We start from the raw sequence: 72,089 nt of genomic DNA, 5'->3' as shown, positions 1-72,089 counted from the left end.
GGCAAACGTTGGCGCAAACTTTTGCTCTCCAGGGTGTGTTGTTCATGCGCCAACGTTTGCCAAAAAGTTTGAGGCTAACGTTGGCGCAAACTTTTGCTCTCCAGGGTGTTGATTTATGATGCCAAAAGTTTGCCAAAAAGTTTGAGGCAAACTTTTGGTCCAGCTTTTTGCCCAAAAGTTTGCACAAAAGTTTGAGGCAAACTTTTGGTCCAGCTTTTTGCTCCCTGGTTCATTTTCACTTATTCCAAAAGTTTGAGCTAAAGTTTGAGGCAAACTTTTGCTCAAACTTTTTGTCCTCTCTTCCTCCTAGCCATTCCTTCTTGCTTCAACCTTTCTCCAAGCTTTCTTCACCTATCATTAATCAACCAAACACATCAAAGCTATGCTCAAAATCATGAGATATTCATTCTTTCATAATATGTGACAATTATAGCATAAAACCTCATGAAATAGCATGAATTCATACATGGTTGATTAAATCAAAGGAAGCATGAAAATCTACCCAATTGGCTTGCTTATGGCTCAAGAAAGTGCATAATTCAATTGAAAATATAAGAAAAAGGCTAGTGAAACTAGGCTAAGATGACTTGTCATCAAGTTCTATGTAAACACTCAAGCTGAGTTGAACTCCATGATCAGTAATATGCATCAGCTACACTATGCCATCCCTACATATGATGAGGTCCAAAAAGAATTTGTAGAACAAGAAGAGAGGAAAGTGAAACAGCAAAAGGAGACACTCAAGAAGAAGATGGAAGATAGTAGTTTCTGGAGGAAGCTGCTTGGAAAAGGCAAGGGAAGTGGAAGTACAAGCACTCAAGAGAGACACAATGAGGAAAAACAAGGATGGGAGCATGGACATCCACATGAATGAAAGGTGGTGGAGTTCTTTTTAGTCCATCGTTTTCTATGCTTTAAATAAGGAAGATCTTGTATGAAATAGAACCTGCTTCCATGTTATGTTTAAACTTTTTAAAATTCTGTCTTTTAAGTTTTCTTTCTGAATAGGTCCATGATTTCTGGTTTAAATGTCAATGCATATTTCCCTTATTTACTTGTAAGCTTGTCCATTTTAAATCAAATTGAAGAAGAGAATGATTATGTTTTTAAAAGACCAGAGTAGAGTTCATATTGTGGAAGTGCATTCATGAATCTTTGGGGTAGTCATAAGTTAGCTAAGTTGGTTCAACCACAAGGCTGGGATGACAATTGTCTGGCTTGAATACTTTGCTTTAGATACACTCATGAGACTAAGTTAATAACAAGATCCTAAGAAGAGAAAAGGGAAAGAACAATGGAAGTGAAAAACAAAAGAAAAAGAGTAAGCAATAAGGCTAGGCATCAATGGTTTTAATCATGAGGCAAGTGTCTGTGGTGCTCCTGTGTGAGGGATCTACTTGGATGAATAAGCTCTTAGGGGTGCCTTATCACCTGGTAACTTGGGTTAACTAACTCGGGATTATCAGCTGAAAGTCCACTATCAAGAGTAACCTTCACTACAGAGCATTTAGTAACCCAAAGAGGTGCTGGACACCAAGGTCTCAAGAAAAGAAAATAAACAAACTATATGCCTGTGGTGTGTATGTATGGGGGATAGGCTTGAGGGAGTAAGTCCTTAGGGGTGTCTCAACACCTAGCACCTTGAACCAACTGGTTCGGGAGTGTTGGCTGAAAGCTTATCTTAAAGAGTTGCCCCCTTACAGTGCATTTAGCCTAAATAACACAAACAACCCTTGAAATAACAATAAAAGGATCAATGAATAAAAGTCTCATGGGATATAAACGAAGTGGGTGTTTTAGGACATGATAAAGGTCTGAAAGCCAGTAATGGAATGAACCTAAGTTGCTATGCATGAAACCACCATAAAATCAGTAACATGACTTCCACAAGAATGACTCATTCCTCTGGATATTCCATTCATCATTCTCTTGTTCCAGTACTTGCTTAGAGACAAGCAAGCTTTAAGTTTGGTGTTGTGATGCCAGGGCATCTTGGCCAGTTTCACTGACCTTTTCTTTACTGTTTTTAGGTTAGTTTCATGCATTTCTTTAGGAAATAAGCTAGTTTTGGGTAGATATTCACTTATGCCTTGATTCAAGCATACATTGTGCATTTTACATAATTTCATGAGGATTTTGCATAAGTTTAGTGACAAATATTGTGTTGCATTACTCATGACTTGGACTAGAGCTTTGATGCACTTTATTACTTGATTTCAGGACCAAAAGGAAGCAAGAAAAGGGGAGGTAACTTGCAAGGTTAATGAGAAAAGTGATTGCCAATAACACTCTCAAAAAGCCATCAATGCCCATGTTAGAGAGTCACGTTGACTAAGTTAACGTGAACTCTAACGTGGAGAAGAGAAGTTGAGCCAACGTTAGTGACACTTAACATTGTCACTAACGTTGGCAATTACTCATAAGTGGCCACGTTAGAAGGTTAACGTGGCCTCTAACGTTAAGGGGGGAAGAGAAGCTAACGTTAGTGACACTCAACATTGTCACTAACGTTGGCCTATGGTGCAAAGTACCACGTTAACTCCCACGTTAACTTGGTTAACGTGGGAACTAACGTAAGGGATGAAGAGTTGTCGACAACGTTAGTGACACTCAACATTGTCACTAACGTTGAAGCAACCACACAACCACCAATAGTCACGTTAACTTCCAAGTTAAGTTAACGTGGAAGCTAACGATGAGGAATGAAGGATGAGCCAACGTTAGTGACACTCAACATTGTCACTAACGTTGGGATGGCTAAAGATGGCCATGTTAGAAGCCACGTTGACCTAGTTAACGTGGACTCTAACGTGAGACCTAGGGGCACATTGGAACGTTAGTGACAATGTTGAATGTCACTAACGTTCTCGAAGGATGGCAAAGGCCACGTTAGAAGCAACGTTAACCTAGTTAACGTGGGCTTTAACGTGAAGCAAGAAGGGGCACACTGGAACGTTAGTGACAATGTTGAGTGTCACTAACGTTCTCGAAGGTTAACAAGGCAACGTTAAAAGCCACGTTAACCTAGTTAACGTGGGTTTTAACGTGAGGAAAAGGGGTGCATTGGAACGTTAGTGACAATGTTAAGTGTCACTAACGTTCTCGAACTTATATTCTCACTAAATATTAACACCCCTAACGTCCTGAATTAATGTCTCCGCCCACTTCGTACTTTCTCTCTGCAAGTAAAGCCAAGCCCAAATAAAGAAAGGAACTGCTTCAAACTCAAGATCCAAAGGCCCAAGACTTGAAGAATCACACTAGAAGCTGAGAAGAGTAGTATATATAGGAGTAGCTTTGAATTGAGAAGAAGTTCTGGAGGCTGGGAAAAAGAGAACTACTCTCTGTATTTTACTTTCTTTGCAATTTCTAGTTTTATGATGTATTCTCCATCTTTGTTTTCATTTTCAAGAGCTATGAACAACTAAACCCCTTTCATTGGGTTAGGGAGCTCTGTTGTAATTTGATGGATCAATACTAATTTTTATTATTCTTTTTCTATCTTTCCTCTTGATTTTACTTGAAAGCTTTCGATCTTCATCCAATTGAGTAGTTATCTTGGAAGAGAAGCTATTCAAACTTGGATCTCTTTTGAACCTTGAAAGAGGAATGAAGAGATCAAGCTAGAAATGCTTTCTCATGCTGGACCAAATTGGGTTTGGATGGGTATGTGACTATAACCCTCTCAATACTTGATTTGGGAAATGCATGTGGTATAATCAGTGACCATACTTCATCTCTTCTCATGAGCAATTGACCAAGGAATTGGCTATTGATCAAGATTTGAGAGATTGAATTGCAAGAAATTGTAATTCAATCACTTAAGATTGCCAAGGAGATCAATGAGTGCATTGATTGAGGAAGAGATGAAAATGAACTTGATCCGGAGAATTGCAACATCTCCTAAGCCCAATGAACTCCCCATCTCTGATCTTACCCATTCTCTTTAATTTCTGCCATTTACTTTTATGAGCAAATCCCCCATTCCCATTTACAATTCTGCAATTTATTTTTAGTCATTTACTTCAAGTCCTTTAATTTTAGCATTTACTTTTCTGTTATTTACATTCCCGCCATTCTATTTTCTGCAACTCTCAACCCAAATTCTGGATTCGCTCAACTAGAACATTCTTGTAATTAAAGTTGCTTGATCAATCAATCCCTGTGGGATTCGACCTCACTCTATTGTGAGTTTTTACTTGACGACAAATTCGGTACACTTGCCGAAGGGAGATTTGTTGAGAGACAAGTTTTCCGTGCATCACTCCCTCCTTTCTTACTTTCTTCTTCTTCATTTCTTTAATTTCTCATCCTTATTCTCTGTCATTCTCTTTTACATATTGCATTTGCATACTTTCCTTCATTGCATCTTAATTTTGTTCATGTTTTTGTTTTCTTTTCTATGTTTATTATTTTCTCCGTTGGTGTTAAATGTTCTTATTCAATTGTTGTATCTTTTCTGGTATTATTTTGGTGCTTAGTGACTTATTTTACACTATTGGGTGATCTTATTTATCTGTCAATGCCAATCTTTTATGATACCTGTGTTCCTTTTGCATTGACATAAATCTATATTGCCTTTCATTACCTACTATCTCTTCCCCATTGTTGCAATTTTTGCACTATTGATATGCCATTTGCTTCTACTATTTTCTCACTTGTATGTTGTAGCTACCATGTAATTAAGACTCTCATTATTTGGCATTAACCCACCCATACTTTATTTGTTTTCTTATCTTTATTTTTGGGTTACTTTTCTTCTTTTTCCTCTTCTTTCAGGATGGCCACCGAGAAGGGAAAGAAAAAGCTTCTCAATGGGACGATAGACAAGTCCATCTGCACAATCTTTGGAGAAAAGCATCAGTCGTAGCCACCCGCCCACTTGTATATCTCAGCATGCACCGAGGACGGTGCAATCTTTAAGTGTGGGAAGGTCGATCCGACTTCCGTGGGTTAGTTATTTCCTTCTCAACACCAATGTTTAATTTTCTCTGTTAAATTAGTTGTTGCATTTGCATATTTGATTGTATGTTTAGTTGATTTTGTGCATATTCTACCACTGCTTAGTTGAAGCCATGAATTCTTCTCCAAAAAACTATTTTATAGCATTTCACTAATTTGAATTAAAATTTTTGTTAAACTTGTTTGAAGAATTTTATTTTGGAACATGGTTTTAGAGGTCGAACACACAAAACCTATGAGATTTTTGAGCTCATTTGATTGGTTGCATTTTATCAACTAATACTTTATTTTTGGTGTATGTTATTCTCTCTAAAATTGTGATCTTTGTCTTGCTTAATTCTATATTTCTATTGTCTGATGTATGCATGCACTTATATGATTGAGGCCTTTGTTTCACTGAGCTTACAAACCCATATGGCCTTACCCTTTCATTATCCTTTGCAAACCAATGTTGAGCCTATTTTACCCCTTTGTTCTTTACTTTAGCTCATCACTAACTCTAAGAGGAAAATAATAATGTCCTTAATTTGAATCCTTGGTTAGCTTATACTAGTGAGAGTGCTCATGAATTAAGTGTGAGAAAAGTGGGTTTGGAAACGTTTGGATTGAGAATTGAGTATGTTAGACTTTTTTGTGAAAATGTGAAAAAATGTTGAGCATATATTCTTGCACTCAATACCTTAATCATATGTATTGAGGAAAACAAAAGAAAAGAAAAAAAGAAAAAGAAAAAAAAAAGAAAAAAAAAAGAGAAAAAGAAAAGAAAAAGAGCAAATAATAAAAGGGGGCAAAATGCCCCAAAGTAAATGGTGAAAGCAATGCATATGTACTGTACTCGAAATTAGGATGCATGAATATGTGGAAAACATGGTTAATAGATAGTTAAATTTTGTATTTTGATTACATGGATTGTCCTAAGTTAGGTGAAAAGTTTGGGTTAATTAAGGATTCAGATTTTAGTCCACTTGACTAAATATAATCCTACCTTGACCCTAACCCCATTACAACCCTTAAAAGACCTCTTGATATGTGTATTTTGTACATTAAATTTTTGTTGATTGGTAGAAGAAGAGCAAGCTTTAGAAAGCAAGGTTAGCAGAGAATTGAGAGAATCGAACCTTAAACACATGAGTGATTAGAGTGTATACACTTCCAGTGAGGGTTCAATGCTTGATTCTATGTTCCCGGCTTTCATGAGCTATCTTCTTACAAGTTTACTTGTCTCTTATTGTGTGATTTGAATTAGTGGAATCTGATTTATGTTTGTCTTGGAGAATTTATTTACTTTTAACCAAGTAGGTAGAAGTATTTTTGCATTTAGTTGCATTCATATAGATAGGTTTCATTTGATAAATTGTACCATTCCTCTTCACTCCTATATAGCTTCTCTTGAGCTTAGCAATGAGGATATGATAAAATTTAAGTGTGGGGAGATTTGATGCACCACTATTTCGTGGTACATTTTATGCTAAATTGAGTGGATTTTATCCATTATTCTCACACTTATGCATATAGATTGCATGCTTTACATTTTCCTTCCTAATTTTGTGCTTTGATTGAAAACATGCTTCTTTGGCCTTAAAATTGCTAATTATTAATCCTCTCTTATTACCATTTGATGCCTTGGTATGTGTGTTAAGTGATTTCAGGGTTTATAGGACAGGAATGACTTAGAGGATGGAAAGGAAGTATGCAAAAGTGAAAGGAATAAAATAAATTGATGGAATTGTTAAGCTGTCAACCCTGACCTCTTCGTACTAAATCAACCATAACTTGAGCTACAGAGGTTTGAATGAGGCGGTTCTAGTTGCCTTAGAAAGCTAACATTCAGGGCTTCAAAATAATATGCAATTTGCCATAGTTGCTATGCAGTTAGGCGACGCACACGCGTGGATCACGCGTACGCGTGACCTTGAGAAAGTTCATCGACGCGTACGCGTGGGCGATGCGTACGCATTACAGAGCCACGTGCTGCACGTATCAGAAATGCTGGGGCAATTTCTAGGCTATTTTTGGCCCAGTTCCAAGCCCGAATACACAGATTAGATGTTGTAGAGTGGGAGACTCATTCATACAACTTTTCATTCACATAATTTTAGGTTTTAGATGTAGTTTTCTAGAGAGAGAGGCTCCTCTCTCTAGGTTTTAGGGTTCTTAGTTTTATTCCTTTTCAATTTCTGAATTCTATCTTATTTCAATTTAGTTTCTTTTCTACTTTTATTTATCTTAGCATTCTAGTTTATTTATTTCCCTTGTTGATTACTTTATGTTGCCAATTTATTTTGTGAATTCTCATGTTAGATTTGATTTTCTATTTAATGCAATTTGAGGTATTTCACATTTATTGCTTCTTCCATTATTTGTCATCATTGGTTTTGCAATTGTTGGTTTTAGTATTTACATTCTCTTATTGCTTTTCTTTGCTTTTATTTTGCACCCACCAAGTGTTTGATAAAATGCTTGGTTGGATTCTAAATTAACTTTTTATATTCTTAGCTTGGATTGAGTAATTAGAGACTCTTGAATTATCAAAGGTCTTTTATTGATTGGTGATTCAGATTTGCTAGTTGGCTTGAGATTCACTAACACTAGTCTTTGACTAGGACTTGTCAACTTAAGTTAACTTTACTCACTTGACTTTCCTTCATTGTTAGAGGTTAACTAAGTGAAAAAAAAAGGTTAACTAAGTTAACTTAAGTTAACTTTACTCACTTGAATTTCCTTCATTGTTAGAGGTTAACTAAGTGAAAGCAAAAGGTAATTACCATCATAATTGACAATGATAATGGGGATAGGAATTCTAATTATCAATCCTTGCTAGGACTTTTCCTAGTAGTTGTTTTATTTCCTTGTTATTTACATTACTTGTTTCTTAAACTCAAAACCCAAAAAGATACAATCCCATAACCAATAGTAACAAACTTCCATGCAATTCCTTGAGAGACGGCCCGAGGTTTAATACTTTGGTTGATTTTATTGGGTTTGCTTAAGTGACAAACAAATTAAATTTGATTGAGGTTTAATTGTCAGTTTAGATCTATACTTGCAACGTGATTTTATTTTTGTGATATTCTTTACCGACGATTTTTCTCCCATCAATTTTTGGCGCCGTTGCCGGGGATAAAATCACCACAATGCTAAATTCAATAAAAGATCAATGCATATGTGGTGGAATTAAAAAATAAAAAATAAAAAAATAAAAATTGATGCATGAGTATGTGAAATATACAAAAGTGAGATTTTGGGGTAGCTAGGCATGATTTTAGAATTATATAGAGTGTGTGTGTGTGTTAGGTGAGAATTTAGGTTAGTCAAAGATTCATATTATAGCTCACTTGGCCATACATATATCCTCACCCTTACCTTAGCCCCATTACAACCTTAAAAAGCCCTCATGATGTTAGTATTTGTACATTAAATATTTGTTGATTGGTTAGATGAAGTACAAAGTTTTAGAAAGCATGACTAGAGGAGATTAGAGTGAATTAACCCTAGACACTTGAGCGATTAGAGTGCATATACACTTCCAATGAGGATTCAATGCTTGATTATGTGTTCCCGGCTTTCATGAGCTATCTTCTTACAAGTTTACTTGTCTCTTATTGTGTGATTTGAATTAGTGGAATCTGATTTATGTTTGTCTTGGAGAATTTATTTACTTTTAACCAAGTAGGTAGAAGTATTTTTGCATTTAGTTGCATTCATATAGATAGGTTTCATTTCATAAGTTTTACCATTCCTCTTCACTCTTTTATAGCTTCTCTTGAGCTTAGCATGAGGACATGCTAATGTTTAAGTGTGGGAGATTTGATGCACCACTATTTTGTGGTACATTTTATGATAAATTGAGTGGATTTTATCCATTATTCTCACACTTATGCATATAAATTGCACGTTTTACATTTTTCTTCCTAATTCTGTGCTTTGATTGAAAACATGCTTCTTTGGCCTTAAAATTGTTAATTATTAATCCTCTCTTATTACCATTCGATGCCTTGATATGTGTTTAAGTGATTTCAGGGTTTATAGGGCAAGAATGACTTAGAAGATGGAAAGGAAGCATGCAAAAGTTGAAGGAATACAAGAAATTGAAGGAATTGATAAGCTGTCAAGCCTGACATCTTCGTACTAAATCGATCATAACTTGAGCTACAGAGGTCCAAATGAAGCAGTTCTAGTTGCGTTGGAAAGCTAACATCTGGGGCTTCAAAATGATATGCAATTTATTATAGTTGCCATGCTGTTAGGTGATACGTGAGCATCTTTCCTATCTTTTCCTAGTGAATTTGAATTTAATTTGTTGAGTTTAATCAAGAATTAATTATCTTTAGCCACTATGGATGCTACTTTGAGTCTTGTGCAATTCTGTTTATTTTAGGTAGCATTTGGTTGGATTTGATGGAGTTTCTGCAAAAAAAGAGAAGAAGGCTATATAGGGTAGGAATGACTTAGAGGATGGAGAGGAAGCTTGCACAAATGGAAGGAGCACAAGAATTAAAGGAGATGACCAGCGAGGGCGACGCGTGCGCGTACCTGACGCGTGCGCGTGATTTGGAGCTTTCCATGGCGACGCGTGCGCGTACCTGACGCATACCCGTGAAAAGCAAAGTTGCATAGCGACGCGTGCGCGTACTTGACGCGTACGCGTGACACGCGAAGAAGACCATCGACGCGTACGCGTGACTGACGCGTAAGCGTGACATGCGCCACGTGCAGAAAACGCAAGAAAATGCTGATTGCTGCATTTAATTCTGATTTAAACTTTATTTTTATTTTAAAATAGGAAAAGATATTATTTTAGTTTTAGAAATAGATTTTAAATTAATTAGGATTATATATAAAAGAGAAAAGAAACTTCTCTTTTAAAAAAGATTCCAACATTATTCCACTTTTCATTCCACCTCAGCCCAATTTACAATCCTTATTTTCTCTCTGAACCATGAGCAACTAAACCCCACTGTTAAGGTTAGGAGCTCTGTCTATTGTATGATTGATACTATTATTTTTCTATTTTAATTCATGTACTGATTTATATTTCAAGAATTGTTTTCGTTCTTTATCTTATGAATTTGGGTGGAACGGAAGTATGACTCTCTTTCTAATTGAGTTCTTGTATAACTTGGAAAAACTCTTTACTTGAACATTAGCTTGAAAACAATTTCTCCTAAATTCTAATTATCTAGACTTAACAGGATACGTGACATATAATCCTCTTATATTTGGATAATTAGGATTTTTGTGGCATAATAACTAGTATTAAACTTCATCCCCTAATTGGAATTAATTGACTAAGAAATTCACGGTTCACGAAAGTTAGAGAAGACTAGAAAGGTCTAAGGAATTAGGGTCTAGTCACATATAGTTTGCCATGAATTAAATCTTGCATGATTAAAATAGTTAGTAAGAAAAGTCAATCCGGAAAATAGATAACTCTGAAGCTTTAACTGTTTCTCCATACTTTATTCCCAACTTATTTACTTGCCTGTCTTCAGATATTCTGAGTTTACTGTTTAATGCTTTTGAAATCTCAAACACTATTTTCTGCTTGTCTAACTAAGTAAATTAATCAACCATTGTTGCTTAGTCCCTCAATCCTCGTGGATCGACCCTCACTCACCTGAGGTATTACTTGGTACGACCCGGTGCACTTGCCGGTTAGTTTGTGGTTATAAATTTCGCACCAAGTTTTTTGCGCCGTTGCCGGGGATTGATAGTGATTAACAACTATTAGTTATTTGATTGCTTAGATTAGGTGTTTTAGTTTTAATTTTATTTAAATTTTGATTTAGTATTTTTGAAAAAAAAATAATAAATAAATAGATAGCACTAATATTTTTCTTAATTTCTGAAATTAAGTTAGGTATTTTCTATTTAGTCTTATTTTAATTTTTCTTATTTAATTTGCCTAATAATTTCGAAATATTTTTGTTCTATTTTAATAAGTAATTTTCGAATTTTAGAGTTAATTTTTTTTAGTATCTTTTATTTTATTTCTTTTACACATGTTACCTCACTGGGAATTCTCTACACTCTGACGTAGAGATTCCCATCTTTTCTTGTTTTATGTCTGTTTATGCGTAGGAACAAAGACAAGGAACCTCTCTTAGACTTTGATCCTGAACCTGAAAGGACTTTCAGGCGACATTTTCAATAGGCAAGACTTTACAAGGCTGCAGAATCCACTATGGATCCTAACATTGCTGTTAATGCCAATGTGGCAAATTCGAATGGGAATGAGCAACAAAGGAGAGTGCTTGGTTCTTACTCTGCTCCTACTGCAGATCTTTATGGAAAAAGCATTGTGGTGCCTCCTATAGCTGCGAACAACTTTGAGTTGAAGCCACAATTGGTCATCCTGGTGCAACAAAACTGCCAGTATCATGGTCTTCCCCAAGAAGACCCAAAATAATTTATTTCTAACTTTCTGTAGATTTGTGATACTGTGAAGACAAATGGAGTGAATCCAGAGGTGTACAAACTCATGCTCTTCCCGTTTGCTCTGAGGGATGGAGCAAAGCTATGGTTAAATTCTCAACCCAAGGAGAGTTTGGATACTTGGGACAAGGTTGTTACTGAGTTTCTTACTAAATTTTTCCCACCAAAGAAGCTGACTAAGTTTAGGGTGGAGGTTCAGACCTTCAGGCAGAAGGATGGTTGAAGAACTGAAGATTAATGGTTTAGAAGTTATAGTAAAATCTCGTTGCAAGTATAGTTACTAAACCAAGCAATCAACCTTTCTTACAAACGTTTTGGTTGTCACAAGTAACAAACCCCTTAAAAATTGATAACCGAAGTATTTAAACTTCGGGTTGTCTTCTCAAGGAACTGCAGGGAAGTATGTTCTTATTATTTGTTATGAAGATTGTAAATTGGGGTCTTGAAGGTAGGGAGCAAGTAATTTAAATAGCAATTAAAATAAATAAAAGAATGTAAAGTAAATAAATGACCGTAAAACACACTTTTGGCAAGGTATGAGAAATTGGAAGTCCTATCCTAGTTATCCTTATCAATGATGATGAAAATTGAATCTTAATTCCACTTAGTTAACCTTTGCTAGAGCAAGGGAAGGTCAAGTGACTAATTAGTTAGATCCTCAAATCCTAGTTAATCCCTAAGGAAATATTGGGATTATTGAAGTTCAATTCAATTAGCAAAGATAACGATTATCAATCATGTTGAGTTTGATAACTCCAGAGTTACTGATTTCTTAACCAAACCAAAAGGAGAATAATAAATCTACTAGAATAAAAAGATGGGACGTAACAGTAACATAAATTAAAGAGAGCAATCATAAGTCTGAAATACCTCAAAATATATTAAATAGAAAATCAATCTAAACATAAAGAGTCATAAACAAACTTGAGAAAATAAATAAAAAGAACATTAAACCTAGAAATTGAGAAGAGATAATCCTAAATCCTTTAAGAGGAATCCTAATCCTAAATCCTAATAGAGAGGAGAGAACCTCTCTCTCTAAAAACTACATCTAAATTATGAGAAGTGAATTATAAGAGCATGATTATGAATGGATGCATTCCCCCACTTTATATATGTTCTGGGCTGAAAACTGGGTCAAAAGCAGCCCAGAAATCGCTCCCTGCGATTTCTGTTACGTTCAGGTCACGGGCAAGTGACGCGGAGGCGTCGTCCACGCGTCCGTGCGGATTGAAGTTCGCAGATGCGACGCGGGCGCGTCATTCACGCGTTTGCGTCACCTAACTTCGAGGAAGCTATGGCAAATTATATGTCAAATCGAAGCCCCGAACGTTAGCTTTCCAACCAACTGGAATCGCGTCGTTTGGACCTCTGTAGCTAAAGTTATAGCTGTTTGAGTGCGAAGAGGTCAGGCTGGACAGCTTAGCAGTTTCTCCAACTTCTTGTATTCCTTCCACTTTTGCATGCTTCCTTTCTATCCTCTGAGCCATTCCTGCCCTGTAATCTCTAAAATCACTTAACACACATATCAAGGCATCTAATGGTGATAAGAGAGGATTAATATTAGCAATATAAAGGCCAAAGAAGCATGTTTTCAATCATAGCACAAAATCAGGAAGGAAGACAAAAAGCATGCGATTAGTATGAATAAATGGGTAAAGAGTTGATAAAAACCACTCAATTGAGCACAAGATAAACCATGAAATAGTAGTTTATCAACCTCCCCACACTTAAACATTAGCATGTCCTCATGCTAAGCTTAAGAGAAGCTATAAAGGTGAAGAGGAGTAGTAAAATGTATGAAATGCAACCTATCTATATGAATGCAACTACATGCAAAATGATTCTTCCTACTTGGTTAAAAATAAATAAGTTCTCCAAGACAAACATGAATCAGATTTCACTAATTCAAATTATATAATAAAAGACAAGTAAACTTGTAAGAAGATAGCTCATGAAAGCAGGGAACATAGAATCAAGCATTGAACCCTTACTGGTAATGTATATCACTCTAATCTCTCAAGTGTCTAGGGTTAATCACTCTATTATTCTCTAATCATGCCTTCTAAACCTTGTTCTTCATCTAACCAATCAACAAATATTTAGCATACTAATGCAAACATCATGAGGTCTTTTCAAGGTTGTAATGGGGCTAAGGTAAGGGTGAGGATATATGTATGGCCAAGTGAGCTATAATATGAATCTTTAATTAGCCTAAGCTCTCACCTAATATACATATACTCTATATACTTTTAAATTCATGCCTAGCTACCCATAATTCCCACTTTTATATGATTCCCATACTCATGTACCAAAATTTTGATATTTCTTTACTTCTATCACATGTGCATTGATCTTTTTATTAACTTAGCATTGGGGTAATTTTGTCCCCTTATTTATTTACTTATTTATTGAATATTTTTGGATTTTTCTCTCTTTTTTTTTGTAGAGAAATAAACATAACTTATCAATGCACATGGATTTTTCATTATTTTTCTATTTTGGTTTTTTTTTTTGAGTAGGTTCCCAAATTTCCAATATTCAAATAAATTAGAAACATGATACATTCCCTTATTAACCCATGTTCCCACAATTTCCCCAAACTTAGTTGATGCACACTCTCTATCTTAAGCTAACCAAAGATTCAATTGGGGTATTTAATTTGTTTTTCTGCTTAAGGCTAGTGATGTGGTAAAATATAGAATGAATGGGATTAAAAGGCTCAAGGTGGCTAACAATGGTGATGTAAAGGGTAGGCTTATTTGGGATAAGTGAGCTAAAATCAAATAATGGCCTCAATCGTATGCAAACATGTAAATACACTAAATATTGGACATATAGAATGGAACAAAGCAAAGATTGCAATCATAGTGAAGAAAACACACAAGAATAGAAATTTATGGTTAAATAATGTAACCATGTAAATAAGCTCAAAATCTCACAGGTTGTGTGTTCTTTGGCTCAAAAATCATGTTCCAAATACAACTTCAAACAAGTTTTAACCTAAATTTTTTTTTTCAATTTGAATTAGTGAAATTTTTCAAAGATAGGGTCTTAAAATAATTTTATTACTTTAACCAAGTAGTAACTAGATGCATAAAATCAAACAAATATGCAAATGCAATAACTAATTTAACAAAGAAAATTAAACATTGGTGCTAAAATATGAAGTGACTAACCCATGGAAGTCGGTATCGACCTCCCAACACTTAAAGATTGCACCGTCCTCGGTGCATGCTAAGATGTGCAGGTGGACGGGCTATTCCAACTAGCGCTTTTCTCCGAAGATTTTGCAGATGGACTTGTCTGTCTCCCCATGTAAACGTCTTCTGGTTCTCTTCCTGGTGGCCATTCTGAAAGAAAAAGGGAAGAAAGGTAACCCAATAATAGAGATAAAAAAATAAATGAAGTATGGTTGGGTTAATGCCAAATGATAAGGGTCTCATTTACATGGAAGCTTCAACATGTACGTGAGAAAACAATATAAGCACATGGCATACTAGTGGTGCAAAATTTGCAACAAAGGAGAGGAAAATGTGGGTAATGCAAGATAGTATAAGTTCATATCAATGCAAGAGAAGTACAAGTATCATAAAAGATTAGCATTGATTTAAATAATGTTACCCAATCAGAATAAAACAAGTCATAAGCACTAAGATAATACCAGAAAAGATATAACAGGTGAATAAGAACATTTGAACACCAATGGTAAAATAATAAATTTAGAAAAGAAAATAAAAATATACAAAATTAAAATGCAATGAATGAAAGTATGCAAATAAATAAAATAAAATAAAAGATAAGAAGAATGAGAAGGGAAAGAAATAAAGTAAGAAATAAAGTAAGAAAGAAAGAAGAAAGAAGAAAAGATAGAAGAAATTAGGATTGGGGAAGAAAAGATAAGATAATTGGCTGATCTGGATAAGCTGTGCGGCGCAAGCGACGCGGACGCATGGGAGACGCGGTCGCGCGACTTGCGCTTAAATTAATCGACGCGGTCGCGTCAGTCACGCGGACGCGTGACGCATTTTGTGCTACTGGCACGAGGGCAGCCTCGCGCTCGCACAACTCTCTGTTCAAAATGCATTATTGCCAAATATCAGGGTGACACGGTTGCGTGGTCGACGCGATCGCGTGAGTGGTCATGACAGGGATGTGACGCAGACGCGTGAGCCATGCGTCCGCGTGGTAAGGCTGTGCGTTCAGCACCAGTCCAGCACCACTCCAGCATAACTTTCGGCTATGCACCCTTTTGACGTCGATTTTCATGTCACGTGGCCGCATGGGTGATGCGGTCGCGTGGGAGGCCAAAGTTTCCACATGACGCGGACGCGTCGGCGACACGGTCGCATGGGGTGATTTGTGCCAAAGGCACGCCTCCAGCCATGCTCTCGCATGACTCTCTGTTCAATTCTTTTCTTCTTAATGCACTAGTGACGCGGACGCGTCAGCGACGCTGCCACGTCGTGTGCGTGCTTTTATATATATATATATATATAATAATAATGCAGTATGCAGAATGCAATGCTAATATGAATGTTATGCATGATTCCAGGTCCAATGAAATAAAATAAAACTTAAAAACAAACAAAACAGACTAGAATTAAAACTGAAAAAGGAACGATCATACCATGGTGGGTTGTCTCCCACCTAGCACTTTTAGTTAAAGTCCTTAAGTTGGACATTTGGTGAGCTCCCTGTTATGGTGGCTTGTGCTTGAACTCATCCAGGAATTTCCACCAATGTTTGTATCTCCAGTAACCTCCGGGGTCCCAAACTAGGCATGTAAAGCCCTTAAGAAGCTTCAAACAGATTCTTAGGCTCCCGGGGTGACAAATATCAGAGCAGATTCCAGGATCCTAAATCTTGCTTTTACACCCATTTTTGTCGGGATCTGTATTTTTCCAGCCGGGTGATAAGTAATTTGAATTCTCACTGTAGCTACCAAACAGCTTCCTAGACCCATTCAATTGGGCTTTACACCAACCTTTGCGTTTAAACTTAAAGCTTCCAACCATAATGAACTTTGCAGGACAATTCTTACCACTGACCATTTTCCTCTTACTCTTAATGCCACAAAGAGCTCTAAGTTGACCATCCGTCTCCAGTAGCCCATATTCAACTGGAATTAGAAAGCTAAGGGATATGAATTTTACCCACTTGAATGTTGTGAAGGATGATGGCAACTTAGGGGGAGGGGTCTCCAATAACTTTGGCAAAGTGATTTCAAGCTCCATTTCCTTGTGCTTTTTGACAACTTCCACCTCTTTGCAAACTTCTTCAATATCAACCTCTTCCTCTTGGTAGCTTTCTTCCAATTCAATCTCTTCTTCATTGTTTACCAAGGGTATGGGAGGTTGTGCTTCTTCTTCTTTAATCTCCATGTCTAGTCCAACGGGAGAGGATTCAAATGTAGATAAGACTTCATCAATGATTGAATCCATCTCTTGATCATCTCCTTCAAAGTTTTCAACCATGATATGCCTTGGAGGTTGTACACCACCCTCCTCAACATCAATTTCAAACGTCTTTGAAGGAGGCTCTATAACTTGAGTTTCCCATCGAGGTTCCGCATCTCCTAAATCTTCAACCACTTCTTCCTCCTCAATGGCAGGCGTAGCTTCTTCCAATTGTTTCAATATAAAATCGTGCTGCTCACTGTCCACCGGAGTTTCTAATATCTCCTTCATGCTACGTTCTTCATTAGATTGCCTACATGAGGCCATGGGGTTCCTTGAGTGTCCGAACGTCGTGAAGGTAATCGATTTATCGCTTGATCCAGTTGGCGAAGGGTTGCTTGAAGTTTTGCACATGTTTCCGTGAGACGATCCCTTGATTCTTGTTGCGCTCGGCTATCATAAGTAGGATCATAGTGCTTTTGGATTGATGGATATAGAGATGGCAAATATTGAGGTGGTGGTTCTTGGGAGTAATTTGGTTGGAATTGGGGTGGTTCTATATATGGTTCATATGGCTCATAAGGTGGTTGGTGTGGTGGATACGGGTTAGAATCATGTGATGATGTTTGATAGGAGGGGGCTTGTGAGTATGGTGGTCCAAAGTCATGTTGAGGAGGTGGTTCATTGGCATATGATGGGGCTTGTTGGTAACTACAAGGGGGTCCACCATATCTATTGTCTTGACATACATTCTGGAATGGTCGTGGTCCATGGTATCTTGGAGGGGGTTGTTGCCTAAAGGGTTGATCAAATCCTCGTGGCTCCTTCCATCTCTGATTATTTTGACCTTGATGCATGTTCCTGTTATAATTTCCATTCCTTGCAACAACATTGGAACCAAACTCAAAGCGAGAGGGGTAAGAATTCATGGTAGCTAATAAAAATTAAAAAAAAAAAATAAACAAGCAAAGGAAAATAAAATAAAATAAAATAAATAAGAGAAAAGATTTGAAATTTGAAAATTGAATTTTGAAATTTGAATTTTAAATTTTGAAATTTGAATTTTGAAATTTGAAATTTGAAATTTGAATTTTGAAATAAGATAAGATAAGATTTTTGAAAAAGATATGATTTTTTTGAAAAAATTTGAATTTTGAAATTTAAAACTAAGATAAGATAAGATAAAAAAAATTTTAAATTAAAAATCTGAAATTTTTATTATTTTTTTTTTCGAAAATAAATCAATTTGAAAGCAAATATTTACAATAACCAATAATAAGGCACACGTTTGCAATTCCCCGGCAATGGCGCCATTTTGAAGAACTGAAGATTGATGGTTTAGAAGTTATAGTAAACTCTCGTTGCAAGTATAGTTACTAAACTAATCAATCAACCTTTCTTACAAACATTTTGGTTGTCACAAGTAACAAACCCCTTAAAAATTGATAACCGAAGTATTTAAACCTCAGGTCGTCTTCTCAAGGAACTGCAGGAAAGTATGTTCTTATTATTGGTTATGAAGATTGTAAATTGGGGTCTTGAAGGTAGGGAGCAAGTAATTTAAATTGCAATTAAAATAAATAAAAGACTGTAAAGTAAATAAATGACCGTAAAACACACTTTTGGCAAGGTATGAGAAATTGGAAGTCCTATCCTAGTTATCCTTATCAATGATGATGAAAATTGAATCTTAATTCGACTTAGTTAACCTTTGCTAGAGCAAGAGAAGGTCAAGTGACTAATTAGTTAGATCCTCAAATCCTAGTTAATCCCTAAGAAAATATTGGGATTATTGAAGTTCAATTCAATTAGCAAAGATAACGATTATCAATCATGTTGAGTTTGATAACTCCAGAGTTACTGATTTCTTAACCAAGACCAAAAGGAGAAAAATAAATCTACTGGAATAAAAATGTCTTCAGATGGGACGTAACAGTAACATAAATTAAAGAGAGCAATTATAAGTCTGAAATACCTCAAAATATATTAAATAGAAAATCAATCTAAACATAAAGAGTCATAAACAAAATTGAGAAAATAAATAAAAAGAACATTAAATCTGGAAATTTAGAAGAGATAATCCTAAATCCTAAGAGAGAGGAGAGAACCTCTCTCTCTAAAAACTACATCTAAATTGTGAGAAGTGAATTATAAGAGCATGATTATGAATGGATGCATTCCCCCACTTTATACCTTCTAATCTGTGTGTTCTGGGCTGAAAACTGGGTCAAAAGCAGCCCAGAAATCGCTCCTGCAATTTATGTTACGTTCTGGTCGCGGGCAAGTGACGTGGAGGTGTCGTCCACGCGTCCGCGCGGATTGAAGTTCGCAGATGCAATGTGGGCGCGTCATTCACGCGTTCGCATCATCTAACTTTGGGGCAGCTATGGCAAATTATATATCAAATCGAAGCCCCGGACGTTAGCTTTCCAACGCAACTAGAACCGCATAGTTTGGGCCTTTGTAGCTAAAGTTATAGCTGTTTGAGTGCGCAGAGGTCAGGCTGGACAGCTTAGCAGTTTCTCCAACTTCTTGTATTCCTTCCACTTTTGCATGCTTCTTTTCTATCCTCTGAGCCATTCCTGCCCTGTAATCTCTGAAATCACTTAACACACATATCAAGGCATCTAATGGTGATAAGAGAGGATTAATATTAGCAATATAAAGGCCAAAGAAGCATGTTTTCAATCATAGCACAAAATCAGGAAGGAAGACATAAAGCATGCGATTAGTATGAATAAATGGGTAAAGAGTTGATAAAAACCACTCAATTGAGCACAAGATAAACCATGAAATAGTGGTTAATCAATGGTGAAACTCTTTATGAAGCTTGGAAGAGATACAAGCTACTGACTAGGCAATGCCCTCTGGACATGTTCTTCAAATGGACCCAACTAGATATCTTTTATGAAGGCTTTGGTGAAATGTCCAAGATGTGCTTAGATAATTTTGCAGGTGGTTCATTGCACAAGAAGAAGACACCGGAGGAGAATATTGAGCTTATTAAGTTAGTTGCTAGCAACCAATATTTATACTCATCTAACAGGAATCCTGTGAACTCAAAGACTTCTCAGAAGAGAGGTGTGTTGGAAATGGAAGCTGTTAATGCTATTCTTGCCCAGAACAGGCTTATATCTCAGCAAATAAATTTACTTACTCAGCAGATGGGTGGCATGCAAGTCTCAGCTATCAACACCCAAAATCCACCTCAAGAGGTCTCTTATGACATGATAGGTAATTTTACACAAAATGAGAATTATGATTATGCTCAATCTTTTTCTGAACAGGTAAATTACATGGGGAGTGGTCCTAGAAACCCCAATAATGATCCATACTCTAAGACATACAATCTTGGGTGGATGGACTAACCTCAGAGATCTCAGAATTTCAACAATAATTCTCAGGGCAATTTTCAACAGAACAATCATAATAACCGCCAATTTCAGTCTCATCAACAACAACCACCTCAGCAGACAAACTCTCAATCCCAACAAGATTCTAATTGGGAGATGATGAGGAGTTTTATGCAGGAAACCAGAGCCTCCATTAGAAACTTGGAGGTGTAAATGGGCCAACTGATCAAGCAAATATCTGAGAGGTCTTCAAATACAATTCAAAACTTGGAGATTCAGATGGGTCAATTAGCCACAAAAGTTATTGAAATTGATAAGAGGACCATTAATAGCCTTCCTGGTAACACAATTCCAAATCCAAGAGAGGAATGCAAGGCTATCACCTTGATAAGTGGACAAGTGGCACGTATGGAAGCACAAGTGAATGAGGAGCCAGTTGAAAAAAAAAAGCTACAGAGGAGAAGAAGGAAGAAGTAGAGTACGTCCCTCCAAAGCGTGCGGACAACCCATTCCCAGACTCTCTTGACACTTATCTTACATTGCCAAAGGCTCCTGAGTACAAGCCTAAAATGCCATATCCTCAGAGACTTCAAAAGGAGACCAATGACAAGCAGTTTTCAAAGTTCTTGGAAGTCTTCAGAAAGTTGCAAATCAATATTCCTTTTGCTGAGGTTTTGGAGCAAATGCCTCTCTATGTCAAGTTCATGAAGGAGTTGTTATCAAAGAAGAAGCCTTTAAAGGGAGATGAGACAGTGGTCCTGACTAAGGAATGTAGTGCCATAATTCAGAATAACTTGCCAAGGAAGATGCCAGATCCAGGGAGCTTTCAAATTCCATGCACCATTGGGAGCACAACTTTTGAGAAAGTGTTATGTGATCTTGGAGCAAGCATCAATTTAATGCCCTTGTCTGTGATGAAGAAGCTGCAAATCCAAGAGGCACAACCCACAAGGATAGCATTACAGATGGCAGACAAATCTATGAAGCCTGTATACGGATTAGTGGAGAATATCTTGGTCAAAGTGGGTAAGTTCTTCCTCCCAGCAGATTTTGTGATTCTTGACACAGGGGAGGATGGGAATGCCTCTATAATTCTAGGAAGACCATTCCTAGCCACTGAGAGAGCCCTAATTGATGTAGAAGTGGGTGAATTAGTGCTTAGAGTGCATAATGAACAACTGGTCTTTCATGTCTTCAAAGATATATGATGAGCGGATAATTTATACGCTTTTTGACATTGTTTTTAGTATGTTTTTAGTAGGATCTAGTTACTTTTAGGGATGTTTTTAATAGATTTTGTGTTAAATTCACATTTCTGGACTTTACTATGAGTTTGTGTGTTTTTCTGTGATTTCAGGTATTTTCTGGCTGAAATTGAGGGACTTGAGCAGAAATCAGATTCAGAGGTTGAAAAAGGACTGCTGATGCTGTTGGATTCTGACCTCCCTGCACTCAAAGTGGATTTTCTGGAGCTACAGAACTCGAAATGGCGCGCTTCCAATTGCGTTGGAAAGTAGACATCTAGGGCTTTCCAGAAATATATAATAGTTCATACTTTGGCCAAGAATTGACGACGTAAACTGGCGTTCAACGCCAGCTTTCCACCCAAATCTGGCGTCCAGCGCTAGAAAAGGATCCAAAACCAGAGTTGAACGCCCAAACTGGCACAAAAACTGGCGTTCAACTCCACAAATGGCCTCTGCACGTGCAACACTTAAGCTCAGCCCAAACACACACCAAGTGGGCCCCGGAAGTGGATTTATACATCAAATACTTACTCATGTAAACCCTAGTAGCTAGTTTATTATAAATAGGACCTCTTACTATTGTATTAGGCATCCTGGATTGTATTTTGATCCTGTGATCACGTTTTAGGGGGCTGGCCATCTCGGCCATGCCTGGACCTTCACTTATGTATTTTCAACGGTAGAGTTTCTACACTCCATAGATTAAGGTGTGGAGCTCTGCTGTTCCTCAAAGATTAATGCAAAGTACTACTATTTTCTATTCAATTCTTCTTATTTCGCTTCTAAGATATCCATTCACACTCAAGAACGTGATGAAGGTGATGATTATGTGTGACGCTCATCACCATTCTCCCCTATGAACGCGTGCCTGACAAACACTTCTGTTCTACATGAATTAAGCTAGAATGAGTATCTCTTAGATCTCCCAACCAGAATCTTCGTGGCGTAAGCTAGAATGATGGCGGCATTCAAGAGAATCCGGAAAGTCTAAACCTTGTCTGTGGTATTCCGAGTAGGATTCAATGATTGAATGACTGTGACGAGCTCCTAACTCGCGATTGCAGGGCGTTAGTGACAGACGCAAAAGGATAGTAAATCCTATTCCAGCATGATCGAGAACCGACAGATGAATAGCCGTGCCGTGACAGGGTGCGTGAGCATATTATTCACTGAGAGGATAAGATGAAGCCATTGACAAGGGTGATGCCTCCAGACGATTAGCCGTGCCGTGACAGGGCATTGGATCATTTTCCCGAGAGATGACCGAAAGTAGCCATTGACAGTGGTGATGTATCACATAAAGCCAGCCATGGAAAGGAGTAAGACTGACTGGATGAAGATAGCAGGAAAGCAGAGGTTCAGAGGAACGAAAAGCATCTCCATTCGCTTATCTGAAATTCTCACCAATGAATTACATAAGTATCTCTATCCCTATTCTATTATTTATCATTCGAAAACTCCATGATTATTTTATATCCGCCTGACTGAGATTTACAAGGTGACCATAGCTTGCTTCATACCAACAATCTCCGTGGGATTCGACCCTTACTCACGTAAGGTATTACTTGGACGACCCAGTGCACTTGCTGGTTAGTTGTATCGAAGTTGTGACAATTATGAATTAAGATCAGAGCACCAAGCTTTGGAGCCATTACCAGGATTTGTTCGAGCCTGGAGATCACAATTTCGTGCACCAATATACATTCAGCAGGTGAAGAAGAGAGGTGCATACAGACTGAGCTTATTGATCCAAACCTTCAAAAACCCCCGGATGACGGACAGCAGAATCTGCAGCTCAAACCTCCTTTGGTGACAATCAATAAAATTTCTCCTGACATCAAACCTAACTTTGGTATCGGGAATGCATCATCCACCAAGGAGGAGGTTCCCAAAAGGAAGAAAGTACCCAGAGGATGGAGAAACAAAAGGATCCCCACTGAAAGTTTCTCCCCAGGAATGAAGGTGGTGTTGACTAGCATTCCAGTGTGGATTTATACAGTAAACAGAATCCTCTCTCTGGAGCATATTGAGCTAATTTATGGAGACACAGGAAAGAAATTCAAAGTAAGGGGTGAAGAGCTGAGCCCCTATGATCGTCCTCCTTAGACGAGCTGACCGTCAAGCTAGTGACGGTAAAGAAGCGCTTGTCGGGAGGCAACCCGATAATTTCGTATCCTTTGTTATTTTTCGTAGTAGTAATTTTCTTATTTATTTGATTTTTATTGAGTCTTTACTATTTTTCTTTCGTTTTACGTGTGTTCTGATCATGCATCTATTTTAGAACAGGAACCGAACACTTAAGAAAAAAAAAGAGCACAGGACGCGCAAGCGTCGCTGACGCGTACGCGTCATATGTGTGTGCGTGAAAAATAAAATTTAACAGAGAGTTAGGCAGGAGTAGTGCTGGTGGTGTGCTTGGCGCACAAGCAAGTCCACGCGTACGTGTCCCTCACACGCTGATTTCTGCATTTAATTCTGATTTAAACTTTATTTTTATTTTAATATAGGAAAAGATATTATTTTAGTTTTAGAAATAGATTTTAAATTAATTAGGATTATATATAAAAGAGAAAAGAAACTTCTCTTTTAAAAAAGATTCCAACATTATTCAACTTTTCATTCAACCTCAGCCCAATTACAATCCTTATTTTCTCTCTGAACCATGAGCAACTAAACCTCCACTGTTAAGGTTAGGAGCTCTGTCTATTGTATGGATTGATACTATTATTTTTTTATTTTAATTCATGTACTGATTTATATTTCAAGATTTGTTTTCGTTCTTTATCTTATGAATTTGGGTGGAACGGAAGTATGACCCTCTTTCTAATTGAGTTCTTGTATAACTTGGAAAAGCTATTTACTTGAACATCAGCTTGAAAATAATTTCTCCTAAATTCTAATTATCTGGACTTAACGAGATATGTGACATATAATCCTCTTATATTTGGATAATTAGCATTTTTGTGGCATAATAACTAGAATTAAACTTCACCCCCTAATTGGAATTAATTGACTAAGAAATTGGCGGTTGACGAAAGTTAGAGGAGACTAGAAAGGTCTAAAAAATTAGGGTCTAGTCACACATAGTTTGCCATGAATTAAATCTTGCATGATTAAAATAGTTAGTAAGAAAAGTCAATCCGGAAAATAGATAACTCTGAAGCCTTAACTGTTTCTCCATACTTTATTCCCAACTTATTTACTTGCTTGTCTTCAGATATTCTGAGTTTACTGTTTAATGCTTTTGAAATCTCAAATACTACTTTCTTCTTGTCTAACTAAGTAAATTAATCAACCATTGTTGCTTAGTCCCTCAATCCTCATGGGATCGACCCTCACTCACCTGAGGTATTACTTGGTACGACCCAGTGCACTTGCCGGTTAGTTTGTGGTTATAAATTCCACACTATTAGGCGACACGTATGCGTGGATCACGCATACACGTGACCTTGCGAAAGTTCAGCAATGCGTACGCGTGACTGAGCCACGTGCTGCACGTATCAGAAAATGCTGGGGGCGATTTCTGGGCTGTTTTTGGCCCAGTTTCAATCCCAAAAACACAGATTAGAGGCTGCAGAGTGGAGGAATCATGGATACAAAAATTCGTTCACATAATTTTAGGTTTTAGATGTAGTTTTCTAGAGAGAGAGAGAGGCTCTCTCCTTTCTCTAGGTTTTAGGATTCTTAGGTTTAGCTATTTTCAATTTTAGATTTTTACTTTACTTTAATTTATCTTCTCTTCTACTCTCATTTTATTCTAGAACTTTAGTTTCTCTTCTCTTGGTGATTTATTTATTTTTTCACTTTACTTTATGAATTCTCATGTTAGATCTGATTTTCTATTTAATACAATTTGATGTATTTCATATTTATGATTTCTTTCTTTAATTTGTGTTATTGATACTTGCAATTGGTTGTTTGGATTTTATTATCTCTTATTGCTTTTCTATGCTTTTGTGTTGCGCCTTCCAAGTGTTTGATAAAATGCTTGGGAGGACTTTAAGTTAGATTTTCCTATTCTTAACTTGGATTGATTAATTGGAGACTCTTGAATTATCAAAGGTCTTTTATTGATTGGTATTTGAGACTTGCTAGTTGATTTGAATTCCACTAACTCTAGTCTTTCCTTGAGAGTTGACTAGGAATTAAGGAATCAAATTGATTTATCCACTTGACTTTCCTTCATAGTTAGAGGTTGACTAAGTGGGAGCAATGGACAATTACTATCATAATTGATGATGATAATGAGGATAGGAATTCCAATTCTCAATACTTGTTAAGACTTTTTCTTAATTATTAGTTTATTTTCTTGTCATTTACATTCCTTGTTCAACATTTAAAAACCCAAAATGATACTTTTCCATAACCAATTATAAGTACACTTCCCTACAATTCTTTGAGAGACGACCCGAGGTTTGAATACTTCGGTTATTATTTTTATTGGGTTTGTTACTTGTGACAACCAAACTTTTGTATGAAAGGATTCTTTGTTGGTTTAGATACTATACTTGCAACGAGGATTTATTGTGAAATTCTAAACCGTCGAAAATCCGTTCATCAAAATTAGATCAAAAGAAAGAAGCTATAATGAGAACATGCATCAAGGTTGGGACAATCAGAGATGGGAGGAGCCACAAGAATTTGATCAACCCTCTTGGCAACAACCCCCTCCAATGCACTATGAGCAACAACCATTCTATGATGCACCCCAAGACAATGGTTATGGTGGACCTTTTCGTGACAACCAACCTCTACCAATTTACTATGAGGAAGAGCCATTCCAAGGTGCGTATCAAGACAATGGATATGGTAGACCCTCTTGTAGTTACCAACAAGCCCCACCATATGCCTATGAACCCCCTCCTCAACATAGTTATGAACCACCATACTCACAAGCCCCTTTCCACCATTTGCCTCCGTATGACCCCAATCCATATCCACCTAACTAACCACCATATGAACCATACGAACCATACATAGAATCACCCCAATTCCAACCCAATTACTCCCAAGAACCACCACCTCAATATACACCATCTCCATATCCTTATCAAGAAGAACCACCCTCGTATTATGAGCCCTTTATCCCAACAAATAAACCCTCCTATCCACCCCAAGCTCCTATAGATGATACCTTTAATGTTATTTGCCAAGAGCAAAGAGAGCTTCAAACCACACTTATCTCTGCTCTCACTGGTCTCACCTCTACTCTCCAAGCTCTTATATCCCGTGTGGATCCATAAATCCATGAGAAACATGATCCCAATTATGCTAGTGACATGGAATAAGAGAGAAAGGATCATCTTACAAATTTAATGGATCAGATTCATGCATCCATACTTCAACAGAAGCATGAGGAGGCCCAAAAGGTGGAAGTGGGAATTGAAGAAAGTTGTCAAGAGGTGAGAGACATCAAGGAGGAGTTTGATTTTGTATTAGAGCAAGTGGAGGAAGCCAAAATTATCGAAGAAGAAGAAGTGGTTTAAGATTTAGAAAATGCGAAACCTCCATGGGAAACTCAAGTCATAGAGCCTCCTTCCAAGACGTTTGAATTTGATGTTGAGGAGGGTGCACCACCTCTAAGGCATATCATTGTTGAAGACTTTGAAGAGGTTGATCAAGAGATGGATTCAATCATTCATGAATTCTTATCTACAATTGAATTCTCTCCCATTGGACTTGACATGGAGATCAAAGAGGAAGAGGTTGAAATTAAAGAAGCTTGCAAAGAGGTGGAAGTTGTCAAGAAAGAACACAAGGGAATAGAGCTTGAAATCACCTTGCCAAAGTTGTTGGAGACCTCTCCCCCTAAGTCACCATCATCCTTCACAACATTCAAGTGGATAAAATTCATATCCCTTAGCTTTCTCATTCCACTTGAATATGGTTTGCTTGAGACGGATGGTCAACTTAGGAATATTTTTGGCTTTAAAAGTAAAAGAGAGAGGGTTAGTGGTTGGAAACGACAACCGAAGCTCATTATGGTTGGACCATCAAGGTTGAATTGTAAAGGTTGGAGTCATGCTACATTGAATGGGTCTAAGAAGTTTTTTAGAGGCTTCATTGAGAATTCGTCTTGCTTACCACCCAAGTGGAGAAATGATGATCAACAAGAAGACGGGTGCAAAAGTAAGGTTTGGGACTCCAGAATTCATTCTAGCAATCCACACTCTTGGGGCCTCGTCACTTGCTTTAACTTGCTTGAAGGCTTTATGCGCCTAGTTTGGGATCCCGGAGGCTACTGAACTTACAAACATTGGTGGGGATTCAAGGAAGAGTTCAAGCATAAGCCACCCTTACAAGGAACTCACCAAATGTCCAACTTAAGGACTTTAACTAAAAGTGCTAGGTGGGAGACAACCCACCATGGTATGATCTTCCTTTTTGTTAGTTTTATTTATTTTTGTCAGTTTTCATTTCCAATTCTGCATGATTACCATTATTTTGCTTTATATATCATAATTTTAAAAAAAAAGAGTGCACTCGACGCGTAGGCATCAATGACGCGCACATGTCATGTGTCAGTGCGTAACATTAATAAAATAAACAGAGAGTTGTGCTAGAACGACGCGGAAGGGGTTCCTGGCGCACAAGCCAACCCACGCGTACGCGTGCCCCACGCGTACACGTCCCCTGCGTTTTGCCAATCCACGCGTAAGCGTTAGCGACGCGTACGCGTGGGCTTGCCAATCGGCGTAAAAGCATGCTTGAACAGAGAGTTGTGATGCCATGGCGCTGGAGTCGCGCGAGTAGTCACGCGTACGCGTGACCGACGCTCACGCGTCAGTGTGCATTTTTTGCCATCCATGCGTACGCGTGGGCGACGCTCACGCGTCAGTGTGCATTTTTTGCCATCCATGCGTACGCGTGGGCGACGCTTACGCGTCGCATGGCTAATTCAGTTTTCACGCTTACGCGTGATGCACGCGCGCGCGTCGCGTCTGTTTCTTGTTCTCTTATCATTTCTCCTTCTTTCTTCCTCCTTCCTTACTTTCTTCTTTTTCATTTCTTTAACTTCTCATCTTTATTCTCTTTCATTCTCTTTTACATATTGCATTTGCATACTTTCCTTCATTGCATTTTAATTTTTTTCATGTTTTTATTTTCTTTTCTAATTTCCTATTTTATCATTGGTGTTAAATGTTCTTATTCAATTATTGCATTTTTCTCTTGCATTATTCTGATGCTTCGTGACTTGTTTTATTCTGATTGGGTAATATTATTTAAGTTAATGCTAATCTTTTATGATACGTGTATTTCTTTTGCATGTTCTTCTACCACTACTTGGTTGGAGTGATAAGTTCTTTTTCAAGACACTTTTTATAACATTTCACTAATTTAAATTAAAACTTTTTTGTTAAACTTGTTGAAGATTTTAATTTGGAACATGGTTTTTTGAGCTAAGAACACACAACCTGTGAGATTTTGAGCTTAATTATATGGTTACATTATTTAACCATGATTTTTATTCTTATGTGTTTTCTTTTCTATGATTGCAATCTATGGTTTGTTCCATTCTATATGTCCATTGTTTAGTGTATATTCATGCATACATATGATTGAGGCCTTCATTTGTTATTAGCTCACTTATCCCAAATAGCCCACCATTTTATTTACCTTTGTTTGCCACTTTAAGCCTTTTTTATCCCCATTTGTTCTTTATATTACCACATCACTAGCCTTAAGTGGAAAAACAATTAATTACCCGATTTGAATCTTTGGTTAGCTTAAGATAGTGTGTGTCAACTAAGTGTGGGGAAATGTGAGAACTTGGGTTGATGAGAATGTGTTGTGTTTTTACTGACAAATATTGGAAATTTGGGTGCTTACTCATGTGAAATCAGAAAAACCATAAGCATTGATACATTATGTTTTCATTTATGATAAATAAAAAAAAAAGAAAAGAAAAGAAATAAATGAATAGGGGATAAAATCACCCTAATGCTAAGTTCAATAAAAAGATCAATGTACATGTGATGGGATTAAAAATTGATGCATGAGTATGTGAAATATACAAAAGTCAGATTTTGGGTAGCTAGGCATGATTTTAGAATTATATAGAGTATGTGTGTGTGTTAGATGAGAATTTAGGTTAGCCAAAGATTCAAAGTATAACTCACTTGGCCATACATGTATCCTCACCCTTACCTTAGCCCCATTACAACCTTAAAAAGCCCTCATGATGTTTGCATTTGTACATCAAATATTTGTTGATTGGTTAGATGAAGAACAAAGTTTTAGAAAGCATGACTAGAGAAGAGTAGAGTGGATTAACCCTAGACACTTGAGCGATTAGAGTGCATATACACTTCTAGTGAGGGTTCAATGCTTGATTCTATGTTCCCGACTTTCATGAGCTATCTTCTTTTGCAAGTTTACTTATACCTTTTTTCATGATTTGAATTAGTGAGATCCAGTTCATATTTCTTCTTGAAGGATTTGTTTACTTTTAACCAAGTAGGTAAAAGCATTTTGCATTTAGCTGCATTCATATAGATAGGTTGCATTTCATACTTTCTACCATTCCTCTTCACTCTCTTTTGGTTTTCTTGAGCTTAGCATGAGGACATGCTAATGTTTAAGTGTGGGGAGATTGATAAACCCCATTTTTAGGGTTTATCTTGTGCTTAATTGAGTGGATTTTATCCACTAAACTCACACTTATTCATATAATTCGCATGTTTTACATTTTCCTTCTTAATTTTGTGCTATGATTGAAAACATGCTTCTTTGGCCTTAAATTTGCTAATTTTAATCCTCTCTTATTACCATTCGATGCCGTGATATGTTTTTTAAGTGTTTTCAGGGTTTATAGGGTAGGAATGGCTTAGAGGATGGAAAGAAAGCATGCAAAAGTGGAAGGAATACAAGAAATTGAAGGAATTGCTAAGCTGTCAAGCCTGACCTCTTCGTACAAAATCGATCATAACTTGTGCTACAGAGGTCCAAGTGAGGCGGTTTCAGTTGTGTTGGAAAGCTAACTTCTGGGGCTTCAAAATGATATGTAATTCGCCATAGTTGCCATGCAGTTAGGTGATGTGCACGCGTGCGCGTGACCTTGCAAAAGTTCAGCGAAGCGTATGCGTGGGCGACACGTACGCGTGACAGAGCCACGTGCTGGACGTATCAAAAATCGCTGAGGGCAATTTTTGGGCTATTTTTTGCCCAGTTTCAAGCCCAAAAACATAGATTAGAGGCTGTAGAGTGGGGGAATAATTCATACAACATTCATTCACATAATTTTAGGTTTTAGATGTAGTTTTCTAGAGAGAGAGGCTCTCTCCTTTCTCTAGGTTTTAGGATTCTTAGTTTTATCCCTTTTCAATTTCTGAATTCTATCTTATTTCAATTTAGTTTCTCTTCTACTCTTATTTATTCTAGCAACTTTAGTTTCTCTTCTCTTGGTGATTTATTTATTTATCCACTTTAGTTTATGAATTCTCATGTTAGATTTGATTTTCTATTTAATGCAATTTGAGGTATTTTATATTTATGATTGCTTTCTTCAATTTATGTTATTGATACTTTCAATTGGTTGTTTGGATTTTATTATCTCTTATTGCTTTTCTATGCTTTTATGTTGTGCCTTCCAAGTGTTTGATAAAATGCTTGGTTGGATTTTAAATTAGCTTTTTATGTTCTTAGCTTAGATTGAGTAATTGGAGACTCTTGAGTTATCAAACTCTTTTGTTGATTAGCAATTGAAAGTTGCTAGTTAATTTGAATTCCACTAAAGCCAGTCTTTCCTTAGGAGTTGACTAGGACTTGAGGAATCAAATTGATTATTTCCACTTGACTTTCCTTCATAGTTAGAGGTTGACTAAGTGGAGCCATGGACGATTCTTGTCACAATTGATGATGATAATGAGGATAGGACTTCTAATTATCAATCCTTGCTAGGACTTTTCATAATTATTATTCTATTTCCTTGTCATTTAAATTCCTTGTTCAACATTTAAAAACCCAAAAAGATAAAATCCCATAAACAATTATAAGTACACTTCCCTGCAATTCCTTGAGAGTTGACCTGAGGTTTGAATACTTCAGTTATTATTTTTATTGGGGTTTGTTACTTGTAACAAACAAATTTTTGCATGAAAGGATTATTTGTTGGTTTAGAAACTATACTTGCAACGAGAATTCGTTGAGGAATTCTAAACCATCAAAAAAATCCGTTCATCAATGCCTCCCTGGAGCATAATGGAGGCGAGATGCTAGAGAATAGCCATACCAGCTGGGCAAGCACGATCTGAGGCTAGTTTCTCGTTGATGGTTGGAGTTCATTCAGTGCTCCATCATTCCTACGAGTAACTGGTCAAAGGTTACTGTTGACCGAGCCGTGACGATTCGCTGCATCATGCTCGGTAATGAAATGGAGCTGCATCAAGTGATCCCTTAGGAGTTATACAGTATAGCAGCGAAGGCCTCCACCTCTACTAGATTGGCCTTTTTCCACCTCATCTTTTGCCTATGTGAGGTGATGACTAGAATTTACTGTATCTCTACAATAATTCCTTCGGCAAGTATACCGAGCTATCATCAAGTAAAAACTCACTGAGAGTGAGGTCGATCCCACAGAGATTGATTAATTGAACAACTTTAGTTACTGGGCAATTTAGTTAAGCTAATCAATAATAAGTGTTGAGTGCAGAAAATTAAATGACAGAATTATAAATGACTTGAAGATGAAGAAAGCAGTAAAGTGCTGGAATGTAAAGAGCATAAAGATAAATTGCTAGAATGTAAATGACAAAAATTTAAATGACTGAATTATAAAAGGGGAATGGGTTGATTGACAAAAAATAAACAAAGTTATAAAGAATAGGGAAGATAAGAATGGGAAAATTCATTGGGGTTAGGAGATGTTACTTTCTCCAGATTAATTTCAGATCATCTCATCTTCAATCATGCAACTCATTGACCTCTTGGCAATCATGATTGACTGAATCCCAATTCCTTGGTAAATCAATCTCTCAATTCTTGATAATCAGCCAATTTTTTGGTCTAATTTTTGGTACAAGGGATATGAAATCTTCCTGGGTCTCTTCTTTTTGTAGGCAACTCAGGTTGAATAAGGGCACTACATTCCTTGTCTCTCCATAGAAAATAATCCTTGAGCTAAAGAATGATCTAAGGCCTTCTTTGCCCCTTGAGACAATCCTTCATAGAAAATGTGTAGCTGTATGTGCCCACTCATTAAACATGTCTGGAGGGAATCTCCTTGTTAGCTCTTTATATCTCTCCCAAGCTTCATATAGAGTCTCTCCATCTTGTTACCTGAATGTTTGTATCTCAGTCCTCAACTTGATAACTCTTTGGGGAGGGTAGAACTTAGTTAAGAACTTATTCACCACTTCTTCCCAAGTTGTCAAACTCTCCTTTGGGAAGGATTCAAGCCACTTGGATGCTTTGTCCCTAAGAGAAAAGGGGAATAAAAGCAATTTACAAGTGTCAGGGTGAAAGCCATTAGCCTTCACTGTGTCACAGATCCTTAGGAAGGTGGTCATATGTTGATTTGGATCTTCTTGATCATTTCCTCCAAATGAAAAGCTATTCTGAACAAGGGTGATTAGCTGTGGTTTAAGCTCAAAGTTGTTGGCATGTATGGTGGGTTTCAAGATGCTACTCCCACAATTTCCAGGATTGGGATTGATAAAAGAGCCTAATACTCTTCTTTCTTATGGAGGAGCATGGTTGCCAACTACTTCATCTTGATGATTGTATGCTTCACCCTCTATGTTTTGGGTTGGATTCTCTTCTTCTTTTTATTTACTAACTACCATTTTTTCTCTTACTACTGCCTCTCTTTTCAGTCTTAAAAATGTCCTCTCAGGTTCAGAGTTGTAAGAGGTTATAGCTCCTCTCCTTCCTGTTATACACAACAAAAACAGAGGGTAAAACAAAGATGAACACCTTCTTGGTAGAAGGGTGGGTAAGTCAATATTGGTTGATGCACAGCATCAAACAGTTAGTGTGCCTCTGTTAGAATGGCAATATATACAATGAACAATTAAGAATTCAAGTGCTAGAAAAAAATAAAGAAAATAAGGGACTGAAATTAAAGTGCTTAACAAAGTAAAGAAAATGCTTAATCTAAGTACCATCAACTTAATCATTGTCAATTCAGAATCAATCCCCGGCAATAGCGCCATAAACTTGATGACTAGAATTTACTGTATCTTTACAATAATTCCTTCGGCAAGTATACCGAGCTATCGTTAAGTAAAAATTCATTGAGAGTGAGGTTGATCCCACAGAGATTGATTGATTGAACAACTTTAGTTACTAGGCAATTTAGTTAAGCTAATCAAGAATAAGTGTTGAGTACAAAAAATTAAATGACAGAATTATAAATGACTTGAAGATGAAGAAAGCAGTAAAGTGCTGGAATGTAAAGAGCATAAAGATAAATTGCTAGAATGTAAATGACAAAAATTTAAATGACTGAATTATAAAAGGGGAATGGGTTGATTGACAAAAATTAAACAAAGTTATAAAGAATAGGGAAGATAAGAATGGGAAAATTCATTGGGGTTGGGAGATGTTACTTTTTCCAGATTAATTTCAGATCATCTCATCTTCAATCATACAACTCATTGACCTCTTGGCAATCATGATTGACTGAATCCCAATTCCTTGGTAATTCAATCTCTCAATTCTTGATAATTAGCCAATTTTTTGGTCTAATTTTTCATGAAGAGAGATAAGCTTGGTACCTGATTTTACCACGCATCCTCATAAATCCAAATATTTGGGCAGATTTAATGTCACCATATCCAATTCCAAAACCCAGATCCACTCAATGTGAAAAGGGATTTCAAGCATGATTTCATGTTTCCTCTTCCAAGGTTCCCATGAAACCCAAGTTTCATTCAATCCCTTTTCCAAGATAATTGAATGCTAAGCATGAAAAACGAAATTCCTTCTAGCAAATCAAAGAGAGATGAAGAGAAGAAGAAATTCACTATCATTAATCTATCAAGTACAAGATAGCTCCCTCCACCAATGAGAGGGAGTTTAGCTACTCGTAGCTTAGAGAGAGTACAAGAGATGGAAAGAAGATGAAAGTAAAGTAAAGTGAAGTAAAAGTTCCGAGTCTCCTATCAGTACTCTTCAAGGGGTATTTATACTACTCCTATTTCTAGAAATAAAAAATTACAAAAAGAAAAGAAAATTACAATTAAAAACTAAAGGAAATAACCATTCATTAGAGGCATGTGAATGGTGTGTGAGTGGCGTGCCACGCCGAAGTCTCAAGTGGCACGCCCCATGGTGTAGCTGGCTTGGTGTGCCACGCCTAGAACTTCAAGTGGCACGCCACAATGAAGGTTGAATTGGCGCGCCACGCCCAAGGTCCAAAGTGGTACGCCCATGTTAAAATCTTCAATCTCCTTTTCTGGAAAGTTGGCCTGGCGTGCCACGCCCTTGCTAAGGTCTTCACTCTTCTTCTCTGGAAGGTTGGCTTGGCGTGGCACGCCCAGGTTTGAAGTGCCACACCCTTGTTGATACAACAAACCTTTCTCCCTAGGCCAGTGTACTGGCGTGTCACGCCCAGGTCTAGCATGCAACACCCAAAATATCAAGTGGCACACCCTCGATGAGGTGTTGACTTGGCATGCCACGCCCCGGATCTAAAGTGGCATGCCCATGATGGACTCTTCACACTTCTCCTCTGGTCAATTGGCCTGGCGTGCCACGCCCTTGTTGGAGTCTTCAATCTCCTTCTCTGGTTGAGTGAACTGGCGTGCCACGCCCGGGACTCAAGTGGCACGCCCATGGTGATGCTTTGGGCTTTCAAGCTTGGCGTGCCACACCCTTAGTACCAAGTGGCACACCCATTAGTGATGCCCCTTCCTTTATCCTCTGAAAAAGATAGTTGGCATGCCACGCCCTGCAGTGGCGTGCCACGCCCATTATGAAACTCGGGGGATTCTTCTCTGGATGCTATGCCTGGCGTGCCACGCCCGGCAGTGGCATGCCACGCCCATGATAGAGCTCAGTAATTCTTCTCTGGATCAAGAAATTGGCGTGCCATGCCTGGCCTTGGCGTGTCACGCAAATAGTGAATCTTGAAGAACTCTTTTTTAGACAGTGTAGCTGGCGTGCCACGCCCATTGTGCATCTTGAAATGCCTCTTCTGGAGATTATAGCTGGCGTGCCATGCCCGGCAGTGGCGTGCCACCCTTATAGTGGATCTTGGAAAACCTCCTCTGGTTATTGTGCTTGGCGTGCCATGCCAAGCCTTGGTGTGCCACGCCCATAGTGAAGTTCAAGGACTCTCCTCTGGAATACATAGCTGGCGTGCCGTGCCCAGCAGTGGCATGCCACGCTGATGTGAGCGGAAATTGGCGAGTTAAGAATGATTATAAAATATGCGTTGCAAGTATAGTTCTCAACCAACCAGAAATCCGCTTATCAATTTAGAAGGGTGTCACAGAAATTAAAATTAAAATACTGGGAGTATGAATCCCAGGTCGTCTCCCAACGAGTTGCAGAAAAGTGTGCTATTTTATTAATCATATGTTTTCAAAAAGGTTTGAGTTGAATGGCAGAAAATTAAATTAGAGAATTTATATAAATTTAAATAAAAGCCTTGACTGGGAGTTGATTAGCTGGAAGCCCTATTCTTGTTGGAGTACTCTCAAGATTAATTGACAATTGAGGGTTATTATGTTTAGTTGTCCCTCACTAAGTAAGGGAAAGTTAAACAAGTTGGAATGCTGTTTCTATCCACAAGTTCCAATCCACTCTTGGGAGGATTGGTGTTAGTGACTAGAGAGTAATCCAACAATAAATCCAATTACAATCTTTCTCTTGAGCATCCCAACTCAAGGATTCCTTTCAATCAACTCCCCATCAAGTTAGGGAACTACTCGCTCATTGTAAATGTAAAATTCATAACATAAGAAAGGGAATTAAAGAAAGACATGATAAATAATGATCAAAAGATTAATTAAAAATAAAAGTAATTCTTGTACTAATAAATGCTAAAATAATCCAATAGTAAAATTAAGTAAATTAAGGAACATGGAAGAGTAAGAGACAAGTAAAGAGAACAAACTAGAATGTCGAAGTCTTAATGAGGCAATAACTCTTCTCAATATCCCAATGCAAAAACAATGAAAATAACAAATCCTAAAAACTATGAATGTGTAGAGAAAAAACCTACAGGAGAGGAAAACTAGATCTAAAAAACTTAAACTATGCGGAATGAATGTTGTTTTTGGTTTCTGCATGTTCTCTGGCTCTAGTCTGCTTTTCTGGGCCAAAAACTGGGTCAAAATAAGGCCCGAAATCGCCCCCAGCGATTCTGCAGATTATGCAGATCACACATGTCACGCGGACGCGTCATTCAGGTAGACGCGTCATTCGGTGTTTCGCTTTGCCACGCGGGCGCATCATCGACGCCTCCGCGTCACTTGTGCAGTTTCCAATTCGCGCGGCCGCATCGTCCATGCGGCCGCGTCATTGCGATTTCCTCTCTTCTGCGTGGTCGCGTCATCCATGCAGCCGCGTCGCTTCTCGCTGGTCATCTCCTCAATTTCTTGTGTTCCTTCCATTTTTTGCAAGCTTCCTTTCCAATCTCTAACTCATTCATGCCCTATAAAGCCTGAAACACTTAACACACAGATCACGACATCGAATGGAATAAAGGAGAAATAAAGTACATAATTAAAAGTCTCTAGGAAGCAAGTTTTCAATCATGCAATAACTTTAGGAAGGAATTATAAATGCATGCTTATTTAATGAATAAGTGGGTAAAGATCATGATAAAACCACATAATTAAACACAATATAAACCATAAAATAGTGGTTTATCAACCTCCCCACACTTAAACACTAGCATGTCCTCATGCTTAGTTGAAGGAGGTAAAATGAATGAGTAAGAACAAGTAAAACCCATGCAATGTAATGTAGCCTATATATGCGAATGCAACTATATGATTCTTGTCCACTTGATCTAAAGTAAATAAGCTCTTCAAAATAATTACAAATCAAATTCCACTAATTCAATTCTTATACAGTAAGAACAAATAAAAATGCAAGAAGATAGCTCATGAAAGCATGGAACATAGAAATTCAAGCATGGAACCCTCACTGATGGTGTATGTACACTCTAGTCTCTCTAGTGTATAGGGTCATCACTCTATCCTTCTCTAATCATGCTCTCTAATTTTTGTTCTTCTCCTAACCAATCAACAACATTTAATATACCAATGCAAACATCATGAGGTCTTTTCAAGGTTGTAATGGGGCCAAGGTGAGGGTAAGGATATATATATGGCTAAGTAAGCTTATAAATTAAATCTTTAGTTAACCCAAGCTTTAACATAACCTATATATATTCTATATAACTTTTAAAATTCATACCTAGCTACCCAGAAATTTCCTTTTACATTCCATACTCATGTTTCAACCTTTTATTTTGATTTTATCATACATGCATTGATCTTTGAATGCTTGACTTAGCATTGGGGTAATTTTGTCCCCTTATTTATTTTTTTGAATATCTTTTTTTTTAAATAAACATAAACATAAACATAGCTTATCAATGCACATAGATTTTTAATTCTTACAGTTTCTCATGAGTAGGTATCCAAATTCCCAGTATATTATCATGACACATTCCCTTATTATCTTTTGCTTCCACAATTTCCCATACTTAAATAACACATACAATTCTATCTTAAGCTAACCAAAGATTCAATTTGGGATATATAATTATTTTTCTGCTTAAGGCTAGTAATGTGGTAAAATATAGAACAAATGGGATTTAAAGGCTCAAAGTGGCTAACAAAGGTAATTGAAAGGGTAGGCTTAATTTGGATAAGTAAGCTAAACAAATGACGGCCTCAATCATATGCAAACATATAAATATAATAAACATTGGACATATAGAATGAAACAAAATATAGATTACAATCATAGAGAAGTAAACACACAAGAATAAAATAATTATGGTTAAATAATGTACCCATTCATAAAGGCTCAAATCTCACAGGTTGTGTGTTCTTTAGCTCAAAAATCATGTTCTAAATACAACTTCAAGCAAATTTAACATAAAAGTTTTAATTAAAATTAGTGAAATTTTGTTCCAAAGATAGGGTCTTAGAAGAAACTTATTGTCTTTTCAATCAAGCAGAACATGCATGCAACTAATCTATTACTATACAATTTATCCTATTCTACAAAAGAAAAATCTAACTAAATATCCTAATTTATTGGTACTAGGGAAGAGAAATTACCTCTGGAAGTCAGGTACTGACTGACCTCCCCACACTTAAGGCTTTGCACCATCCTCGGTGCCATCTGTCAGGAACAAAGGTGGGTTGGTAGCAGTATCTCCACAGTCGAGACCATCATGGCTCCTTGTGCTGGTAAAGGAAGTGGAGTCCGGGGTGTCTAAGTCCTTGAATTTTTCCATGATCAGCTCCTTGAGGTATGTGAATCGGCGCTTGTTACGGCGCTCTCTGGTGCACGACATTGTGATCATCAATGGCGCCATCAACATGGTACGCTCAATTGTAATCTCAACTTTTTATCACAACTTCGCACAACTAACCAGCAAGTGCACTGGGTCGTCCAAGTAATAAACCTTACGTGAGTAAGGGTCGATCCCACGGAGATTATTGGTATGAAGCAAGCTATGGTCATCTTGTAAATCTCAGTCAGGCGGATATAGAATGGTTATGGAATTTTCGAATATTAATAATAAAATAGGGATAGAAATACTTATGTAAATCCTTGGTGAGAATTTCAGATAAATGCATGGAGATGCTTTCGTCCCTCTAAACCTCTGCTTTCCTGCTGTCTTCATCCAATCAGTCTTACTCCTTTCCATGGCTGGCTTTATGTAAGGACATCGCCGTTGTCAATGGCTACTTTTGATCCTCTCTGGAAAATGGTCCGATGCGCTGTCACTGCATGGCTAATCGTCTGGAGGCGTCACCCTTGCCAATGGCTACATCCTATCCTCTTGTGAAAATGGTCCAAATGCTCTGTCACAGCACGGCTAATCATCTGAAGTTCTCGATCATACTGGAATAGGATTCACCCTCCTTTTGCGTCTGTCACTACGCCCAGTACTCGCGAGTTTGAAGCTCGTCACAGTCATTCAATCCTAGAGTCCTACTCGGAATACCACAGACAAGGTTTAGACTTTCCGGACTCTCATGAATGCCACCATCAATCTAGATTACACCACGAAGATTCTGATTAAGAGATCTAAGAGATACTCATTCAATCTAAGGTAGAACGGAAGTGGTTGTCAGGCACACGTTCATAAGGAATGATGATGATTGTCACGTTCATCACATTCAGGTTGAAGTGCGAATGAATATCTTAGAAGCGGAATAAGTTGAATTGAATAGAAAAACAGTAGTACTTTGCATTAATCTTTGAGGAACAGCAGAGCTCCACACCTTAATCTATGGAGTGCAGAAATTCTACCGTTGAAAATACATAAGTGAAAGGTCCAGGCATGGCCGAATGGCCAGCCCCCTAAACGTGATCACAAGATTAGAAATACAATCCAGGATGTCTAATACAATAGTAAAAAGTCCTATTTATACTAAACTAGTTACTAGGGTTTACAGAAGTAAGTAATTGATGCATAAATCCACTTCCGGGGCCCCCTTGGTGTGTGTTTGGGCTAAGCTTGAATGTTACACGTGCAGAGGCTCTTTCTGGAGTTGAACGCCAGGTTGTAACGTATTTCTGGCGTTCAACTCTGGTTTGTGACTTGTTTCTGGCGTTTAACTCCAGACAGCAGCGTAGAACTGGCGTTCAACGCCCTTTTACGTCATCTAAACTCGGCCAAAGTATGGACTATTATATATTGCCGGAAAGCCCTGGATGTCTACTTTCCAAAGCAATTAAAAGCGCGCCATTTTGAGTTCTGAAGCTCCAGAAAATTTACGTTGAGTGCAGGGAGGTCAGAATCCAACAGCATCAGCAGTCCTTCTTCAACCTCTGAATCTGATTTTTGCTCAAGTCCCTCAATTTCAGCCAGAAAATACCTGAAATCACAGAAAAACACACAAACTCATAGTAAAGTCCAGAAATGTGAATTTAGCATAAAAACTAATGAAAACATCCCTAAAAGTAACTAGATTCTACTAAAAACATACTAAAAATAATGTCAAAAAGCGTATAAATTATCCGCTCATCACAACACCAAACTTAAATTATTGCTTGTCCCCAAGCAACTGAAAATCAAATAGGATAAAAAGAAGAGAATATACTATAAATTCCAAACTATCAATGAAACATAGCTCCAATTAAATGAGCGGGACTTGTAGCTTTTTGCCTCTTGAATAGTTTTGGTATCTCACTTTATTCATTGAAGTTCAGAATGATTGGCATCTATAGGAACTCAGAGTTCAGATAGTGTTATTGATTCTCCTAGTTCAGTATGATGATTCTTGAACACAGCTATTTTATGAGTCTTGGCCGTGGCCCTAAGCACTTTGTTTTCCAGTATTACCACCGGATACATAAATGCCACAGACACATAATTGGGTGAACCTTTTCAGATTGTGACTCAGCTTTGCTAAAGTCCCCAATTAGAGGTGTCCAGGGTTCTTAAGCACACTCTTCTTTTGCTTTGGACCTTGACTTTAACCGCTCAGTCTCAAGTTTTCACTTGACACCTTCATGCCACAAGCACATGGTTAGGGACAGCTTGGTTTAGCCGCTTAGGCCAGGATTTTATTCCTTTAGGCCCTCTTATCCACTGATGCTCAAAGCCTTGGGATCCTTTTTATTTACCCTTGCCTTTTGGTTTTAAGGTTTACTGGCTTTTTGCTCTTGCCTCTTGGTTTTAAGAGCTTTTGGCTTTTTCTGCTTGCTTTTTCTTGTTCTTTCTTTTTTTTTTTTGCCTATTTTTTTTTCTTTTTTTTTTCTGCAAGCTTTGTTCTTTGCTGCTTTTTCTTTCTTCAAGAATTATTTTTTATGATTTTTCAGATTATCAAATAACATGTCTCCTTGTCATCATTCTTTCAAGAGCCAACATATTTAACATTCATGAACAACAACTTCAAAAGACATATGCACTGTTCAAGCATACATTCAGAAAACAAGAAGCATTGTCACCACATCAATATAATTAAACTAAGTTCAATGATAAGTTCGAAACTCATGTACTTCTTGTTCTTTTGAATTAAAACAGTTTTCATTTAAGAGAGGTGATGGATTTATAGGACATTCATAACTTTAAGACAAAGTTACTAAATACTAATGATCATGTAATAAGACACAAACTTAGATAAGCACTTAACATAGAAAACGAAAAACAGAGAATGTAAGAACAAGGAATGAGTCCACCTTAGTGATGGTGGCATTTCCTTCTTGAGGAACCAATGATGTCCTTGAGCTCTTCTATGTCTCTTCCTTGTCTTTGTTGCTCCTCCCTCATTGCTTTTTGATCTTCTCTAATTTCATGAAGGATGATGGAGTGCTCTTGATGTTCCACCCTTAATTGTCCCATGTTGGGACTTAATTCTCCTATGGAGGTGTTGATTTGCTCCCAATAGTTTTGTGGAGGAAAATGCATTTGAGGCATCTCCGGGATCTCATGGTGATGAGCTTCATGCGCCTCTTGAGCTCCATGAATGGGCTCTCTTGCTTGCTCCATCCTTTTCTTAGGGATGGGCTTCTCTTCCTCAATGGGAATGTCTCCTTCTATGAAAGCTCCAGCTGAGTAACATAGATGGCAAATAAGATGAGGAAAAGCTAGCCTTGCCATGGGGGAGGACTTTTCGGCTATTTTGTAAAGTTCAAGGGAGATGACTTCATGAACTTCTACTTCCTCTCCAATCATGATGCTATGAATCATGATGGCCCGATCCACAGTAACTTCGGATCGGTTGCTAGTGGGGATGATGGAGCGTTGTATAAACTCTAACCATCCTCTAGCTACAGGCTTGAGGTCCAGTCTTCTTAGTTGAACCGGCTTGCCTTTGGAGTCAATCTTCCATTGAGCTCCTTCCACATATATGTCCATGAGGACTTGGTCCAACCTTTGATTAAAGTTGACCCTTCTAGTGTAGGGGCGTGCATCTCCTTGCATCATAGGCAAGTTAAACGCCAACCTTACATTTTTCGGGCTAAAATCTAAGTATTTCCCCCGAACCATGGTGAGATAATTCTTTGGGTTCGGGTTCTTACTTTGATCATGGTTCCTAGTGATCCATGCATTGGCATAGAACTCTTGAACCATTAGGATGCCGACTTGTTGGATGGGTTTTGTTAGAACTTCCCAACCTCTTCTTTGGATTTCATGTCGGATCTCCAGATACTCATTCTTCTTGAGCTTGAAAGGGACTTCAGGGATCACTTTCTTCTTGGCCACAACATCATAGAAGTGGTCTTGATGAGCTTTAGAGATGAATCTTTTCATCTCCCATGACTCGGGGTTAGGTTCGGCCATTTAGGGTGGGTTGGGTGGGAAATTGATTTTGAATTTTGAAGGTAGGTGGAGTTTATGAGGTAGGTTTATGGGGAAGAGTGGATGGATGTGAGTGGTGAAGTGGTGATAGGGACGAGAGATTGAGGTGATTGGTGAAGAGTTTTGGGGAAGAGTGTTTATGGGATTGTGTGAAAGAGGGGTGAGAAGAAGTGAGTGGAGGTAGGTGGGGGTCCTGTGGAGTCCACAGATCCTGAGGTGATCCTGTGGGGTCCACAGATCCTGAGGTGTTCAAGGATTTACAACCTTGCACCAAATTGGGTATGCAAAATGCCCTTGCACACAACTCTGGGCGTTCAGCGCCAGATTGGTGCTTGTTCTGGGCGTTGAACGCCCATTTGTTGCCCATTTCTGGCGTTGAACGCCAGAACCATGCTTGTTCTGGGCGTTAAGCGCCAACTCTTCTCCAGGGTGCAATTCTGGCGTTCAAACGCCCAGATGCTGCCCATTTTAGGCGTTCAGCGCCAGAACCATGCTCTGTTCTGGCGTTGAACGCCAGCCAGATGCTTCTTACTGGCGTTTAAACGCCAGTAAGGTCTTCCTCCAGGGTGTGATTTTTCTTCTGCTGTTTTTTATTCCGTTTTCAATTTTTATATTTATTTTGTGACTCCACATGATTATGAACCTAATAAAACATGAAAAACAATGAAAATAGAAATTAGATAAAAATTGGGTTGCCTCCCAACAAGCGCTTCTTTAATGTCAATAGCTTGACAGTGGGCTCTCATGGAGCCTCACAGATGTTCAGAGCATTGTTGAGACTCTCCAACACCAAACTTAGAGTTTGGATATGGGAGTTCAACACCAAACTTAGAGTTTGGTTGTGGCCTCCCAACACCAAACTTAGAGTTTGACTGTGGGGGCTCTGGTTGACTCTGTTTTGAGAGAAGCTTTTTATGCTTCCTCTCCATGTTTATAGAAGGATAACCTTGAGTTGTAAACACAAGGGAGTCCCCATTCAATTGAAGGACTAGTTCACCTCTGTCAACATCAATCACAGCTCTTGCTGTGGCTAGGAAGGGTCTTCCAAGGATGATGCATTCATCCTCATTCTTCCCAGTATCCAAGACTATGAAGTCAGCAGGGATGTAAAGGCCTTCAACCTTTACTAACACGTCCTCTACTTGTCCATAAGCCTGTTTTCTTGAATTGTCTGCCATCTCTAATGAGATTTTAGCAGCTTGCACCCCATAGATTCCCAGTTTCTCTATTACAGAGAGGGGCATGAGGTTTATCCCTGAACCAAGGTCACACAGAGCCTTTTCAAAGATCATGTTGCCTATGGTACAAGGTATTATAAACTTTCTAGGATCCTGTTTTTTCTGAGGCAATGTCAGTTGATCCAGATCACTCAGTTCATTAGTGAACAAGGGAGGTTCATCTTCCCAAGTCTCAATACCAAATAATTTGGCATTCAGCTTCATGATTGCACCAAGAAACTTGGCAGTTTGCTCTTCAGTAACATCCTCATTTTCTTCAGAAGAGGAATACTCATCAGAGCTCATGAATGGCATAAGGAGGTTCAATGGAATCTCTATGGTCTCTAGATGAGTCTCAGATTCCTTTGGTTCCTCAGAGGAAAACTCCTTATTGATCATTGGATGTCCCAGGAGGTCTTCCTCACTAGGATTCACGTCCTCAACCTCCCTTACAGGTTCGGCCATGGTGGTTATGTCAATGGCCTTGCACTCTCCTTTTGGATTTTCTTCTGTATTGCTTGGGAGAGTACTAGGAGGGATTTCAGTGATCCTTTTACTCAGCTGGCCCACTTGTGCTTCCAAATTTCTAATAGAAGACCTTGTTTCATTCATGAAACTTATAGTGGCCTTGAACAGATCAGAGACTAAGTTTGGTAAATTAGAGGTATTTTGTCGAGAGTTCTCTGTCTGTTGCTGAGTGGATGATGGAAAAGGTTTACTATTGTTAAACCTATTTCTTCCACCATTATTAAAGCCTTGTTGAGGCTTTTGATCCTTCCATGAGAAATTTGGATGATTTCTCCATGATGGGTTATAGGTGTTTCCATAAGGTTCACCCATACAATTTACCTCTGTTATTGCAGGGTTTTTAGGATCATAAGCTTCTTCTTCAGAAGATGCCTCTTGAGTACTGTTGGATGAAGCTTGCATTCCATTCAGACTCTGAGAAATCATATTGACTTGCTGAGTCAATATTTTGTTCTGAGCCAATATGGCATTCAGAGTATCAATTTCAAGAACTCCCTTCTTCATAGGCGTCCCTGATAAACCCATATTTCATGAGTTCTTTTGTGCTTAATTGGAGTGATTTATACAATCCTTCACCTACTTATTCACATTAATTGCATGGTTTTACTTTCCCTTCCTTATTATGTCATATTGTGAAAAACATGTTTCCTAAGCTTTAAAATTAATTATTTTAATTACCTTTATTTTCATTCGATGCCGTGATTAGTGTGTTGAGTAGTTTCAGATTTTCAAAGGCAGAATGACTTAGAGGATGGAAAAAGAAACATACAAAAATGGAAGGAGAAGGCAAAACGGAGCTTTGAAGGAAACTGGTGTTCACGCGATCGCATGGACGACGGGATCGCGTGCCAGAAGTAAAGAAGCAGCGACGCGGCCGCATGACTGACGCGACCGCGCGCCTTAAGCAGAATGCACATGACGCGGTCGCATGACTGACGCGACCGCGTGGCAAGGAAAAGCTCCAGATGACGCAACCGCGTGATCCACGCAGACGCGTGACAGAGGCCACGTATCAGAATTTACAGAATACGCCCCCAGCAAATTCTGAAGCCCTTTTTGGCCCAGATCCAAGTACAGACAGCATAGACCAGAGGTTATAAAGTGTGGGAATGCATCCATTCAAGGAGAGCTCGCATAATTTTAGTTTTCAATGATTTAGATTTACTTGAGAGGGAGATCTTCTTCTCTCTCTTTTAAGATTTAGGATTTCTTCTTGTTTTAAGAGTGACTCTCAATCTAGGTTTTATATTTCTTTGTTTTAAACTTCCCTTTTACTCTATTTATTTATTTCAGTATCTAAGTTGGCTATTTACCTTTATAATTGGATCTACGAATTCTTTCATGTTACAGACAGATATTTGAATTAATGATATTTGAGGTATTTTCAGTTTATGATTGTTCTCTTTGATTTAAGTTATCATTGCTTCCCATCTAAGGACGTTTTTATTATTTCAGCAATTTTACTTTTTTCCCCTTTTGGTCCTGGTTAAGAATTAAGTAACTCAACAGTTATTAAACTCAACGTAATTGATAATCGTTATCTTGCTAATTGAGCTGAACTTAAATAATCCCAACCTTTTCTTAGGAAATAATTAGGATTCAAAAGTCAATTTAATTAGTCCCTTGACTTTCCTTTGCCCTGGTAAAGGTTGACCAAGTGGAGTTTAGATTCAACTTTCATTATAGTTGAGAGAGATAACTAAGTTGGACCTCTAATTTCCCTTATCTTGCCAAAAGTTGTTTTACAGTTATTATTTATTTTTAATTGCCATTTAATTCACTCGTCATTTAAATTACTTGCTTCTCACCTTCTAAACCCCGATCACAACCTTTATAACCAATAATAAGAACATACCTCCTCGCAGTTCCTTGAGAAGACGACCCGAGGTTTGAATACTCGGTTAACAATTTTTAAGGGGTTTGTTACTTGTGACACCCAAAACGTTTGTATGAAAGGACTTTTGAAGGTTTAGAAACTATACTTGCAACGAGGATTTATCCGCAAATTTCTAGACCACGCAAAAGTCATCTCATCAAAATGGCGCCGTTGCCGAGGAACTGCTAACGTGTGCCTTATTATTGGTTATTGTAAATATTTTTCTTTTGCTTGTTTATTTATTTTTGTTTTTCCTTTTTATATTTAATTGCTACTATGAACTCTCACCCCTCTCGCTTTGAGTTTGGTTCTAATATTGTTAAAGGAAATAGAAGTTACAGCAGGAATGTATATCAAGGTCAGACCAATCAAGGATGGATGGAACCAAGAGGATCTAATCAACCCTTTTGGCAGCAACACCCTCCGAGATATCCTGGACAAAGACCATTCTACCGTGCATACCCAGCTGAAAGACATGGTGGACAACCTTGTAACTACCAACAAGCCCCACCCTGTGCATATGAACCATCCTTTCCACATAACCTCGAACCACCACACTCACAAGCTTTTCTTCACCATTCGCCATCATATGATCCTTCCTTACCCCAATACCAATCCAATCGTTCCCAATCATCACCACTTTCCTTTGTATCATGTCCAAGTCTGGCAAACCGCGAAGTAGAGGATCGCCTAAAAGAAACAGTAATTAAATTTCAAACAACCATTCAACAACTGGAGCAAGCACTAATTTAATGGACCACTAGGCGCTCAAATATACAAGGATCAACCACAGCTCCATGTGGACAGCCCGATGAAGAGCGTAGCATGAAAGAAATACTAGAGACTCCAGTGGACAAGACAGAGAATGAATTCGTACTAGAACAAGTGGAAGAAGCTATCATTGTTCAAGAAGAAGAGTTGGTTGAAGATCTAGGAGATGCTGAACTTCCTTGGGAATCCAGAATTGAGGAAAACTCCGTCCAAAATGCTACAGTTGATGCTAAGGAGGATACCGTACAATCTTCAAGGCAAGTCGTTTACGAAGAATCAGACGGAATAATCCAAGAAGCAAATTTCCTTGATGATGATAGTCACAAGTCTAGTTCTCCTAGTGATGAACTTGCATCCGTAAGTGAATTCTCTGAGATCGAAGAATTTTTCCCAAGTGAATATGAAGATGATGCGGAGGTAGATTTCTCTCAACCTCCAATCTATGACTCAAGTGATGAGGAAGACATAGAAGACTTTGACCAGGATACAGATATAATTGAAGATCTTTGCAAGGAAGTGGAAGAATTCACAGAAGAGCACAAGGAAACGGAACTTGCAGAACCACTAAAAACACCTATCCCAAGGCCATTACCACCTAATACAAGCTTCAAGTGGGAACAATCCTTAACTTATAATTTCACTTATTCACTTGAATATGGTTTGCTTGAAACAGATGGCCAACTTAGAGCTCTCTGCGGCTTTAAGAGTAAGAGGGAATTGGCTCGTACTCAGAGCTGGTGCACCAGGTTCAATAAGGTTCCACGCTTCACCTCGAAGTACACGGATTGGTATCATGCTCAATTGCATGGATCACGGAGAACGTTTGGTCACCACGGTGGGATTCTACTTTTTAACCCGCCCGAATGGAAACTTACAAATCAAAATGGAGGCAGATCTAAAAACACAGCTTGGGATCATGGATTATATTCTGACATTCGTCATCCCGGGAGGCTGAATATCTGTTTGAAGCTGCTCAGAAGCTTTACATGCCTAGTTTGGGACCCCGGAGGCTATTGGCATTCCAAGCACTGGTGAAAATTTTTGGACGAATTTAAACATAAGCCACTATGACAGGATACTCTTCCAATGTCCAACTTAAGGACTTTAACTAAAAGTGCTAGGTGGGAGACAACCCACCATGGTATGGTCGCTTATTTCTCAATCTATTTCTTGTTTATTGTTTTCAATTTACTTTTTTTTATTTTAACATTAACCTGGAATCATGCATAGAATTCATGTTAATCACTGCATCCTGCATTTTTCAGTTAAAAAAAAAGGGGTTGCACGACGCGACCGCATGCCCCATGCGATCGCGTCATATCGCGAAAAAACACCACCCATGCGACCGCGTGACCCACGCGGCCGCGTGATATATATATCGGCGTAAGGATCCAACGAACAGAAAGTTGGGCTGAAATCGTGCGGCTCTTGTGCGTTTCGCACAAATTGGCCCACGTGATCGCATGCCCCATGCGATCGCGTCACTTACCCAATACCAATCCCACGCGACCGCATGAGCGATGCGATCGCGTCGCATGGATTGCATATCACTCCAAAAGAAGACAGAGAATTGTGCTGAAACGGCGCTGGAGTCGTGCGTTTAGCACGAATTCCAGCGACGCGATTGCGCGACCCACACGATCGCGTCACCCCTCTTTCCCCCCTCTCATGCGATCGCGCGACCCACGCGATCGCGTCCCCCCCATTTTCACCCCAACCACGCGACCGCGTGCCCCACGCGGCCGCGTGGATTCAAAAATATAACCCCCCCAGCCCCGCGAACCCTATTAGTCGCGCAGCCCCCCCTTTCACCCCCAACCCTCTTCTCCTTCTCTATTCTTCTTCCCCCAACCACCGCCGGCCAGCCACCACACCACCACCCCGACGCCGCCGCCGCCGTACTACCCCCCTCCCCTTCTCTCTTCTTCCTTCTTCCTCTCTCCTCCCCTCTCCACCACAGCCACCTCCGCGAGCACCACCCAGCCACCGCCGGCCATCCAGCCGCGCCCCCCTCTCCGCCACCCACCCCCTTCAGCCAGCAACAACCACCACCCTCCCTTCCCCTATCCTCTTCCTCTCTCACTAACCCTAATACCTCCCTCCGCCACTGTCCCCTCAGCCGCCACCGCGACGCCGTGCACCACCACCGCACCAGACGCCGCCGCAGCCACCTTCTTCCCTGTTCCACCCCTTCCGTTTACCAGGTTCCGCAACACGCAACCTTTTTTATCCGTTCGTCACTTTTCTGTATTTTTTATTCCATTTATGTTCATGATTAGGATAGCTAGACTTGCATGTTGTAGTGAATTTTTAGGTTGTTAGATAGCTTAGACTGTGGTTAGTGGATCTAGGTCTGTTTACTTGCACTGTTCTTACTTCTGTTTTATCCTATGTGCAAATCTGTTGCTGCTATAATCATGATTCATCTGCTGCTTTCTTGTATGTTGCTGCTGTTTACATTGAATTTTTATATTTATTTTATATCTATGTACATGCAGCTTGATTTTTTAATTCATATGAACTGATATGATTGCTGTTTATTTTCTGGGACAATCCAATTTTAGCCGGAATGCTGCCCAAATTTTCTTTGAAAATTGTTTTCATTCTTGTTTTGGTTTGGCAACTCTGTTTTACTCTGCTTCCCCCAAACCATTTCATGAATGCTAGGACCACATTCTTATCCTCTTTGATTTCCTGGTTCATAAGCTGCATTTGTGATTCACTGATTCCAATTTCTGATTTCTTTATTTCTATTCGAATCAGCATCACCCTGTTTTCTTTATTCGATTATGAGTACTTCTATTCTTACCTGTGACTCCTTGTTATATGGAATTTTTTTCTATGCCACTTACTTTCCTAACTCACTAATTTTAATTTACTAATTTCTTTTTACCATACTAACCCTCTTGATCTCTTTTCTGATCACTTTCACTTCCTCTAACTTTCTCACTATGGCATATTGATTTTTTTCATTCCATTTAACATTAATTCAATCACATTTCAATTACTCATTTTCCTTATTCTATTTCTCCCTTACCGCTTTGAGTATTCTTTATTTAAATTGCCTATTTGCTTTCCTATTTTATCCATTTCCTGGTTTTCTGTTTTTCAGGATGTCTACCTCACAAAGGAAAGGCAAAGGCAAGGCTACTGGCAAGCGCAAGAGAGGAGATTTCTCCCAGTCCATCATTGCTCTAATGCACGATTCCTCATGGTGGGAGAAGAACTTCACACAGCAGGAAAAAGCTGACCAGCTGCTCCCTTCGATTGATCCTATAAAATTTGCAAACCGGTACTGTGAGCTGAGGTACCCGACTTTTGCAAACTCCAGAAATCTATACCTGGAACGTACCTTGAAGATTCCAGAAGCCCTCCAGCAATACACCACTGAGCAAATCAAGCAAAGGGGCTGGTTCTTTCTGGAGAGACCACTGACAGAGGTCAATGCATCTTGGGTCCGGGAATTCTATTGCAACTACTACCTTACTACCCTAGATGCAGTGAACCTGAGGGGAAAGCAAATTCTGGTCACTGAGGAGGCCATAGAGACCATTCTCCGGCTCCCAGCCAAGTCCGATCAGCCAGATGGTTATGCACAGGCTGAGGAGGACATGGGCCAGATGCGGTTTGATTGGGATGCTGTGAAGGCACGGATAGCTCTCGACCCTGCTGTTCCTTGGGAGATGGGTCAGGACACCACTATGCCTAGAGGGATCAAGAGAGTGTACTTGAATGATGAGGCTCGGCTATGGCATCAGATCTTGAGCAACTATGTGATGCCGAGTACTCATGAGACTGAGATCCCGGCTGCCATGATCACCCTCCTCTGGTGTGTGCTGGAGAGTAAGGACTTGTACTTGCCTTGTTTTATCCGGCATTTTATGGCCAGGGTCCACGTCCGAGGCACCCTCCCCTTTCCTTATCTGGTTACACGGCTAGGCCGTCAGGCTGATGTGCCTTGGGAGGATGCCGATGAGCGACCACCAGCAGCGGACTGCAGGAAGATCATCCCTCACAGCAGGAACTTCCTTGCTTTGGGCTACAGACCACCATCTGTCACTGCTACTGATGAGACAGCCCCTCCGTCTGCTGGACCCTCTTCATCGACAGCTGCCCCAGCTGCCCCTGCTGCCACCACTGCACCTCCACCCGCCTCTGAGCTGGTTTATCGCCTCGTGCACCGTCTATTCCGCCAGCTTGATCAGATGGAGCGCCGTAACAGGCGCCGGTATGAGAGATTGGAGCGCCGCAGCAGGCGACGCTATTCCCATCTGAAGCTGATGATCAGACAGGGCGCCGACATCCCCTCTGAGCCCGACACACCATCAGAGCCATCAGAGGAGGAGGAGGATGAGCACGAGGAGGAGCCTCATTCCCAGGCGGAGACTCATCAGCAGGCAGGCATAGAGCACGCTACACCACAGCAGGAGGCCCCACATCAGCTTGAGGCTGCAGATCCGGAGATCCCGATCCAGTCAGTCCCCCCTCTACAGCAGCCAGACTCTCAGCCCACCACCGCCACAGAGACCCCAGCTACCATCCCTACTAGTGATGACACTCCTTCACACCCGGCTTGTTTGAGCATCGGGGACGATGCTTCATTTTAAGTGTGGAGAGGTCGCCATCTCTGGCGTTTATTTTGGTGAACTACTACATACTTTTTCTTTTATTTTGGATATTTTTTTGTATTTTTCTCTTTTTCTTTTACTGTTATTTTCTGAGTACTTATACATCGCTACTTGTGTATTTTACTCTATTTTCTGCATTTTGTATTTTTTTTGTTCATATTTTAGTTATTTAGTTCATTTTAGTTATTTAGTTTAGTTTGCAATTCTAACTTATTAGTGGATCAATTAGTATAGTTTACCCTTTTTACATAAGATAGCTTAGTTATAGCTCAGTTTAAATTGACAAATATAGAAAAGAGTAAGCTAGGAACTTGAACATAATAAGATTTAGATCCATAAAACCTTGTATATATAGCATTACATGATGTAGTTAAACTGACAACATTTCATCAAGGAGAAACATAAAAACTTCAAAGGCTACCCTAAATTACTTTTTAAGAGAATAATGAGAATTTTTAACTAAACCTGCATGACATACATAAGTGATAAATGATTTTTCAGCTAGAGAACACATAGCCAGTGAGTTTTGAGCTTAACTGTATGGTTACATTCAAACCATAATTTTTATTTCTGTGTGTTCCAACCTACTTTCTTATTCTGGTGTTCTTTACTTTGTTTTAGTCTATATGTCCGATTATAGAATTTAGGTACATCTCAAAATAATGATTGAGGCCATCATTTGATCTTAGCTCACTTACCCCAAATTAGCCTACCTTTGACATCACCTTTGTTAGCCCCCTTTGAGCTTTTAAAAAACCCATTTATTCTATTTAGCCAAATTACTAGCCTTAAGCAGAAAAACAAAAGAAAATCCCAAGTGAATCTTTGGTTAGCTTAAGATAGAAAATCTTTAATAGAGTTAAATGTGGGAAACCTTTTGGGAACATGGATGATAGAAACAAAAGGTAGAAAAATTAAAAGAAATAAAATAAATTTGGGAAGCATGTTCATGAGAAAATCAAAGTGCTTTAATTGCCATGTGTATTCAAAAAAAAAAGTTAGTTTTCAAGCATATAAATAAGGGGATACAAAAAGAACTCCCCAATGCAAAATAAAAAGCAATGCACATGGGATAAAAACAAGAATTGAAACATGAGCATGTGACATCAAAAGCAAGAAAATAGGGAGAATAGGTAAAGAAGCATTGTTTTACTAAGTATGTATGTTAGGTGAGATCTTAGTCTAATTAAGGATTCACTTATTAGCTCACTTAGCCTTATACATATATCTTTACCCTTTGCCTTGACCCCATTACAACCTTAATTAAAGACCTCATGAGTTTTGGTATGACTATGTTCTATAATTGTTGATTGGTTAGACGAAAAATAAAGTTATAGAAAGGAAGAATAAAAAGAAGAATAGAGTGGTTAACCCAATAAACACTGAGTGATTAGAGAGAAAACACAAAATCCAGTGAGGGTTCAAAAGCTCATTAACATTTATCTCTGATTGTCTTGCAAGTTTTTTTTTCTCATCTCATTTGCAAAAACATGCTTTATTATTTGAGGGTTAGCTATATATATATATATATATATATATATATATATCTCCTTGAGAATGTGAAATAATTTGACTACATGTAGGCTTTATATATGAGTGGATGAATTAGAATTGCATGACTCATTAGGTAGATGCATTTAGCATAGGTTGCATTTCATAACATTCCATCACTTTAAACCTTAATTATTTACCTTGGATTTAGCATGAGGACATGCTAGGGTTTAAGTGTGGGGAGGTTGATAAACCCATATTTCATGAGTTCTTTTGTGCTTAATTTGAGTGATTTATACAATCCTTCACCTACTTATTCACATTAATTGCATGGTTTTACTTTCCCTTCCTTATTATGTCATATTGTGAAAAACATGTTTCCTAAGCTTTAAAATTAATTATTTTAATTACCTTTATTTCCATTCGATGCCGTGATTAGTGTGTTGAGTAGTTTCAGATTTTCTAAGGCAGAATGACTTAGAGGATGGAAAAAGAAACATACAAAAATGGAAGGAGAAGGCAAAACGGAGCTTTGAAGGAAACTGGTGTTCACGCGATGGCATGGACGACGCGATCGCGTGCCAGAAGCAAAGAAGCAGCGATGCGACCGCATGACTGACGCGACCGCGCGCCTTAAGCAGAACGCACATGACGCGGTCGCATGACTGACGCGACACGCGTGGCAAAGAAAAGCTCCAGATGACGCGACCGCGTGACCCACGCGAACGCGTGACAGAGGCCACGTATCAGAATTTACAGAATACGCCCCCAGCAAATTCTGAAGCCCTTTTTGGCCCAGATCCAAGTACAGACAGCATAGACCAGAGGTTATAAAGTGTGGGAATGCATCCATTCAAGGAGAGCTCGCATAATTTTAGTTTTCAATGATTTAGATTTACTTGAGAGGGAGATCTTCTTCTCTCTCTTTTAGGATTTAGGATTTCTTCTTGTTTTAAGAGTGACTCTCAATCCAGGTTTTATATTTCTTTGTTTTAAACTTCCCTTTTACTCTATTTATTTATTTCAGTATCTAAGTTGGCTATTTACCTTTATAATTGGATCTACGAATTCTTTCATGTTACAGACAGATATTTGAATTAATGATATTTGAGGTATTTTCAGTTTATGATTGTTCTCTTTGATTTAAGTTATCATTGCTTCCCATCTAAGGACGTTTTTATTATTTCAGCAATTTTACTTTTTTTCCCCTTTTGTTCCTGGTTAAGAATTTAGTAACTCAACAGTTATTAAACTCAACGTAATTGATAATCGTTATCTTGCTAATTGAGCTAAACTTAAATAATCCCAACCTTTTCTTAGGAAATAATTAGGATTCAAAAGTCAATTTAATTAGTCCCTTGACTTTCCTTTGCCCTGGTAAAGGTTGACCAAGTGGAGTTTAGATTCAACTTTCATTATAGTTGAGAGAGATAACTAAGTTGGACCTCTAATTTCCCTTATCTTGCCAAAAGTTGTTTTACAGTTATTATTTATTTTTAATTGCCATTTAATTCACTCGTCATTTAAATTACTTGTTTCTCACCTTCTAAACCCCGATCATAACCTTTATAACCAATAATAAGAACATACTTCCTCGCAGTTCCTTGAGAAGACGACCCGAGGTTTGAATACTCGGTTAACAATTTTTAAGGGGTTTGTTACTTGTGACACCTAAAATGTTTGTATGAAAGGACTTTTGAAGGTTTAGAAACTATACTTGCAACAAGGATTTATCCGTAAATTTCTAGACCACGCCAAAGTCATCTCATCAGTCCCATTACTCACAGGATTCCTCTCAGAAGTGTACATGAACTGGTTATTAGCAACCATGTCAATGAGTTCTTGAGCTTCTGCAGGCGTTTTCTTTAGGTGAATGGATCCACCTGCAGAGGTATCCAATGACATCTTAGCCAATTCAGATAGACCATCATAGAATATATCCAGGATGGTCCATTCTGAAAGCATGTCAGAAGGACACTTTTTGGTCAGTTGCTTGTATCTTTCCCAAGCTTCATAGAGGGATTCACCTTCTTTCTGTCTGAAGGTTTGAACATCCACTCTAAGCTTGCTCAGCTTTTGAGGAGGAAAGAACTTGGCTAAGAAAGTTGTGACCAGCTTGTCCCAAGAGTTCAGGCCATCTCTGGGTTGAGAGTCCAACCACACTCTAGCTCTGTCTCTTACAGCAAAAGGGAAAAGCATGAGCCTGTAGACTTCAGGATCTACTCCATTAGTCTTAACAGTATCACATATCTGCAAGAATTCAGTTAAGAACTGAAAAGGATCTTCAGATAGAAGTCCGTGAAACTTGCAGTTCTGCTGCATCAGAGAAACTAATTGAGGTTTCAGCTCAAAGTTGTTTGCTCCAATGGCAGGAATGGAGATGCTTCTTCCATGTAAATTGGAATTAGGTGCAGTAAAGTCACCAAGCATTCTCCTTGCATTATTGTTGCTGGGCTCGGCTGCCATCTCCGTTACTTGTTCGAAATTTTCAATAAGGTTGTCTCTGGATTGTTGTAATTTAGCTTCTCTTAGTTTCCTCTTCAGAGTCCTTTCAGGTTTTGGATCAGCTTCAACAAGAATGCCTTTTTTCTTGTTCCTGCTCATAAGAAAGAGAGGAGAACAAGAAAAGAAGAGGAATCCTCTATGTCATAGTAAAGAGGTTCCTTATTGTTAGTAGAAGAAGAAAAGGAATAGGGGTGGAGAAGAATGAAGAATCCAAACACAAGGGTAAGGATAGGAGCAGTGATGTGAGATGAAGAGAAGTGTTAGTAGATGAATAAATAATTAGAAGGAGATGAGGGAGAAGGATTTTCGAAAATTATTTTTGAAAAAGAGTTAGTGATTTTCGAAAATAGTTTTTGAAAAAGGTTAGTAATTTTTTTCGAAAATTAAAATCAAAAATTAAAATAATTAGTCAATAAAAAAGAAATTTTGAAAAAAAGGGAAGATATTTTCGAAAATTAGAGAGAGAGAGAGTTAGTTAGGTAGTTTTGAAAAAGATAAGAAACAAACAAAAAGTTAGTTAGTTAGTTGAAACAAATTTTGAAAAGATAAGGAGTTAGGAAGTTAGAAAAGATATTTTGAAATCAAAATTTTTTTTTTGAAAAAGATATGATAAGAAAATATTTTTGAAAAGATATGATTGAAATTAGTTTTGAAAAAGGTTTGATTTTTAAAATCACAATTAATGACTTGATTCACAAGAAATCACAAGATATGATTCTAGAACTCAAAGTTTGAATCTTTCTTAATAAGCAAGCAACAAACTTGAAATTTTTGAATCAAAATATTAATTGATGATGTTATTTTCAAAAATTATGAGATAAAATTAAGAAAAGATTTTTGAAAAATATTTTTGTAATTTTCGAAAATAACTAAGAAAAATGAAAAAGATTTTATTTTAAAAAAGATTTTGAAAAAGATAAGATTTTTAAATTAAAAATTTGATTTGACTCATAAAAACAACTAGATTTTTAAATTTTTTTTTGAAAAAGTCAACCCAAATTTTTGAATTTTATGAGAGGAAAAAGGGAAAAAAAATTTTTTTTTGAATTTTTATGATGAGAGAGAAAAATTCAAACATCATTTTCATGTTTTTCTCTTTTCTTTTTAGATCAAAACAAGGAATGCATGCAAGAACACTATGAATATCAAGATGAACACCAAGAACACTTTGAAGATCATGATGAACATCAAGAACATATTTTTGAAAATTTTTATATGCAAAGAAAACATGCAAGACACCAAACTTAGAAATCTTTCATGTTTAGACACTATGAATGCAAGAATGCACATGTAAAACAAGAAAAGACACAAAACAAGAAAACATCAAGATCAAATAAGAAGACTTACCGAGAACAACTTGAAGATCATGAAGAACACTATGAATGCATGAGTTTTTCGAAAATTTTATGCAAATTTTTAAACATGCAATTGACACCAAACTTATAACATGACACATGACTCAAACAAGAAACACAAAAATATTTTTGATTTTTATGAATTTATGATTTTTTTGGATTTTTCGAAAATTATTTGAAAAATAAAAATAAGGATTCCAAAATTTTTAATGTGAATTCCAGGAATCTTACAATCTTAGTCTAAAGCTCCAATCTGAGGGTTAGACATGGCTTAATAGCCAGTCAAGCTTTAGCATGAATATGGGAGTAATTCATTCAATTTTAAGCCAAAACCTCTGTCCAAAAGAATTTAGACATGGTTTTATAGCCAGCCATGCTTCAACATGCTTCATGAAATACTAGAATTCATTCTTAAAAATTCTGAAGAAAAATATATTTTTGAAAACATTTTTATTTTAAAATTTTTTTTTCGAAAACAAAGGAGAAATTTTTGAAATATTTTTGAAAAATTTTTGAAAATAAAACAAAAAGAAAATTACTTAATCTGAGCAACAAGATGAACCGTCAGTTGTCCAAACTCGAACAATTCCCGGCAACGGCGCCAAAAACTTGGTGCACGAAATTGTGATCATCAATGGCGCCATCAACATGGTATGCTCAATTGTAATCTCAACTTTTTATCACAACTTCGCACAACTAACCAGCAAGTGCACTGGGTCGTCCAAGTAATAAACCTTACGCGAGTAAGGGTCGATCCCACGGAGATTGTTGGTATGAAGCAAGCTATGGTCATCTTGTAAATCTCAGTCAGGCGGATATAGAATGGTTATGGAGTTTTCGAATATTAATAATAAAATAGGGATAGAAATACTTATGTAAATCCTTGGTGAGAATTTCAGATAAATGCATGGAGATGCTTTCGTCCCTCTAAACCTCTGCTTTCCTGCTGTCTTCATCCAATCAGTCTTACTCCTTTCCATGGCTGGCTTTATGTAAGGACATCACCGTTGTCAATGGCTACTTTTGATCCTCTCTGGAAAATGGTCTGATGCGCTATCACTGCATGGCTAATCGTCTGGAGGCGTCACCCTTGCCAATGGCTGCATCCTATCCTCTTGTGAAAATGGTCCAAATGCTCTGTCACATCACGGCTAATCATCTGAGGTTCTCGATCATACTGGAATAGGATTCACCCTCCTTTTGTGTCTGTCACTACGCCCAGTACTCGCGAGTTTGAAGCTCGTCACAGTCATTCAATCCCAGAGTCCTACTCGGAATACCACAGACAAGGTTTAGACTTTCCGGACTCTCATGAATTTCGCCATCAATCTAGCTTACACCACGAAGATTCTGATTAAGAGATCTAAGAGATACTCATTCAATCTAAGGTAGAACGGAAGTGGTTGTCAGGCAAGCGTTTATAAGGAATGATGATGATTGTCACGTTCATCACATTCAGGTTGAAGTGCGAATGAATATCTTAGAAGCGGAATAAGTTGAATTGAATAGAAAAATAGTAGTACTTTGCATTAATCTTTGAGGAACAGTAGAGCTCCACACCTTAATCTATGGAGTGCAGAAACTCTACCGTTGAAAATAAATAAGTGAAAGGTCCAGGCATGGCCGAATGGCCAGCCCCCTAAACGTGATCACAGGATCAGAAATACAATCCAGGATGTCTAATACAATAGTAAAAAGTCCTATTTATACTAAACTAGTTACTAGGGTTTACAGAAGTAAGTAATTGATGCATAAATCCACTCCTGGGGCCCACTTGGTGTGTGCTTGGGCTGAGCTTGAATGTTACACGTGCAGACGCTCTTTCTGAAGTTGAACGCCAGGTTGTAACGTATTTCTGGCGTTCAACTCTAGTTTGTGACTTGTTTCTGGCGTTTAACTCCAGACAGCAGCATAGAACTGGCGTTCAACGCCATTTTACGTCATCTAAAGTCGGCCAAAGTATGGATTATTATACATTGCTGAAAAGCCCTGGATGTCTACTTTCCAACGCAATTGGAAGCGCGCCATTTTGAGTTCTGTAGCTCCAGAAAATTCACTTTGAGTGTAGGGAGGTCAGAATCCAACAGCATCAGCAGTCCTTCTTCAACCTCTGGATCTGATTTTTGCTCAAGTCCCTCAATTTCAGCCAGAAAATACCTGAAATCACAGAAAAACACACAAACTCATAGTAAAATCCAGAAATGTGAATTTAGCATAAAAACTAATGAAAACATCCCTAAAAGTAACTAGATTCTACTAAAAACATACTAAAAACAATGCCAAAAAGCGTATAAATTATCCGCTCATCACTCTCTCATCTTAACTTTCTGTTCATGCCGATCCAACTTTTCAAGTATCTGATGGAGCAGTTGGGCTGTTGTAGGTGCTTGTGGTGTTGAAGAAGGAATATCTTCAACTGGTTCAGTAGGCTGGCTGATAGTGGCTGCTGGAAGTCTAAGGTACTTCCTGTTAGGGACATACTGATCATCCCGTGGAAGCATGGCTTTGGTGTCCCCAGCTCTGTAGGAGACTCTGGCTGCTGAGACAAGATCTAAGACCAGGGCTGGAAAAGGTAAGTTGCCAGCGATTTGTACGTGTCCCATGGCATTCCGGATATGTCTTGGTAGATTCAGAGGTTGGTCTGTGAGGATGCACCATAGTAGAACAGCCATGTCCGTAGTGAAGGAGGACTCGTGAGTGCTTGGAAAGACATAATGGGACATGATCTGTGCCCATACGCGAGCCTCCAAGGTAAGTGCTGAAGCCGAAATTCCCTTAGGGCGGGTACGATGGTACCCGTAGATCCATTTGCTGCCAGGTAGTGCGATAACTTTGAGAACGGCGTCCCAGTCAAATTGGTACATCTGGCGCTTGAGTGCGGCTTCTTGAAAGGCGTCCAATCCTTCTGGAATAGGGGGAAGACCTAGTGCTTTTTGAATGGCTTCTTCAGTAATGGGGTCTTGCTTCTGACGGACAGAGACAGACTGCAAGGTTGGTAGGTGGAAGTTGGAGTAGAACTCGACTACCCAAGAAAGATTGACCTGCTTTGGCTGTCTCTGTAGAAAATCCCATTGTCTTCGGGCAATTTGCGGATCAACAAAGGTAGCAATATTGGGCGGGAGGAGAAGAAGGTATTCGTTGTTGTAACTCTTTTCAGCCAGGATGGGGAACATCTGCTCACAGTAGCGATTGGGGAATCGCGTAGTGTCCTTTGCTGGGAAGGCTCTTTCTTTATCATCAACCTTTATGATCCTCTTAATCTTCTTTGTTGAGGGCTTTACCGCAGTTGAAGAGGGTTCTGCCACTAATGCTCTTTTTGTACCTCTTCTTGCTGGTTGTTTGGGGTAGCCTTCTCCTTTCCTTTCTTGGTGGCCATCCTGAAAAAGGAAAGAGAAAGTAAATTAAATTTAAAGGAGGTGAAGCATGGAAGAGGGTGATGTAAGTGATAATCAATGCACAATAAAGAAGAATGACGTTAACAGATGGTCCGGATTACATGTGAAAAGTTCATCAATGGAAATATAGCAAGTGCATGTAGGACAATGAAATGCAAGAGGTTTATTGGCATGCAGGCAAAGGCATGAGTAGCATAGATCAAGCATTCAATGTCCAATTTACATATGTTATCACTCGTAACTAACCATCACGTTTGTATTGACAATTAAATTCAATGAATAAAATAGTAAAGGGACTTTGTGAAAAGCAAGCATTGAATATTAGAGTAGAAAAATGTAGAGAAGTTCATAATGCCAAATGGGCTTTTTCACAAACACATAGCATGCATGTAGAAGAAGCTCTAGTAAATAAGAATTTGAACATGCAAGTAATCCCTTAAAAAGTAATATATAATTGTCAAATAAATTTACAACAATCCATAAGCATATAATGAAAAACAATGACTCAAATCAATTTAGAACACCAAGTAAAAAGGAAAAAGGAAGAAAAAGAAAATACGAATAATGAAGGTAAAAAGAAAAGAAAAGAAGATGACAGATAAAAATAAGAAGAATAATAGAAAAGTAAGGAGGAAAGGAGAACAAGAAAAAGAAAAACCTTGTTAATGGGGGTGAGAGAGAGTAAAAAGTGAGAAAGAAGGAAGAAGGGAGGGAGAAGAAATAAGGAGGGAAAAGAGAAAATAGGATTTGGGGAGAAAATGATAAGATAATTGACAAATCAGAAAAACTGTGCGGCGCAAGCGACGCGGTCGCGTGAGGCACGCGGTTGCGCGACTTGCACTTAAACTGATTGACGCAGTCGCGTCGGTCACGCGGTCGCGTGACCCGTTTTAGGCTAATGGCGCGAGGGTAGCCTCGTACTCGCACAACTCTCTGTTCAAAATCATATTAGTGCCAAATTTTGGGTGACGCGATCGCGTGGGGCATGCGATCGCGTGAGTGGGCTTTCAGAAGGATATGACGCGGTCGCGTGGGGTACGCGATCGCGTGAGAGGGACTGCGCGTCCAGCGCCAGTCCAGCACCACTCTAGCACAACTTTCGGGTGTGCACCACTTTGACGTCGAAATCCTGGTTATGCGGCCGCGTGGGGCACGTGGTCGCGTGGGAGGCCATTATTCCCATATTACGCGGTCGCGTCGGCAACGCGGTCGCGTGGGACAATTTGTGCCATTGGCACGCCTCCAGCCACGCTCTCGCGTGACTCTCTATTCATTTTATTATGCTCTCCCAACACCCACGACGCGGACGCGTCAATGAGGCGGTCGCGTCGCGTGAAAAATTTTTTTAAATTAAAAATAAAAGTATGGAAATGCAGATGCACGAAATGTACTAATAAAGAGAAGAGTTATTGAATAAGAAAACTAAAAATAAAGAAAAGAACGATCATACCATGGTGGGTTGTCTCCCACCTAGCACTTTGCTTTAACGTCCGTAAGTTGGACGCTCCACTAGCTCAGTCTTCGGCTATGTGGGGATCTTCCAAGAGGAAAATCTCAAGCTCCTTGTTTTTCTTCAGCTTCTCGCCATGGTACAGCTTTAAACGATGTCCATTAACTTTGATAAGTTCAGAGCTTGAAGGATGGCTTAGGTGATAGACTCCGTACGGTTCGGCCTTCTCTACTCTGTATGGACCTTCCCATCTTGATCTCAACTTGCCTGGCATGAGCCTCAGTCGAGATTTATAAAGGAGGACTAAATCCCCAGGTTGGAACTCTTTCCTCCTGATGTGCTGATCATGTACAGCCTTCATCTTCTCCTTGTATAGTCTTGAGTTCTCATAAGCTTCTAGGCGAAGGCTCTCCAGTTCCTGCAGTTGCAACTTCCTTTTAGCTCTGGCTTTTTCAATTCCCATGTTGCATTCTTTTACTACCCAGAAGGCTTTGTGCTCTACTTCAACAGGGAGATGACAAGCTTTTCCATAAACTAAGCGGAAAGGACTCATCCCAATGGGTGTTTTGTATGCTGTTCTGTATGCCCAGAGTGCATCTTGTAGCCTGGTGCTCCAGTCTCTTCTATAAGGTTTGACTATCTTCTGCAAGATACGCTTTATCTCTCTATTTGACACCTCGGCTTGCCCATTAGTCTGAGGATGGTAGGCTGTTGCAACTTTATGAATTATCCCATGCTTCTTCATTAGTCCTGTTAGTCTCCTGTTACAAAAATGGGTGCCTTGATCGCTCACGATTGCTCGTGGTGATCCAAAGCGACAAATAATATGGTTTCTCACAAAGGAAACAACAGTGTTAGCATCATCATTGCGGGTAGGAATTGCTTCCACCCATTTGGAAACGTAATCCACAGCTAGCAGTATATAGAAATAACCAATAGAATTTGGAAATGGACCCATGAAGTCAATGCCCCAAACATAAAAAATTTCACAGAAAAGCATAATTTGTTGAGGCATCTCATCCTTCCTGGATATATTACCAAATTTCTGGCATGGAAAACAAGATCTACAAAATTCAGCAGCGTCCTTAAAAAGAGTAGGCCACCAGAATCTACAGTCTAAGATTTTTCTAGCAGTTCTTTGAGGGCCAAAATGTCCTCCACTCTCAGATGAGTGACAGGCCTCTAAGATGGACTGGAATTCTGATTGAGGCACACACCGTCTAATTACCTGGTCAGCGCCACATCTCCATAAATATAGGTCATCCCATATATAATATTTAGACTCGCTTTTCAGCTTGTCTCTTTGATGCTTAGAAAAGTTAGGAGGAAAAGTGCGGCTAACTAGATAATTAGCTACAAGTGCATACTAAGGGACTATCTTAGATACTGCTTGCAGGTTATCAAATGGAAAATTATCAGCTATAGGAGTGGAGTCATCTGTAATATGTTCAAGGCGACTCAAGTGGTCTGCCACTAAATTCTGGTTACCACTCCTGTCCTTAATTTCTAAATCAAATTCTTGTAATAGTAGTATCCAACGTATAAACCTTGGTTTGGACTCCTTTTTAGATAATAAATACTTTAGACCTGCGTGGTCTAAATACACTACTACTTTAGTACCAAGTAAATAGGCTCGAAATTTATCCAGATCAAAAACAATAGCAAGAAGCTCTTTCTCAGTAGTAGTGTAATTCGACTGAGCGGCATCTAAAGTTTTAGACGCGTAAGCAATAACAAAAAGATCCTTACTGTCACGCTGAGCCAGTGCTGCTCCTACAGCATGGTTGGAAGCATCACACATTATTTCAAATGGTTAGCTCCAGTCTGGTCCTCTCATAATTGGAGCTTGAGTCAGTGCGGTCTTCAGCTTATCAAACGCTTGCTTGCAATTGTCACTGAACTCGAACTCAATATCTTTCTGCAGTAATCTGGATAAGGGAAGTGCTACCTTACTGAAGTTCTTAATGAACCTCCTGTAAAAACCTGCATGGCCAAGGAAAGAACGGACCTCCATCACAGAAGAGGGGTAAGGTAAACTAGAAATAACATCCACCTTTGCTGGATCTACAGAAATGCCAGTGTTAGACACAACATGTCCTAGTACAATCCCTTGTTTAACCATAAAGTGACATTTTTCAAAATTTAATACCAGGTTTGTACTGACACATCTATCTAATACTCTAGATAATCCATCTAAGCAAAGGCTAAAGGAATCGCCATAAACACTAAAATCATCCATAAAAACTTCCATGCAGTCCTCAATAAGATCAGAGAAAAGACTCATCATGCACCTCTGAAAAGTAGCTGGTGTATTGCACAAGCCAAAGGGCATTCTCTTGTAAGCATAAGTCCCAAAAGGACATGTAAAAGTGGTCTTTTTTGATCCTCATGAGCTATATGAATCTGGAAATAACCCGTGTAACCATCTAAAAAATAATAATGCGATTTACCTGACAGGCGATCCAGCATTTGATCAATGAATGGAAGAGGATAGTAATCCTTACGGGTTGCTTGGTTGAGGCGTCTGTAGTCAATACAGACCCTCCAAGCGTTCTGAACTCTGGTTGTCAGGAGCTCTCCATGCTCATTCTTCACTGCAGTGACTCCAGACTTCTTTGGCACCACTTGTACTGGGCTTACCCATTCACTGTCTGAGATGGGATAGATGATATCTGCCTCTAGTAGTCTGGTCACTTCTTTTTTGGCAACCTCTAGGATAGTGGGGTTCAGTCTTCTCTGGGATTGACGGACAGGTCTTGCTCCCTCTTCTAAAAATATCCTATGCTCACAGACTTGAGGATTGATGCCTACTATGTCTACCAAACTCCAACCAATTGCCTTCTTGTGCCTCCTCAGCACACCAAGTAGATGCTCTTCCTGTTGAGAAGTGATTTCCCTTGCAATGATAACCGGAAACTTCTGCCCGTCTTCAAGGTAAGCATATTTGAGGTGTAGAGGAAGGGGTTTTAATTCTAACTTTTGATCATGTTCAGGCTCTGGGTTGTCTGGAGCTGGTAACAATGGTAAGGCACTATCATTGTCCTCTGAGAATGTCCCCACACTTGGACCTTGTCCTGTGTGCTTCTCTTCAAATTCCTCCTGGTGAACTTTAGCCACGGTTTCATCTATAATGTCACACTTGAGGATAGAGTGATCCTCCGGAGGGTGCTTCATAACTCCGTTCAGATTGAAGATCACTACTCGGCCATCTATTTCAAAAGAATATGTTCCTGAAAAAGCATCTAATTTAAACTTTGAGGTCTTCAAGAATGGCCTTCCGAGTAGGATTGATGATGGCTTGTCTGAGTCATTTTGGCGCATTTCCAGGATATAAAAATCAGTGGGGAACGTGAGTCCCTTAATGCCCACTAATACATCTTCAGCAACTCCAACCACTGTAATAATGCTTTTATCTGCTAACACAAAACGAGCTGCCGACCTTTTTAAGGGAGGGAGCCTCAAAACATCATATATAGACAAAGGCATTATACTCACACATGCTCCTAAATCACACATGCAGTCAGAAATTATCACACCACCAATAGTACAATTAACTATACAAGGACCTGGGTCACTACACTTTTCAGGTAAACCTCCCATTAAAGCAGATATGGAACTTCCTAAAGGAATAGTTTCTAATTCATTAATTTTGTCCTTATGTATACATAAATCTTTTAGAAACTTTGCATACTTAGGTACCTGTTGAATAACATCAAATAGAGGAACAGTTACCTCAACCTTTTTGAATATCTCTACCATTTTTGGATCAGGTTCCAGCTACTTCCTGGGCTTCCTTGCAAGTTGTGGAAATGGAATAGGAGTGGTGTTTTCTGCAATGTCTGTGCCTGTTTGTGCTTCCTCTTGTGGTTGCACTTCTTCTTTTTCAGCCATGCCTTGTATGTCTTCTTCCTCTTCAACATCTTCTATTTCCACTACCTCTTCAGCTGAGGCATATTCTGGTGAGCTTGGGTCCTCCTGGTTCCTCTCCTGCAGTGTGGTTCTAGACCTTAGGGTGATGGCATTAATACCACCCTTGGGATTGGGTAATGGTTGAGAGGAAATTCCACTGGAGCTCAAAGGTTGATTATTGGAGTTATTCATTGAACCAATCTGTGGACAAGAGCTTACAAAGTAGCGTTCAGACCATTCAGAGTGGCATTAATGTTATTTTCCATGGTCTGCTGTCTCCGATCAATAGATTGTAGTAAGTCATCATTAGCAGAAGAAGAAGGATAGGTAATTTGAGAGGTCTGCTGTTGGGTATTCTGTGGTCCTTGGGATTGCCTTAGGTGAGGTGCTCTATAAGGTTGATTCTGATTCTGCTGCCTGTTGTTGTTATTATTCCACCTCTGATATCCCTGATTATCTATGCCTCCTCTGTTGTTGTTGTCCCTCCAATTCTGGTTAGAATTGTCTTGCCATCCGTGGTTGTAATTGCCACCTTGATTGTGCCCTTGGTTGGAGCGGTCATAGAAGTTATGAGTGGCTGCCACGGTGTTGTCTTCTTGCTGGAGCTACGGACATTCGTCAGTATAATGGTTGTAATCAGCACAGATTCTGCAAACTCTTTGTGGGACTAACTGTTGGTTTTGCTGTGCTGGAGAAGGTTGAGCTTGCTGAACTTATTGTTGATTCAATTACATTTGCTTCAGCAAGTTGGTCATTTCACAGATACTCTGAGTTAGAGCAGCAGTCTCTCTGCTAGAGGATACTTCTACAACGGCTTTTGAACGGCCTTGTTTCTGCCTGTGATTCCTAGTAGATTCAGCTAAGTCGCTGATCAATTGCCATGCCTCATCAGTGTTCTTGTACTTTTTCATAGACTCATTGCTAGCTCTTTCCAATGTGGTCTTATCTTGGGGCCTCATGCCCCGTGTGACATAACCGAGTAACACTATCTTGTCAATCATATGATGGGGGCATGCTTCCAGAAGATTATTGAAGCGCTCCCAGTATTCATAAAGCGTCTCGGATTCATCCTGAACAATCATGGAAATATCTTTCCTCAGTTTATCAGTAACTTCAGCTGGAAAGAAATTTTCCAAGAATTCTCTTCTCAGTGTATCCCAGTTGGATACAATTGCTGCTGGTTGAGTGTAGTACCACTCTCTTGCCTTCTCCTCAAGAGAAAACAGAAAAGCTTTCAGTAAAATTGAAGTTTCATCTGCACCATCACGCTTGACAGTAGAACAGGCTGCCTGAAAATCTCTCAGGTGCTTGATAGGCTCTTGAGCAGGTAATCCATGAAACTTGGGCATCAAATTGAGCAGTGCGGTCTTTATTTCAAAGTCTGTAGCCACCGCTGGGTGATGCGCTTGAAATGGTTGCATTGTAAAATCAGGGGCTCCAGCCTCTTAGATAGTAACTCTCCTGGTTGCTGCCATGTTACCTGCACGTAAAACAACCAAATCAGTAGAATGGGGGCTGGTTTCTTTCTCAAGTGACGTTTCAGATCCGCCCTCAGAGAGGACTAACCGACGCCGAGCTTGCCTTATTTGTGAAATAGTTCTTTCAATCTCAGGATCGAATACTAGCAAGCTTGGGTCAGGAAGCGAACACGTCATCCAACGAAAGAAACGAGCAGCTCATAGTAGTAAAATAAAATAAAATGCAAACAAATAAAATCCAATCAATAACTTTAGCACTCTATTGCAACTCCCCGGCAACGGCGCCAAAAATTGATGTGAGCGGAAATTGGCGAGTTAAGAATGATTATAAAATATGCGTTGCAAGTATAGTTCTCAACCAACCAGAAATCCGCTTATCAATTTAGAAGGGTGTCACAGAAATTAAAATTAAAATACTGGGAGTATGAATCCCAGGTCGTCTCCCAACGAGTTGCAGAAAAGTGTGCTATTTTATTAATCAGATGTTTTCAAAAAGGTTTGAGTTGAATGGCAGAAAATTAAATTAGAGAATTTATATAAATTTAAATAAAAGCCTTGACTGGGAGTTGATTAGCTGGAAGCCCTATTCTTGTTGGAGTACTCTCAAGATTAATTGACAATTGAGGGTTATTATGTTTAGTTGCCCCTCACTAAGTAAGGGAAAGTTAAACAAGTTGGAATGCTGTTTCTATCCACAAGTTCCAATCCGCTCTTGGGAGGATTGGTGTTAGTGACTAGAGAGCAATCCAACAATAAACCCAATTACAATCTTTCTCTTGAGCATCCCAACTCAAGGATTCCTTTCAATCAACTCCCCATCAAGTTAGGGAACTACTCGCTCATTGTAAATGTAAAATTCATAACATAAGAAAGGGAATTAAAGAAAGACATGATAAATAATGATCAAAAGATTAATTAAAAATAAAAGTAATTCTTGTACTAATAAATGCTAAAATAATCCAATAGTAAAATTAAGTAAATTAAGGAACATGGAAGAGTAAGAGACAAGTAAAGAGAACGAACTAGAATGTCGAAGTCTTGATGAGGCAATAAATCTTCTCAATATCCCAATGCAAAAACAATGAAAATAACAAATCCTAAAAACTATGAATGTGTAGAGAGAAAACTTAGAAGAGAGGAAAACTAGATCTAAAAAACTTAAACTATGCGGAATGAATGTTGTTTTTGGTTTCTGCATGTTCTCTGGCTCTAGTCTGCTTTTCTGGGCCGAAAACTGGGTCAAAATAAGGCCCGAAATCGCCCCCAGCGATTATGCAGATTATGCAGATCACGCATGTCACGCGGACGCGTCATTCAGGCAGACGCGTCATTCGGCGTTTCGCTTTGCCACGCGGGTGCGTCATCCACGCCTCCGCGTCACTTGTGCAGTTTCCAATTCGCGCGGCCGCGTTGTCCATGCAGCCGCGTCATTGCGATTTCCTCTCTTCCGTGCGGTCGCGTCATCCATGCGGCCGCGTCGCTTCTCGCTGGTCATCTCCTCAATTTCTTGCGTTCCTTCCATTTTTTGCAAGCTTCCTTTCTAATCTCTAACTCATTCATGCCCTATAAAGCCTGAAACACTTAACACACAGATCACGGCATCAAATGGAATAAAGGAGAAATAAAGTACATAATTAAAAGTCTCTAGGAAGAAAGTTTTCAATCATGCAATAACTTTAGGAAGGAATTATAAATGCATGCTTATTTAATGAATAAGTGGGTAAAGATCATGATAAAACCACATAATTAACTTTAGTGATCACTGATCGGTACTTAATTAAACTTTCAAATTTTTATTCTTGAAAGCATAATTTAACTATGACTCTGGGGATTGTTTTGCAAATTGTGGGATGTTACATTTAAATAGAGGCACAACTCTTATTGGTGGATCATATAATGATTTTGATAATGTTATGGTAGATGTTTTAATAATTTTGTGGATTATATAATGATAATATGATAATATGAATTGTGGTAGATGTTTTAAATAGAGACGCAACTCTTATTCCCCTGATGCATGTTTCTTCCCTACTTTTTAATAATTTTCTCTACTCAAATACAGACAAAGATTTGTCCAATAATGTGTTTGTTTAATAAGTGAAGTGTCTATAGCTAATTGGCTATTTCCTCTTCTATCGATTATATTACAGTGATATATTTTGCCAGAGAGAGTGTCACATTGATATGTATTTTAATATTTTATGTACAATACTTAATAGGCCTTTAGCCAATCCAGTGTAGTAGAGTAGTATTGATATGGATTTTAATATCCCCCTCTCCCTTTGATGTTGAGAATTATTGTTGGTCTAGAAATTTCTTAATAGAAAAGAACTTCGTTATAAGCATAGTTCCTAACCAACAAATAACTCTCAATCAAATTTTAATATTTGTTGTCACATGTACAAACTCTAATAAAAATTAACCGAAGGATTCAAACCTCGGGTCATCTCACAAGGAATTGCAATGAAGTGATCAATTATTGGCTATGAAGGGGCAAGGGAGGTTTGATTTGCAATTGACAAGAAAAGTAAATAACAGGAAAGTAAATGACAATTAACTAATAAAAGAAAAGGAAAGAACTTTTGGCTAGGCATAGGAATTGAGATCACCCATCCTTGTCTACAAACCATGTATTGACAATTATGAGGGACCAACCCATTTAGTCTACTTCTATGCTTGAAGTACAATGTCTACTTCAATGCTTGAAGTACGTCAAATAGGCTTGATCAACATCAATCCATAAGTCCTAACCTAGCTACTAATTGACTTACTTGTAGGCTAGCGTCAATGGTTATCAAATTGACCACAAAGGGTTCTCAAATCACCAAATCAATGAGACCCAATGACTCAAGGTCACCCAATTCCCTTAAACTAGGCCAAGAGTAAAGAAACATACTCTAAAACTAGTGAAAACATTTTAACAAACACCTAGAGTGTAATAAAAGTAAACATCACAAAATGCAAGAATTAATGAAACCCATAACTAACACAAACAAGAAATCAACAATAGCAACTAAGATAAACATAAAGAGACATGGAAACATAGAATTGCATTAAAAGAAAATTAAAATCTAACAAGAGTGCATGAACATAAAAATAACATGAAAGGGAAATTAACAACAAGAACTAGAAGAGCAAAGGTGTAATAATAAGGAATTAAAAGGAAAAACTAAATCAAAACAAGAATTGAAAGCTAAATTTAAGAGAGATTAACCTAACTTTACCCTAATTTCTATCCTAAATCTAGAGAGAGGAGAGAGCCTCTCTCTCTCTCTCTCTAGATTTCTACCCTAAAACATGATGAAAACTCAACTATGACTCCTTCCTCCCATTTCCTTTCAATCATTGGGTTCAAAAGCATCATAAATGAGTTAGATTTGGGACTCCTTAAGCTCAGAAATCACCCCAGCGTATTGCCTTTAGTGAGGTCACATGCCGCTTGTCACGCGTATGTATGGGTCACGCGTACGCGTTGCATTACAAAATTCCTCTTCACGCGTGCGCGTGGGTAACGTGTGTGCATCGCTGGCGAATCTCCTTTTCATGCGTACGCGTGGGTGACGCGTGCGCGTGGCCTTGAGTTCAGCAAATCCCTATTTCTTCATGAATTCTCCATTTTTACATGCTTTTTCTTCATTTCTTCAACCTAATCTTTGCCTTCTATTCCTGAAATCACTTAAAAAATATATCAAGGAATCGAATGGAATTAAAGTGAATTAAAATTAGCAATTTAAAGGCCTAAAAAGCATGTTTTTACTTTTAAGCACAAATTAGGAGAAATTCACAAAACCATGCTATTTCATTGAATAAATGTGAGAAAATATGATAAAATCCCCTAAATTTAATACAAGATAAACAGCAAAATTAGGGTTTATCGCCCTCCTTTTGTAACAAAATTTTCAGGCTCTGAATTTGGTTTTTCTTACATTATTGGAACTATCTGAGATCCGAGATCTTTTGAAGCAATCACTGGTAAATCCTACTGGGAAGGATCTATATCTTTCTTTGTATGCCTCGTGGTGCCATTCTCCAATGGCAATTATAAGTCTTTGCTTATTATCTCAGGTAGGTATCTGTAACTTGATTTTGATTATTAGTTTTTAAGTCTTGTGCATGTACACAGAGACACACTAGTACAATATTATAATATAATATTCTTGTTGTTAGGGGATAAAATATATAATGTGCAGAACTTTTTTTGTTATGTTAAATTAAGCATTGAGCATTATTTTCATCATTTAGAGTGATGGCAGTTAGATAGATTTGGTAATGAATATCAATATTTTAAAAAATGCTTCTCTTATCCACTGAAGCATCATGCAATTTTGCAGCTTCTTGAACTTGAAAGACATATATGGTTGTTTAAAGCATTGTATGGTCTTCTAATGTTGCTTCGTTAGGTATAAACAACTTTATCTATTTCTTTCCATCATATCCTTGTTTTGTGGTGACACAATGTCTAAGATATCATGCTTGAATTATTTTTACTCTCTTATTATTAAGCATGTTGCTTGAATTGACCATCCTCTTTTAACATGTTTATTTCTTTTGCTAGTAGAAGGACATGATATGAAGAAAATATTTTCCATAGCAATATGAGATGGAATAATGGATAAATTACACCGTATTTTGATTTATGTTG

At 38.5% G+C, this 72,089-nt stretch overlaps 1 non-coding gene across 1 annotated transcript; it reads left to right on the top strand.

The window, feature by feature from the left end:
• The first annotated feature begins 55,314 nt into the window (after nucleotides 1-55,314).
• Nucleotides 55,315-55,422, top strand: LOC148579865 (small nucleolar RNA R71). The gene has a single exon (XR_015896793.1). It is a non-coding gene; the product is annotated as a small nucleolar RNA R71 (small nucleolar RNA).
• Nucleotides 55,423-72,089: the final 16,667 nt, after the last annotated feature.

Source organism: Arachis ipaensis, chromosome B10, assembly GCF_059453495.1.
Source record: "Arachis ipaensis isolate K30076 ecotype BB chromosome B10, ASM5945349v1, whole genome shotgun sequence".
Classification (NCBI taxonomy): Eukaryota; Viridiplantae; Streptophyta; class Magnoliopsida; order Fabales; family Fabaceae; genus Arachis; species Arachis ipaensis.
This window is presented reverse-complemented; position numbering and strand designations above follow the sequence as displayed.